Raw genomic sequence first — 72,089 nt, forward strand, 5'->3', positions numbered from 1 at the left:
GCACTCACGGTTGTATCCACGTTTGCTTCCAATTTTGCAACCATGTTCACATCCTCTTTTGCATCAAATATTGCATCTATTTTTGCATCCACTTTTATGTCAGGTTTATGCATTGGGTTTTGCATCTCGTTTTGTATCTACTTTTGCATCTACTTACATTATATCCATTTTTTGCATCCAATTTTGTTTTGCCTGTTGCATCAATGTTTGCTTCCACTTTTACATCCATTTTTGCATCTTATTTTGCATATTTTTTGTCTATTGTTACATCCACTTTTGTTGCACCATATCTTGCGCCTACCATTGCAACCACATTTGCTTCCACGTTTGCATCCCCTATTGCATCCACTTTTGTTTCATCCATTTTTGCATATACTTTTGTTTCCGTTGTTGCATCCACATTTGTTTCACCACAATTTGTGCCAAGTTTTACACCTACCATTGGATCCATGTTTGCTTCCACTTTTGCCTTCATGTTTGCATCCAAGTTTGCATTGACAACTGCATCTACTTTTGCATCCACTTTTGTGTCAGGTTTTTCATGTTGTTGTGCATCTACTTATGTTGTATCCACTTTTCATCCAATTTTACTTCTATTGTTGCCCCCATTTCTATGTTCGCTTTTGCATCCCTTTTCCAACACTCATCATATTCTGCATTGATGATATTCCTTATGGCATTGACAATTATGAACAATTGATGACAATGTCAATAATATTGACAATGATGAAAATGAAGATGATGGCGATGACATAAATTGTGATTATGATGATAAAGACGATAGTGGTTACAATGACAATGATGATGATGGCAATGATTATGATGATGACGATGCTAATGACGTTGGCGAATCTTCCCAATTTTAGATGTTGTCATTGTCATAATCATAAGCATTATCTTTGGTGTCATGATCATCATTTTCATCTAGGTCATCATCAAAAACAATAATGGCATGAATGATGATGATGCATGATTACAACAATGTCGATAGAAATTACATTAATGATGATGATGGGGATGATAAAAATGACAATGACGATGATAATGGTGGTGATGATGATCATCATCGATCATCTGTCAAATATAGAGTTGTTATTTCTCTTACGTATATCAATGTGTCCTAAACAACCCTTTTCTAGCACTGATCACATTTTTTGGGTTGATGATATTTCTTACAACATCTACAATTATGAACAATTGCAAGCAATGTCCATAATGATGATGATGATGGCATGAATGGTGATTATGATGATAATGTAATGATGGCAATAACAATGACAAGGATGATGGTGATGATGATGACAATGATTATGATAATGAGAATGACCTTACAATCTTATGGATTCGTGAACAATTACTAGTTTCAATACCATCTTCTAGATACGTATTACTATCATACTTCTAAAATTTTCTGTCTCTCTTGAGGTATCTTACTATAATGGTGTTGTCAACACTAGAAAGATATCTTGTTGTAATGGTGGTTCTAATGTTAGCACTAGCAAAGTTTTTGTTAAATTTTGGTTAAAAAAACCCGATTTATGCAATTATTTTGACAATCTATGTAAAAAAGTAAATAACATCCAATTATTTTGACTGTAGCCCCATTGATTATCATGAATTCACCAGTCTGAAGACCATCTTCTACATACATATTATTATTAAACTTTTTGCATTATATCCCTCTTATATCTTGTGGTAATGGCAATATTAGCACTAGAAAAATATCTTGTTGTAATGGTGATGTTAGTATTAGCACTAAAAAAATCACTAAATTTTGGTAAAAAAAGTTTATCATTTATTTATTTTTAATTTGGGAAATTTTTGTTTTTATATTTTTTGTTTTTAATTCTATTTTTATGAAGTAATATTTTTTTTGGTTGAATTTTGGTAGTAACTAGTTTTTGGTCTAATCATATGTATTAACCATGTTCTTTATGCTACAAGTATAATTGTTGGGACAAAATTGCTCTTTCAAATAAGTTGCAAAAAGCATATAAATGGAAGAATAGCGATGACAACTATTTTCATTGTCCAATTGTTCAGTATATCATGTATGAAAATATTCAACATTTTTATAAACAATGGATTAGAGGTGAGTCTGTAATTGTACATAATGTTTGGATGATACATAAAAACAAAGTTTGTTTCATTGATGTGGTTAGGATCTACTTTGGATACGAAACCCTAGGTTTGGAAGTATGCAAATAATGAATTTGGTTTACCTTTGATAACAAATGAAATTTTATTTCTTTTTCCTTGTAAAACCAAGGAAGATATGGCAATAATTCTCGTTAGAAAACTACTTCTTGTTGAAGGTTTATAATTGGTTGCAAAAGTTCAACAACTGGGTATAGAAGTTTTTAGTTGCTATTAAGGAAACAATGTGATTATAGGTTTTAGCAGACATAGATCATTCTTGGTATTTGATTCACTTTGACGATGGCTTCTTTTGACTAATATATGAGATTGTGAATTTGTTGATATTTTTTAGATTACCAAGTAGATATAGTTGTTTATAGGAATTTTGTAAACCCTGAAGTATTGACAAATGGTTTTTCACTGTTAAGCAAATTTAAGTCAAATTGGGTTGCAAAACTTAAGGAGAAAGCAAAAACAATTGTTAGTAGTTGTGAATTGATATAGTCATTAAATAATTCCCAACCATTTTCTTTGTGCTACAAGTCTAATTTTCAAGACAAAATTAATAATTTTGTTCAGTTACAAAGAGCATATAAGTAGAATAATATCAACCGTACTGGAAACTATTTGTAGTGTCCATTAACTATTCAGTATATCATGCGTGAAAATATTTAACATTTTAAAAAACAATGAAAATGACAAGTGAACTTGTAAATATACAGAATGCTTGGATGATACATCCAAGACAAAGTTGCATTCATCAATGTGTTCAAGATCTACCTTGGAATAGAAACCATATGTTTTGGAAGTGTGCAAAAAAATAATTTGATCTACCTTTAAAGATAGTCTAGACGTATGGTAACCTTTTATGACCAATGATTTTTTTTTTTCTCATCATCATCATATACATATATATATTAGAAACCAAGGAAGATATGATGATAATCGTTATCAAAAATGACCTATGATAGTGGTGGCGATGGTGAATATGATGACGATGACAATGGCAATGAGGATGATGATTAAATGATGATAACGATGACAACAATACAATGATAGGGACCCTATGCCATTAGGGATTCCCTATATGGGGAAAATATTACCTGCGTGTGGGAAAGTTATTATTGATCACAAAAATGAATAAACTCAGTAGAAAATTTGAATCACCTTCATTACCCATCCAAATATCCTTAATAATTCGAATTTTTATTTAGTGTAGTTTAATATATTTGTGTTAATTAATTCCATAAATTCAACTTAACAAGTTATATTTGTGTGTTAAGCTATATTTGTCTATATTCACAATATGTGACAATTTATACACACATAAATTATTTTCATTTTGTCTCAGTCATAACTTCATATTATTTCTAACCATTTTCAACTAATAGATGAAACTAACCATAGTAACTCTTATCTAACTAACTGAGCTTGTTATTTCCAACCAACAAACCATATTAACTAACATACATTTTAATGACATTAATTGCATCAAGTAATGAGTATACCTATAAGAATATTCAAAACACCAATTTAGATTATGAGTTCTAAACATGGTAATTAAATGACTATTACAACCAAATAACAATGAATCATTTGAAAATGGGACATAATAATTGTCCTTATTTAAACATGAATGACATACCCTATAAATTATCTAGAAGTCTTCATTTATGTTATCATCTGCATCTATGTCTTCCAATGCTTCCTTGTCAATGTTCATATGTTCTTGCAAGAAATTAATATTACTCTTCCTAAACCATTCTGCTAAAGTAATATTGTGATCATCCTCATCTTCACCTTTGTCATATTCTGTATCAATAAAAGTTGTTTCGTCATCAAAAATATCAGTGTTACCAGATCTATTAATTTGATCTTCATATTGTATATCATCAATATTGCCTTCTTCTATAAGATCATTTGCCTTTGGAAATTGTTGGTTGTCATGGTGAATTGCCTCATCTAATTTATCATTTTGTGAAAATACACCTCTAGCCCTGCTTGTCCATATTGCTAAAGGAATGTTGTCACCATCATCTAGTTCACAGTCCTCTGGTTGAACATCATCATCTTGAACATCATCATTGATGCCAATTTGTTCTATGTTCCCCGATTCTTGAACTATATTTGGTTGGTCATCATTACTTTTCTCTGTATTGATTGAGGCATCTTCGAATATATGCCTTAATCTTGGATCATAATGAATGACAAATATCCATTTTGGATCCAAAATATCTTCATAGAAAAAAACCTGCATGTGAAGAAGATAAATATATTAGATCTCCAGTGGTATCAAATTTTATTATCAATGAGAATGTATATATCCACAATAAAAAATGAATTACAAAATTACATACAACCGTTATTTCTTATATTGTTTTAGTGAAAAAATACCTGCTCACAATGAATTGGTAGAACATAGGGCTCCTTATCCAGTGGTAGGTATTTTGATGAATCTATAGAAAACAATCCACTATGGATATCATGTCTCCGTGTCCTGTTAAATGCTTCATACCATTTACATTTAAAAATACTACATTTGAAAGAGCGGTAATCTAACTCAATAATTTCTTGTATTTTTCCAACGTATTGAAGATTCCCTTCAATAACATTTTTATCTTTTGAACTTGCTCGACTTGATTGCTTGAAATCAACCATGACACCACAATCGAAGGATCGTCTTTTTGCATCTACTCTTTCTACACGATAATGATGACTGTATGCCCACATTGCAGGATACTTCCTCACCTGTGACAAGCCATTTACTTGAGTGAAATTAAATATGATTGTGCATAGTTAAATAGTTAACAATGTGATTAATGTATTCAAGCAACATTTTGTAATAATTCAAAATTTACCTTTTTTTCACATCCTCTGCACATGTTGATCTCATCTTCTATTATGTTTGCATCTATTCCTTCCTCATCTATTTGGTTTTGAATTTGTTTAGAAACCCATTCTATTGTGCATTCTTTTCCCCATTGACGGACATATTAGTGGGAAGTGGGGTATTCCTTGGGTTTGATATCTTAAATTGTTTCCTTGCTTCTAACACTTCTTTCCTTTTTATATCATACATATGAATCCATTTATTCATGAATTCCATTTGGTAGAGGACAAATTTGTTGAGCACAACACTTTCATCAACACCTATTAAAAATCAACATGTATAATTCAAACTTAAAATATTATTCTTTCAATTCGGGAAGCCCAAAATGATATAGTAAATGATTCTAAAATAACTATAATAATGAATAATTTACATACCAATTACTTCTTGAACACCATTAGTTTGAGGCTTTTCTCCATCTATAATATCAGATGCACGTTCTTGATCCCAAAATTGTGCACCATCTTTAAAATCTTTACCAAGGAATTCACATAGGAAGAAAAATGCTTCATTTAGTACATACCCTTCAGCCATGCAACCCTCTGGATGTGCCTTCTATCGGACATATCTTTTTAGGTTTTTCATGTATCTCTCAAAGAAAAACATCCATCTTGTTGAAATGATACCTGCCATTTCAATGTCATCAACTAGATGTATAAGTAAATGGACCTGTAGGTCCATGAAACTTGTAGAGAGCTCCTTTTCAAATACACATACAATTTCTGCGATTTCTTTCTTCCATCTTGGCACTTCAGACTCATGGATCTCTTTAGAGGTCACCCACCTAATTAGATATTGTCATTAAGTTAGTATGAATTTTTAGTGACATTTAGAATGAGATATAATATATCATTGTATCATATAGAGGAACATTTCATACCATGTAAAACCTTGTAAATATCAAGCGACCACATACCTCGTAAAGGCTGACAATTGACATATGGCATTCCTTAAGTCAGTTGTAAGGCATGAATCCCCTCTTATTGCTAGTGGCATGATATGCTATCAAACCAAACTATTATAGTTCATTAGTATTGATTTATCATAATATATCAAAATAAGTTTTAGTAAGTAAATGATAAGAATAACAATTAATTGATGTTAATACCGTCATAAAATTGTGATAATCATGTGTTTTGAATCCTGTGATATGTCCCTCTACTGTAAAAGCTTTATTCAATGATGATCCATATCCAGTGGGTGTTCTTATTGAACGAATCACATTTTTTAGTTGATCTAACTCTTTCCTTTTTAGTATCCATGGAGCTTCTGCATATGATTCATTTTCCTTACTTGGCCACAAATGTCTTCTATCAAATTTGGTACGTGAAAGAGCAATATCCCTCCTTGATGACAAAGTGTCTTTATCTTTGCTAGATATATGTCGAAAAATAGAATCAGGGACATTTTTGAAAACATGCATAGGATCTAATAAATGAGATATTAATAGATCCTTCCAGTAAGGGAGATCATAAAATATGGATTTCCTTTTCATTCCTTTTGGCATTTCAACCATAACTTGTTCTGGTTCCTCAATTGAATGATCATGACGAAAAAAATGGTTCCAAGCTTTTGATTCAGCATCTCCATACATTTTAAGCCAATCAGCTGGACCCATAACCTTGGGAGGAGATTTATTTTCAATTTTTCCATCAAATTGATTCTTTAGGCGGTTTCTGAACTTATGGTCAGGTGGTAGAAAAACCCTGTTGTTTGCATAAATAACTTTGTGTAGATATTTAGAATATCGCCCCTCAAATTGTTCTGCACATCTTGGACATGCAAAAATCCCTTTTGTTTGTAGCCCTATAATCAATAACTAGCTTACATAAGAAAACAATAATAAAGTAATACTTATATACAACTTGAATTGAAAATAAATTATGATGTACTACGAATATGCAAATTATTTGATCTCTTACCAGAACAAACACCAAGTCCTGGGAAATCATGAATTGTCCAACATAGTATGCCATAAAACATGAAGGACCTATTTGATGGAGGACGTGATATGTCATACATTCTTATGCCTTTCCATAACAATTGCATCTCATCAATAAAAGGTGCAATGTAAACATCCATTTTTTTGACTTGATGTTTTCCTGGAACGATGAGAGTTAGCATAAGGTGTTCCTTTCTAACACTCATCCATGGGGGAATATTGTATACTATCAGTCCAACTGGCCAAACACTATAATTTGAGCTTAGGAAAGAGAAAAGGCACACTCCATCCATTGCAAGTCCTAACCTAATACTGCGAGGTTCATCCTTGAATTTTCTTGCCCATTTTTCCTCTATATGTTTCATTGCTTTGGAGTCCATAGGAATTCGCATGAATCCATCTTTACTCCTATTCTTTGCATGCCAATCCATCAATTGTGCAAGAGATTTACAAAGAAACATCCGTTGTAGTCTAGGAATAATTGGCATGTGTCGTAAAACCTTATTTGGAACCTAATTTTGACTTTCACCTCTTCATAAAGTCTATGGACAACGACTCTATAATGCAAAGGAATTTCAAGTTCTCCCATTCTATGGGAATGTACGAACAACATGCAATTCAACATGTAGTTCACGGGCACTCATGGATAATGTTACTTATAAAGAACAACATATAATCAAAGGTTAGATTCCATAATGTATAAAGCAAGTGTAACATATTACTTATTTTTATTTTTATTTTTAAAGAGTGAGAAAATCTATCATAACTCAATTATAAAACCAACAGTGAGGATAACCATCACTAACTGTTATCTGCTAGGCTAATATAGGTTGACTCATTATTATTATTAAAGAAAAACTATACCACTTATAATTACTTGCTAGTAATTTCACTCTTGCAAGATATTTTGAATCTTCATTAATTAATCTATTTCTTTACCTTCCAAAAAGGCAAATTCTTAACCAAATAAAAACAATTTTTCATTAAAAAAAGTTGATTAAATCTAACTTTACAACATTGATAAAGCATTACACCGTATAAAGAACTTAAAACTCAAAATGAAAAATAAGGTTCAAATAATAATATCAAATCAATTAAACAACATGAAGGGATCTTAATGAAACTAGAAGAGATACCCAATTCCTTGCCTTAATTTTAATGTTATTTTAGAAAAAGTATTTTATTTTCCAATATTTTTCCATTACAAATCTAGGTAACGGGGAGACTTGAACCTCAATAAACTCATGAGATAATTTCATTATGCCAAATTATTTTACGCACCACCACTAAACTTACTCACCGCCGAAAACACAAGGGGAGAAAATCGATGGGATAAATCTTTGAAGGATTTATTTAAATTTCAACGAGCCGGCTGCCGACCAACAAATTCACATTGTAACCTGCATGGTCCCGTATAAGTATTTTGACAGCTTACCGCAGAGAGGGTTTCATTTTTTCGATCAGGGTTTGGTGCTGCTCTCCGATGTTCAACTGCAGAGCTTCGAAGAGAATTTGAAATTCTTCAAACGGCGCGCCGATTCTTCATTCCACGGGTAAAAATATAAATAAAACCCTCAAATTATTCTCTCTGCAGAAGCGCCAGGTTTCATTTTGAAGCTCTTTTTGGACTAGGTTTCAATTGTATTATCTGTTCTTCTGTGTTCAGTGCTTAGTCCGTTTTCGAAGATGGCAGGATCACTACTTGGGATCCTTCCAGCTCCCAAGGTAAACAACGGGCCACAGTATGATTTTGCTTCGGATCCATGGTTCAGGGATCGGGTAGATCAACACCAGCCCAATTCGGTCGTAAAGGTTAAGCAAATACCCCCTTACGGGAAGCGGGCAGGATTTGTCCCTCGCAAGATCGAAGACTTCGGCGATGGGGGCGCCTTCCCAGAGATTCACATTGCCCAATATCCACTGGACATGGGGCGCAAGGAAGAAAGGAAAGACACCAAGATTCTGCCCGTGAGCGTTGATGCGTAGGGCAATATAGCCTTCGACGCCATTGTTAAGCAGAACGAGAATGCATCCAAGGTTGTGTATTCTCAACATAGGGATCTCGTGCCTAAGCTGGGTGACGAGGTTGGTGGGATCCAGAAGATGGACGAAGAGGAGGAGGATAAGGAGATAAACGAAACAACCCTAAGAACAAAGGCAGCCCTGGAAAAGATTGTAAATGCTTCTTTTGTAAGAGGTTGGTCGTTGTTAAAAACTGGTAAGCGCTTCTTTTGTGAGAGGTTGGTCGTTGTTAATGCCTCGAGAGAAATTTTATTGGGTGATTTTATACTTGATATGAATGTGAACAACCAAATTAAAATTCTTCTCTTTAGTTACAGAAACGACTTGTTGCCACAACTCTTTCAAGTTTCATGGGTATGTACTTAGCCATGAAATCCAGGGCAAAGCATGTCACAATGCATTTAGTTGTGTCATGCATACAATAGTATTCTCTTAAAATTTGTAATTTTAAAACAGTCCTATTGTTGTAATTTCTGTTTTATGTAATGACTAAAACTACAAAAGGGTTGAGTGTATTACTGCCCACTTTAATTTCCAAAGTGTTTTAAAAAAAACACGATTTCAGTTTGGTGCATTTTAGTTCAAAGATTTCCAAATCGTTATCCTTATTATTGGTTGGATGCAAATTTGTTTTGGTAGATATGCTTTTAATGGTTAAATTACTGTATTTATTATATATTTGCTTAAAATTGTATAAATTTTAACTCAGGAGAAGTATTTATATCATAGGTAGGCTAGTGAGCTGGCACTATGTCATCAGAACAATAAAATTAAGATTGTCTAGTGCATCTTAACATATTATGGGGGCTTTAGCAGAAAATTATCTCTCTCTTGAAACTTTGTCGAAATGTTACGAAGTATGCAAAGTTGCTCTCTATACATATATGGAATCCCAGTTTTATCATTTAGGCCAGTATTATGCTTGTGGGTTCATTCTTGCTAGATGCAAATAAATTGAGTATGCGTGCTGTTGATTAAGAATTGGTTAAACACTGTAGTAGGAGAAGCAGTTTGCATTTGACATACTTATAATGCCCAATTGTAATGATATTAGTTTTTTGATCCCATATCAGTAGAAGACAAAATCAATTATCTTCTTGGTCACAATTATTTGTGTAGGTGTGTAAAAGGAGAGAATTTTAATCTTACTATTATTGCCTCATAACTGCTGAACTTCTTTGCTTGTATTTCAGTGATACTAAGATGTTGAATAAGAAACTGGTTCATTTTGGAATTTAATCTCAACAGAATCAAAATATTGTACATTTCCCCCAGCTATACATTTGAGTTACATAATCAGCTAATTCCCCAACTGAGATCTGGTTTGCGGGCTTTTAAAGATATCTCAGAATATATAGAAATGGCTGAGTAACTAGCTATTGTTTACATGTTCTATTTTTCCCGTGGGCTGAAAGAGAGACTGATGCCTACTTGTAAAATTTCATCGGACAATGAAGAAGGTCCTATGGGACACTCACCCTAAGTCATCTCATTGGGGAACTAACATTTTCCACCCTATGTTGAGCAATAGGCATGATACAATATCTCATCCATCCTATTGCTTCTTGATCTTCCAAACAATAACCCTCAAGAGTCATGTGGTAGAACACATTGCATCATATGTTTGGGTGAGATTCCTGACTTACCAAAGACAAGGATCAAACACCATAGCATCCTTCCAACTTGTTCTTTCACAGCTTCTTCAAGGGTGTGAGGGTCAACTTGAATAAACCTGTGAATACTTCTTCAGGAGTCTTGTTGTCCAATGATTGATGGGGTACCTGTTTTGAACATATACAACTGCATTAGTTGCTTCCCCCAAAGGAAATTCAACAACTTTTGATCATGGAGCATGGCATGGGCAACTTCTACAATAGACCTGTTCTTCCTTTTGGCTATTCTATTTTGTTTGAGATTATAGGGCACAATCATCTCTTTCGTGATGCCTTCTTGCAAATATTTATGAATTCATTGGAAATGTACTCTCCACCAATGTCAGACCTGAAGATCTTAATTTTCTTTCCAGTTTGATTTTTGACCAAGGCTTTGAAATTCTTGAACAAATCGAAGGCCTCATCCTTATGCTTCATGTAATATATCCATGTCTTCTTTAAAATATCATCAATGAAGATAATGTAGTAGAGATGACCACCAATGTACGGGCATCAGACCACATATCTCGTAATGACTGAGATGGAGGATGTCTTTTGTATTTTTGTCTTGTTCTCACTAGAGGGAAATGGACCCCTTCTCTTCTTTCCACTAGCACATCCAGGACATACTCCATCGTGTTGGGCTTGAACATCAGGAATTCCAGAAACCAATTTCTTCAATTTCGTGAGGACTGATCATCCAATTTAACTGATGGAATCATATATTATTTTGGCCTGCTAGATTTGTTTGGGTTTGAAAATAGGCTTCTAGGCTAAATTTCACACGTCTAACTTCTCTCTGCTAATCATCTGCTGGAACATCATCACATCATGGATAAGTTTTGCATGTGTTAATTTTAGGTATGATCTATGCTTAGAGCAATTTACTTCAATTTTTCATATTAGCCCAATGACAATATTCAGATTAGCAATCGCATCAACATGATAGTAAAGTGCAGATAGAACATAAACATAAACAGTAGAAGACAAGCCAAGAGAAGAGGACACAAGATGTGGCACCAGCCAGGGACAAACCCCAATGTGGGGAACCCTTGATCAATTCTTCTTATAATCTTCAATAGTTCAGCAGAGAGAGAGATAGTACAAATACATAAATCTGAGAGAGAGAGATCGTACAAATACATAAATCTGAGATTTTATGACAGCAGAAGAAGGTACATCATTATGACAGTCTTCAATCATCAAGAGTGCTGAAGCATATCCTAATGCAGCATTCTTCAAATCGCTAGCTGCTCTAGCTTCAAATCGCTAGCTGCTCCAGCAATTCTGGTTGCAGGCCAAAACTCCCTTGACTGTGATGAATGGCTAATCTGATCAGTCTCCGAACAGTCCTAAGACAGCAGCCCCAGGGTAACCCTTGCTATGGTGCTATGGCCCGTGGCCTAGCACATAGCAACACTGAAGAAAATGTCTTCAAAACATCGCCAACCGAATGCTCAAAGCATCTCTTAAAAGTGCTGTAGACTTCTTGCTGCACTGCTGCAATTCTGGGACTGTTTAGGGCACCAATCACAGTCCCTAACAGTTCATCAAACTAGCCCAGAATTGCTTTCCCTTTCTGCGGCTCTCCTCCAATAAGATGCTGCCCTCCATGCTGCTTTTTTAGAGCAGATTCAAGCCTAACATAAGGACTGTCCACCCTCCAGCAAGTCCTAATCTTGGCCTTCAAGATCAGGGCCTTGGCCTTCCAATCAGCAACTCGGACCCTTATGAAATTTTGAGATCAGGCCTTGTCATTCACTGTAACTTCAAGATCACAACATGACTTAAGTCGCTGAATATGATTGACAACTTCTGGTAAAGTAGATTTATTTGATTCTTTATTTTTGTGTTTAATATGGAACCTATTAGTTCCTTTACCAAAACACCACATCCCCGCAATAGCTCTCAACATAGATATTTTATTACTTCCATTTTGGCTCATTATCAATGAGTAATCTCCTTTAGTGTTCCCTAATGACAATCCTTCAATAAGAGTCATAATGCACTATGGTGTATGCATTATGGTAGGTTTGCAACCAAATTTCCTTAGTGGAGCAACAACTGCATTACTCCCATCTACAGTACTGTAAGAGACAGCCCTGTCAGGAACAGAGTATCGAAGAACTTCTTCTCTACAGAAATAGGCTTTCATATCAGCAGAACTTGGGGTGATAGTGATTGAACTTTTTTGAGCTCTAAAGTCCTGAAATATTTCCTTTTCATATATACTTGTTGGCATTTATGGTGGTGGTGGGGTAGGAAGAAGAACAATCTGCTGAAGAGTTTCATTCCAATTTTTCATCCAATGATGGGAATCAATGGAAGGAGCGTGGTGTAGGAACAGTAAAGTTTCTTAAGCACAAGGATACTACAAAGGTTCGGCTGGTCATGAGGCAATCCAAGACATTGAAAATATGTGCAAACCATTTAAGTATGTAAATTTGTTTGTTTTTTTTTTGTGTAATTTCCCCCCTGAGATTGTAATAGCTTATCTTACGTCCAAGTTTTAAGAGGCTTTCTGTGCCGAGAATTTGTGTTGATCCTTATTATCTGGATTATATTGTTTTTTTTTTTTGCCTTGCAGTTCATTCCCCAATGTCACTTCAGGAGCACGCAGGTAGTGATAAAACTTGGGTCTGGCATGCAACTGATTTCTCAGATGGGGAACTGAAGGAATAACTCTTCTGCATTCGTCTTGGCTCTGTAGACAGTGAGCACTGTTCTTAGACTCTTCTAATCCTTGTTATGATCTTTTCTTTCTGTCTTGTATTTTTCTTTGATAAAATCAATGTTTGAGTACCTATATTCTTGGATCATTTCATTGAAGGGTTGATTTTGCATATGTTCTTAGGATGCTTTTGTGCAGATTATAGTGGGTTGGTAAGGGATCCCCCTCCCCAAACACCCTATCAGCATAGTTAAGACTTGAGTTTAGGGTGGCTTTAATTATCTCTGGTAATAGCAAATGATACGGAGGATTGTGCATAACCCACCCCCTTTTTGATTCCAATAAGCAGAGGTGGTCACTATGGTAATCCGATTTCAATTTGTAGTTAGAAAATGGGGTCACAACTTTCCATATTTTTTGTTTTGTTTTGTCTTTTTACATCAAACAATAGTATATTTATTAGAACCATAGTCAACTAAACAAACAGGAAACAATTTATTTGACAGGTGGAAGAAGTGATAGGCTTAGAGCAATTGAATTGTAGGCCATGCTTCTTGACAAATTGATGAACAGATGTCTCCTTACTTGAGATTTAGGTTGGCACCATGGCACCATCTTGTCCATCATTATACACTAATCTTGTCATTATCTTCTTCACTGTGAATGACTGGCCTGTTCCCTGCAAATAAATCTGGGCATAGAGGAGCCAATCCAAGAACAGTAATCTCTAGCACAAGACAATATTAATGATCTAAATACCTAATCCTGAAGCTTGAGTTTGATTTTTCTCTACTGGTTCTGAATCTCTGATTGAGAATCTCCCACTCGTCATTATCAAACCTTCTCCTTCATCATTGGCATCAGCTGCACTGCTGAGGTACTTTGGTTGGTTGTCATTGGACTTGGGAGCTTGAAGTTTCAAATGATTATAGTAACAGACAGCGAGAAAAGCCAGTCCACACCCACTCAAGTTTATGACTGTAACCTTTTCATTTATTACAGACAAAGATTATGTTATGAGCAGCCAGTCCTTGACAAGACCAGCAACATTCATAGTCAAGGCTGAAGTCTTTCCTATCAAAAGAAACACTGCAAGATTAAGAGCCAAGGCACAAGCAGAAATGTCATGTAATCCAAATCAAAGGAAGAGACCCTGATTATCAGAAATGGGTATTCTACTAAGGCCCAGGGGGTGCTGAGAAAAACAAGGCAACAAGGAGCAACAAAGATGTGATGGGATTCAACTTAATCCCTTTTGATGTTCGTGGAATTTGTATGAGAACCAATTGGGTAGTCTCACATGCAACTGCACTTAACTGGAGAATCACCTCCCATGCATTCATCTTGGCCTCCCCATAAGCTGAAATAGTAACTCCAATGGATATGGCCAACATATTGGCCTCGGGCTCACCTTTATAAGCTTCTTTCTTTAGGGAAACCACAATCAAATACACAGCAATGGGAATTAGAGCTTTCAGCATTTGAAATAATGATACTGAGAGGAAAACATAGGCAGAATTTGAAAACCAGAGACCCAAAGAATACACTTATCAATACTATGGGTTCAACGAGCTTGAAGACTCTTACAATAGCAACAACCAGTGTTGAGTAGAAGCCCATGTGAATCATGGTGGGACTGATCACACTAAAGTTGTCAAGCAATGGCAACTCCAATGGATATGGCTAACATATTGGCCATGGCCTCACCTTTATAAGATTCTTTCTTCAGGGGAACTGCAATCGAATGCATATCAAATGGGCACAAGAGCTTTCAACATTTGAAATATCGATACTTTGAGAGACATGCACCAAGGGCTGCATCATTTAGGATTTGTACTCAGTTTAGGTGTCATATTCAAGGGGAAGTTGTTATGCTTTCCACCACTTCATAGATTGTTAGAGTGATGAAACAAAAGAGGCTCCCTCTTGAGGCTAGATTATGTCATTCATATCAGCTGTGTTGTTGATGTCCTAGCTCAGCCAGGTCTTGCCAAAACTCTGTTGAGGTGCAAAATTTATTATAAACTGAAATGTCTTCACAAGAATTGACCTCATAAAATGCCATAATTACAAGATATGCCATACATGGCTGTGATTATGGCTCGCAAGACCCTTAGACTTTGAGCAATGAGGCTCGCAACATCACTTACGATTATGCACTCTACAATTCTGTGACCAGCTGAATGTCAAGCAATTGAACCGCGATTTAAATCCTATTTTGTCAGCAATAAGTACTATACTTTGTCTTTATTTAGTGTAGAGAACCAAGCACTTATTCTGCTCATCTATAGAAGGGACAATGGTTGTTTGCCTATGAGGTATAAGGAAATCCTATCAGATGTTTTGTATTTTCGTATGGAATTGAATCATACTCCTGCACACTGTAACATTCATATATATCAACCTGTAGAGGCTTTAATAACACCTGGTATTCTGGTTAGTGATTTTATTGGACCTCATGTGCATATCCTACATGCACAGGATGGACTATTCATATGTTACAGGGTATTATTCTTATTATTTAGGGTGCACATCTTCAGGTGCTCAAGAACGATTACTAGAACAGTCAGTTAATTCTGCAATTTAAAGAATGAAAAAGGAGGTTATAGGAGTCTAGTTTTGGTTCTCATCCACAATGTCACACTAGTCTGCCTGGGCATGGTTCTCATGGTTTAATAGTGACTTGAGGAGTCATAATACCATAGATCACTAAACACGAACAACTAAGGTAGCCCAAGGACAATAGCCATCTTTACACATTAATTAACAGGTCTTACATTAATTATCCTAGGGGGTTTTAATACTTCCAAATGCTTAAAAAATAGTTAGCAGAGCATTCACATTACACATTCCAGCAATCTTTTCTATAAACCAACCAAATGCAGTCAGGAGAGCCCTCCTTTTAAACTATACAACCTTATTGTTAGTATGATCAACCTTATTTTAATATATAGTGTGACAAACCGTATGTGACAGGCAAGTGGAAAACTTTTCTCGCAATTGACTAAGCGACGTCCTGCGAGCCAGACTTGAGACGGAAACCCTCGTCAGAAGTATATGCTTGGCTCTTTTCCAAACAAATGAAGAGTCAATGAGGTTTTGTGTAATCACTTCTGGTATCGTATTGGGTTATTGTTAGAAGCGATAATTGGATTCGGATTCTTATCGAGTGAGTTGTTCTGCTTTCTCAATTTGAGAGGGTTTGTTTGGAGGGAAAAACGAAAGAGGACATACAAGAATAGTGAGGGGAAAGATGCAGAGGAAGAGGATTGAGAACATTGCCAACAGGCAGGCTACATTTTCCAAACGTAGGTGGATTGCTGAAGAAAGCTTACGAGCTCTCGGTGCTCTGCACTGCAGAAGTTGAACTTGTGATTTTCTCCCCAGCAGGAAAGCTCTATGAACTGTTTTTTAGTGCAAATCCTACTATTTTGATTCTAATAATCATGGCTATGCAAACCTCATGAGATTCTTACTAATAACCCCGGTGGTGCAAGCCCTAGTAAGCTCGATGTTGAAAAACTTAGTGTAAAACCTCCAAATCGCTGGTTTTGTTGTAGTGCTTATTGGAGAGTATATAAAAAATTTCACACCTTTTTATGAGATATGGGAGGAAAACATGTTAAAGATTTTTAATAAATATAAAATTTCCAAAATGATGCTAGTTACGTGTGATTCTTTTTTCATTGTTTGTGATTATGAAAAATGAAACTCAATGTTTTTTCATTAGTGCACGCATATTTCATTATATAATTGCATATAGAAAAATCATTCCAGAGCCGATAACAATAAAAGTGAAGAATTTATGGTCCAATATTATATTTAAGGGAGATGTTTAAGGATGATGTTTGAATTTTGTTTTTCATTTTAAGACATTTGGAGCAAATATTAGGAAGGACTTTGAGAAAGGATTGTCCTTGATTTTCGAAAATGGAGTTGTTCCTTTCCAGCCATATGCCCCAAGTGACCATCAAAGGGAGAGCTCATATGTTTTTTGGATGTTTTCTTTATAGCCATTTTTTTACACATATCCATAGAGTCCCCATGCCATTGATGTGAATTACTTGTTCGGTTTTTTTTAACCAAAATTTTTAACCAAACAAGAAAAATTAAAAAAATGCCTCAAGATCAAAGACTGAAACAAAGACCTATTGACATACCTTTTAAAGTATGGAAAGAACTTGTAAAATCATATGAGAAGTTGGATGCACAAAGAAAAGCCGGCAATGAGAGCATTCAGGTATTGAATTTTTCATTAAACATTATTTAGAATGTATTAATACTTATAAGTATCTTAGACATGTATTTGTGTGAAAATAAATTGAATTGGTTTATGTTTAAGGACAAGGCATCCAAGGCGAGGTTAACCAAGACAAAAGTCACTCATCGTAGTGGCCAGAAAGGTTTAAAAGCACTGATAACAACCTTTGTAAGTATATTAAACATGTGATATTTTTTTAATAAATTTTGTACTAGAAGAAAGTCATTGTTATCTAATTTCTCCCTATTTACTGATTGATAGGAACTAAAATATGGAAGACCTCCAAATCATTTGGAAAAGGAGGTGCTGCAGAAAAAGAGATGGGTTGAATTTGTTGTTTGGATGGACTCTATGGTATGTAATCTTAGTTGGATTTCCAATATACTTTTAAACCATATTTTCATTTTATTTTTTAGTACTATTAGATATTATATCTTACCTCATTTTATGGTTAACATTGTATAAAAAAAACATGCGTTGTGTTATGTAATTAATACTAACATGTAATATTGATTTTTTTTGTCAGAATGCTATAGGTAATGATTGCCAAGACAATGATCCAAATTATGTTCAACATATATCAGGAGATGATGAGGATGATGGTGGTGAAGGAGGAGATGATGATGATAGTTGCGGTGTTGGTGATGATGTGGATCAGAGTAATGAGGATGGTCAAGATGATCATGAGGATGATCTTGGTGGTGGTAGCTAGGCATGCACATGCATTGTTTTTTATGAAGAAATTATTGTGTAGAATGACATTGTTATGTTTAGATGGGTGTTGTGAATTTACCCTATATCAATGAGACATTTTGATTTTGTAATCATACGATGAGTTTGATTTATGTATGTTGTTAATTTATCGTAGAATAACGATATTCATGAAATATTTTGATTTGTTAATCATATTTGAATTTTAGTTGTTTTGATTAAAAATAATACTGATTTTATTAGTATTATGTTGCTATTTTATACATGTTTTGAAAATTGTTAATGACACATTGTTATTTTTTTGGATGGATGTTGTCAATTTCTCTTAAATTTCTTTACAAATGATTTTGAATTGTGATATCTGCTTTAATGATATTTAGAAACTATCATATATTTCACTATGAATCTATAAAGGGGGTCATATATGTAAAGAAAAATATACTCTATATAAGAAGTCAAATGCGAATGTAACCATGGATGCAAAATTGAAAGTAAAATTGGATGTTAAACTAGAAATTAATACAAAATGCAAACAATTGACATACAAAGTGTTTTAAATTAGAAGTGAAAAATTGTGCAATAATTGACACAAAGAAGGGAACAAAACATGGCATACAAAAGGATATCAAATTGGGCAAAAATAAGGACACATAAATGGGCACCAAATTAGATGCAAAAAAAGACAACAACTAGATGTAAAATAAGATGCAAAGTTGAGTGTTAAAAAGAAGCAAAAAATGTTACAAATTAATATGCCAAATGATGATGCAAATAATGGTGTAAATTTGGGATGCAAACTTGGGTGCAAAAAAGGAAAAAAAAAAAGATGTAAGAAAAGACATAAAACATGATGCAAAATGGGGTTGAAAAAAAGGTGAAACCAAGGATGCCATATTGGATGTAAAAAATGATTCCTAATCTCATGCAAATTTAGGCTCGAACTCAGACACAAAATTATATGCAAATGTGGACACAAAATGAGGCAAAAAAAGATGCAAATTTGGATGGTGAAAACGATGTAAAACTAGACACCAAAAAAATGCAAAATTGGATGAAAAAGTCGGTGTAAATAATGGTGCAACATTGGACACAAGTAGACACAAAAAATGGTGCAAAAAGGGGCATAACATATCTTAAAATTGGATGCAAAACTTGGTGCAAAAACAAATACAAAATTAGACGTAAAAAATGGCTCTACATTGAATGTACCATTAGACACAAAATAAGATGCAAAGGTGGACACAACACATGACTCAACATAAGATGCAAATATAAATGCAAATTTGGATGCTCAAAATGATGTAACATTAGATGCAAGAGATGGTGTTAAAAATGATGCAAAATTGGATGAAACAAATGACGCAAAATATGGTGCAAAATGAGATGGGAAAAATGGAGACAAATCAAACGTAAATGTGGATGTAAAAAATGGTCCAAAAAAAGATGCAAAAATGGGCACAAAAATGGATGCAAAATTTGGTGCTAAATCAAATTCAACACATGGTGCAAAGATAGGCACCAAAGCTGGTGCAAAAATAGAAGCAAAAACTAGTGTAAGACTAGATACAAAACCTGGCGTAAGACTAGATGCAAAAACTGATACAAAATGGATGCATAAAAAGACGTTAAATTGGATTCAAAATACAGTGTAAACTTGATGCAAATGATGGTGCAAAAATGGGAGCAAAGAATGACACAAAATAGGAAGCAAAAGAGAATGAAAAATAGATGCAAAAAATGACACAAAACTAGAAGCAAAACCTGTCATAAAATAAGATGCAAATCTTGGTTCAAAATTTGACGCAAAAAATGATGCATAGTTTGGTGTAAAAAATGATGCAAAATCTAGCGTGAAAAAGGATGCAAAATCAGGTGCAAAAAAGGACGCTTTAAAAATTGTACAATAGAGCCAGATTTAGCGCCAGGTTGCTCATCACAATTACAAAAAAAATGCACTAAAATCTGGTGCTAAATCTGGCGCAAATCGCTGGTTTTGTTGTAGTGTTTGGATGTTTGCACTCCGAGCTGATGGAGGAATATTTGAATGGATGGGTAGTAAATGAGGAGGATTTACCTCCTATAATTCCTCTCCCTTGTCCCATTCGAGTTTTGACCAAGGTCTTTGCCAAAATTCCTTGCTTTTATCCTTCAATCCTGCATTAAATGCACATTAGACCACAAAGCAAAATAGCCAACTCTAACTCATCTCATAAACAAAATATAATCAAAAGTATGCAATAAGTTGTGAGAATAATTTGTTTGACTAAGATAGGAGATGAATTAAGGCCCATATAATTACCCAATGATGAGGCTCATCATCACCCCCTACTGAAATGTGTGCCATCATTCTACCTCCTGGAACTGTGTCATGGTTCTGCACTGCTCCAAGTCTCGGAAACAGGGTTCCGCTACCCTACAATTAAAATATTATTATTCGTTGAATAATAGGTCATCTCTTTCCCCCTTGGCGTTGCATTGAAGACACTTTTATATGATGTCAGGGTGGCAGACTTTACAAAGACGCCACCCATGGCATGATGGTTAGGCGGAGGAATGAAGGTGGAGAGGTCAAGGGATCAAATCTCGCCACTCCCAAATTTGATGTGCAATTTTTTGTTTTACATGCGGTTTGATGTAACCGTTATATGGTTGGGCATGATTTGTAATGTGCATTGTTGTTAATACGTGTTGGGTGTGGGCGCTTGAGTAGCGGGCCGACCGTTCCGGTTGGGTGGGTTCAAACCTCGCTGCCCACGGTGTATTTTATAGGTGGCATATGGGGTGGGGCGTGGGCCGAGTGTACCAGAGGTGGCCCACCCACCGCCCATACATATATATATAATTTGTTATATGGTTTGATCGTTGCAGTGTATTGTGATTGGGTCCAGCGAGGGTCATGGCTCATCAGCTTATATTTAATTACAATTTTTTTTGAAACATGGTTTTGTGGGGGGGGGGGGGGGGGGGGGGTGTGGCGGGTGTCATGGCCCGCCACCTTATTACATACATTTTTATTTTTTATTTTTTATTTATTTATTTATTTTTTATGAAAACAAACTGATCAATTTTAATTCTAGCGAAAATAAGCGTCATTGGGCATTTTAACCATCCAACAAATTCCCCCACTTTCAGGTGCTAGGTTTCATGCCCTGGTGTCAGTCAAATTTTAGGACACTTAAACTTGGCCCACTGCCCAACTTTGACCAAAAATTTCTCTTGCTCTATCTCATCCATATGAGCTCAGATTCTAGCAATATTCGCACCATTGGAATCAGGGTGATGAGCACTTCGATCTGGTGCTAGTTTGAGAACAATATGACCTCTTTTAATTTTGACCATTTTTGAGTCCTCTTGGACTTCTGCGTGTGTCTGGAGCCACCTGGATCACACCAACTTCTTAATGCAACCAGATAGAACAAGGAATCCAGAGGTAAACAACATCCACCCACCAACTCTTCTTTCCATAGGCTAAAAAAAGTTATCTAAAGACCTCCCAATCTCCACCCACTAGCCAAACAAGGGAATCCAAAGGACCAAACACCTCCACCCTTAGTATCCCAAGGGAATCTAGAGGTCAACACCTCAAACCTTAAAAAAAACAACGGCGTCCAAAGGCTTAACACATCCACCCTTAACAACACAAGGGAGTCTAGTGTTCAACACCTCCATCCTTAAATAAACAAGGTAGTCTAGAGGCTGAACACCTCCACCCTCAATCACAATCAGATATAATGGTTCCACCCAAGCCTGGGAATCTAGAGTGCACTACAAGAAACAATGAAATAAGAAAGGAAGCTTCATAATTCTATTACCATGAATTCGAGAGACAACCATCCACCTCAGGGAATCCTATCATTCACCTCCAACCTCCAGCCGTCCAAGGAATCCATAGACTACTGCCCTCACCTAAGAGTTTTTCTTCTAGCCTTCCATTTCTCAACTAAATGACTTCCTTGCTCTTAAATACCTATAACAATGCCAAAGAATTCTTTTTTCCCTTATTTGGCACTCATATCTCTTCCCATTATTCTTTTTTTGGCTATTGTCTCTTCTTCCTTTACAATGTTCTTCTCATGGTTCTTTTTATTGATCTCTCATGGTCCTCCCATGATTGTTGTTACCCATGACTGTTCGTGCCCTCCTCTTGTCTAATAAGTTACTTCTCGTCTCTCTCATGCTCAACTTCCATTGTTCTCCTTTCAGTTAGTCATGGGCATTTGTTGCCAACTTTCCCTTCCACTTACAATTGGTTGAGTTCCTTGTCAGGCCTACTAACACTATCCATTTCTTTCTTAAAATTTTGTCTTGTTTTTCCTTTCAAATTCATCCAAGAAAGTATGGACTCTTTGTCCTCTTTCCTTCGCCATTAATTTTTATAATTGGTCTCATTTAATAGCACCTCTCCCAACCTTCTTTGTTTGTAAGAAAAAAATCAAAATTTTCCTTAAATCCCGAGTATTCTCCTTCCTCAAACTCTCGAATATGTGTCCCAATTCTCAGGCCTATTTTTCATTAAAATTACATGATTACAAGGTTTATAATGAGGGGGTATTACCCGAGGGATGTCATAAACCCATTCCCTACAGAGGAAAAGCATCCTCAGTGTTCTATAACCAAAAGAAAAATAAAACATGTGTTACAAGAAAATTTGACCGAGAAAGCATGGTACTTTTAACCCAGTAAATCAAAGAATGATATACCCAGACTTGTGCGATTGTGAACAATATCAAAGAGTCAATCTTCCATCATTTTCCATACAATTAAATAAATTTAATTCTTGTATATGATAAGATGGAGATTAGAAGCTAAAACCTGGTATCCTTGTAATTCGGTGTAGTCTCTTGCGTCTAATGCAGAGGAATACTGATTACACTTGGATATCTTGTTCCACCTATAATAAATCAAGACCCTACACACCACACCACCAAACAAGAAAACTATGGCTTTCTGTAGAGGGTCTATCAGTGTAAAACCAACATAAGTAAGCATTGAAAATGTTAAAAACATGGATATAGGAAAGGAACATGTATGTATTAATCCAAAATAAAGGTACATCAAATGTATACCTTCTAGCAAGTGAGACCTCCTCCCAAACCAGAATCATGAGCTCCTCTTCTAGATATAAGAATCTCAATCACATGAGCATAATATCTCAAGCACAAAAGAATATGGATCTCTCAAGATTTAAAATTTCACCATCATTTATTGAAGACTCATTAGCCATCCTAACCCATTAGAATCATTGGTATAAATAGGCATAGAGGTTTGTCTCAAAGGATGAACCTGAACACTTTTGATGAACAGAAGTGAAGAAAATTTACCAGAGAACATAAAATAATTACTGCAAGAAATAATTAAACAAGAAACACACTTAAAACATAAAGGCAATTTAAACAATTTTTACCTTGGGAAAACTCCTACTCCAAGAAAAACCCAACCTAATGAAATTTCATTAGCCTTGGCCAAAACCCTATCTAATCTGGCCAAGTGAGCCTTCACCACTCACCTCCTTGGCCTTCTTTATAATGAAGTCTTCCCAGCCTTTTATAGGCTCCATTACATGCAAAACCTTGGGTAGAAACCATGGATACACAAATCCTTGTGATCAAAAAACCACTACCGTTAGACTTGGTCCATTTTGATTGTATCTTTGAGTCAAATTTACCTACAATTCACCCCTTAAACTTGACTTGGGCTTCCTTGACTAAATCCAACCAACCTTGCCAAGTGAGTCAACCCAACTCTGCTCACTCTAGCCCTTACTCCTCTCAAAGTTTATACAGGGTATGAGTTAACCTGACATCCCCGCTATCACCTAGGTCCAGCCCAGCTTTACCAGTGATTACCTAGGGGTATGCATGACTTTCCAAGTCTTACAACAATATTCCCATTTACATGCAGAAAATTGACTTCATTATAATAATTAATATATTTTTTTTGTTTGCATGCTTGCTATTCTAGCACATCCTCTCATCCATTCTCTCCTTCCAACTGAATCCTTCTGCGACTAGTTCTATTAGTTATCTATGAGGTGGATTCTGTTAAAAATTTTGTGAGCATCCTTGGCATCACCGTGGATCTCTATAACCTTGCTTAGAGACCAATTCTCCAATGCATTATTTCCATAGTCACATCTAAACAATTTGCAAGCAATCTCTAAATAAACCGGATTCACCATCATGATATCCAATACTCCTCTCAATATTATAAATCTCTGACTCGAGATCAATTTCTTTAGTGTCAGTATAAACATCCATCTGGTAGCTCAGACTATGGATTTAGTTCTGTTGGGGTACCCAACAATGCACATTTCTCCCTTTTTTCATAGAGAACTCCTTTTCTGCTAAATCGAACATACATTATTTTCTTGCCATCATCCCTAGCTCTCGCTTTATTGCAAGCGATGTAGCCTGGTCCATAGTGACCACCCACATCATCATAGTGATGGTCAATGGATCTCCCATGCCACTTTTCTTCATGTCTATTTAGCCACCTGGGACCAGACGTAGTTCACTGTCGTGCATCCAACTATAAGCTCCTATCCCAAATTTTCTATGTGCTTCAAGCCCTCCATGGCCCTTTGCCTAGCTTTAGAACCATCAAATCTTCTTGGTGTTCTTTTGTGCACTCAACTATGCCGATAAAGCTATTGTGCTCGAGTTTCGTACCCATGGTGCAAAAAGAGGAAAAAAACATTGACAAAGACCACCATGTTGAAGCAATTTTAAGTGTCCTCCCTTTAGGAGGTGATGTATTCCTGAGATCCTTCAATGATTGTAATTTTAAAATTCATTGGCATAGTTTCTTGGCCATCAAGTCAGATATCCATTCCCACGACTGAGCCACTACTGCCTTGATAAAACTGCCACAACCTGGCTCAGTCTCTGTGGCCATTGATATGATGTGCATGGAATCTCTACACATATGTTGCCTCTCCATTGTTTGTCTATTTCACCTTGGGCTAGCTCCTAGAAGATGCACAAAAAGACTCAAACAACAATTGAATCACACCACACTAGTCCAAAACAGTGTTTTGTTTCCAAGCCTCACAGGATTCCCACTGCTCTAGCCTGATAACAGCTACAATTACACCACAATCCTCCACACTGTTCTTTTTACAATTCTTAGATCTCTCCATCCATCGAGCCAATACAAATACTTGGCAATAGAAGCATCCCTTTAAATCCGACATTTGGTTCTACCAATTGAAGAAAATTTGCTGAAGAACATAAAATAATTACTACAAGAAACAATTAAACAAGAAAAACACTTATAACATAAAAACAATTTAAATAGTTTTTACCTTGGGAAAAACCCAACTTCGAGAAAAACTCAACCTAAAGAAATTTCATTAGCCTTGGCCAAAACTTTAGCCAACCCGACCAAGTGAGCCTTCACCACTCACCTCCTTGGCCTTCTTTACAATGAACTCTTCCCAACCTTTTATAGGCTTCATTACATGCAATACCATGGGTAGAAAACCATGGATATACAATTCCTTGTGCTCAAAAAACTACTACCATTAGAATTTGTCCATTTTGACTCTATCTTTGAGTCAAGTTTACCTAACAAGAAGTTAGGAAGATTCTCTAATAATTCACCCAAGAAAACTAAACTCCATGATCCTCTAATCTAATCACATAGGGAGAGAAAAAGTCTAGAATATTAGCCATCATCACTAGGTCATAATCGAGAAATGGAGGAGATTTTCACTAGGATAACAAGGGTTCCTAGTGAAGACAAGTTTCTTCACCCTGATTACCCACTATTCTAACGATAATGTATAAAAAATCTAAACAAAAGAGCCAAGAAATAACAAAAATGTCATCATTACAAAGCCTCATAAACATTGACTCTAAGGAGGAAATTAGGCTAATAACAGATGCCTTATAATGCACGAGGCCAGAAAGAAAAATGTGGTTGAAATGCATTACAACAAAACTCAAAATGGGATGAAGGAGCCAATACTGCAAAGTTGGATCATAGGAACTCAAGTGTTGAAGTCTCAACTCCACTGATAACATCCCTGAGGTGAGCATATCCATGCTCGGTCATAAATATATATTGAACATGACCAACAAACATACATTACGGATACATGGCATGGAATTCTAAGACATGGCCACAAATAATACATAGTGGATCCATGTGACAGATTAGTTAGATCATAGCCACTAACAAATACAGTGTGGATCTATGTCATAGTATACATCAATATGACTATGGACACATAAGAGATAGGAGGTGTCCCAGAATGGTTCTCAAAGTATATAATGAATACATAAATCCAACACAACTTGGGAAGGATGCCATATAAGAGTGAGATGTCCCTAACATAGGGTTTTCCTCATAACCCCGATGGTATGAATCTTTGACATGTAAATAGATGAGCTGACGTTGAGCACAATAGAAATTTTCTGATTACTAGTAAATGAGGGGTACTATTAATATATGCAAGGGGACCCACCAATGATGAAAATGGACCCCAAGGTAGCTAGTACAGTCCACTAAGTGTGAATAGATGAGGTGACGTCAATCACACACGAACTTGACTGATCATAAGTCAATGATGTAAACTCATTGTTGATCGCAAGGAAGCCCTCCACTGAGGTCTACAAGCTCCAAGGTATTATTCCTTCCTAGATCAATCACTTGGATAATGAGTTGAAGTCAACAAGAGGAGAATTTTCGAAGGAGGGCCTTGATGTATCTCCTATCAATCGACATGGAACAAACCAAGAGATGATGTGAATGCATGAAGTCATGAGATGATGAAATACAACTGACATAGGGATAGTTGACACAGGCTGAGACTTCCCTTGAACACATAATGACACGACACAAGAGTGACTTGGAAGCATGAATAATTAGTGCCACATGATATCATTCAACACCAAAAGAGGCATTGAAGCACAATTGATAATGACTGGAAGAGTAACCAGCTGTAGGAGTAAACAAACTCATATGTATGGTACAACTCCTAGGAAAGCTAAAACCCAACTGTAAGATAATGATGCAGACAGGTGCCATGATAAGGGATGGTGTGACTAATTCTGCCATTTTGATGACTAACAAAAATGAAGTTCCCTTACTATTTTCTCTTTTTAGTCTCCTTCATGGTTTAATGAGCACAAAAGAGAAGACAAGTATGCTCAATAGGTTCCTTTTTCATAAAGTTTAACAAGGCCAAAAAAGAGATAAAATACAATCGTGCCCTTCTAACGATTTAATGAGCTTTAAGAATGGAAAAGGAATCACTTGTTGACTTTCAATTTAATCAAAGAGCATGAAAAGATGGAAATAACTCTACTTTTTCATATAGGTTTTATGAACATGAAAATATGGCAAAAGAAGCTCAAGATTTTCATAAGTTTAACGAGTCATGAAAAGAGGACCAAAATTAACGAGGATAAAAATAAGGAAAAATGGAGCTTGATGTCATTTAGGGTTTAACAAGCATAAGTGTTGTACCCTCCTCATCCTCCCTTTTCTTTTTATTTATATTAGAGGAGAATGGATCTAGTAGGTTGGGAGGAATTCAAAAATATAAAAAATCCAAGTATTGCAAAACTAAAGTTTTAGATGATCCTTTGGTGTGCAGCCAAAATTGGTTTAAGTACCAAAATCAGCAGCAATGCTGGTAGAGCCTCTATGCGAACCTCTAGGCAGATGTGGTTGAGATGTTAGCAACATAAAGAAATTCTATTGACCACAGATGGAACCCCCCCAAATTCTCTCTAGCACCATGCATCAATCTGTCAGTGTCTCTAACACACTTCCTTCCATCTCTATAAGTCTCTACATGAGTGGGTTCTTCCACTCTCGTCTCCTCTACATGTGGCTACTCCACATCATCCTAAGGTTCTTCCTTTGGAGCTAAAAGCTCCTTATCTGCATGTAACTGAAGCTCCCTCTCAAGGGAACATCTCATGTCCTTCTCTTCATCAAAATTCACATCTCTACAAACTATTGTCGTCCTGTGAGATGGAAGGTACATTCGATAGTTTTGAGGTGTATCATTGTACCCCAAAAATATGCCCAACTTAGTTGTCGATTCTATATTTTTCCTTGCATCCTTGGTACATGACAATAAACTGATGAACCAAAGATACTGAAGTGTGCCACATCTACTTTCTTACCTAAAAAAGCTTCTTCTGGTGTACTCATCTCAAGAATCTGATGAGGACTCATGTTCTACATATATACAACTGTGTTGCATGCTTCAGCCCATAAGTGCAATGGTAGGCCTTGATCATGTAACATCGCCCGTGAAACTTCCACAATAATTATGTTCTTGCTTTCATCCACCCCATTGTGTTATGGGTTATGGGGTGCTATTAACTCCCATCAAATGCCTTCTGATGCACATAAATTCTTGAATTAATTCGACACATATTCTCCATCGTTATCACTCTTGAGGGCCTTCACTTTCCTGTCAGTGTCTTTCTCCACAAGTTCTTTAAATTTACAAAATTTAGAGAACTTCTGATCTTTCTTATGCATGAAGAAAAAACTACACTTACATGATAAATCATCTAAAAATATTACATAATACATGTTCTTGGCCATGAAGGATGCCGAGAATGGTCCACACACATCTGATTGAACTCTTTCAAGGATGGCTTGCGCTAGACTATCCTTATCATGAAAGGTGGCTTTGGTGTACTTACCCATTTTACACCCTTTGTATGTATCTTTCTGCTCTAGTGCACCCTTGGGAAGTATCGTAGAAATATGTTGCATGATATTCAAAGCTATGTGGTGCAAGTGACCCAATCTTCTATGCCACAATTCACCAATGTCTCGGCCCTACACCTTCTCTGCTTTTGTGCTCAAAGTAGCACAATATTCTACATCCAATTTGTAGAGGTTCTTCCCCGAAACCCGATCTACTTCACTTGCCCTGAGGTTATGTGACGAAGGAAATACTTTAATTTTCTCAATATCACATTGTAGCCACAGTCCTCCAACATAGAAAATGAAATCAAATTATTCTTTAGACCTAGAACATACATGACATATTTTAATGTGAGAGGAGAACCAGAATCCCTCTGAAAAGTAACAATTTTGATGCCGGTTTTGATGTGCATCTAGAGGTCCTTCTCCTCTAGGTCACTAAATAATTCTTTATTTCTTGTCATATGGAATGAGGTTCCATTATCCGGATACCACACACTACCCATAATCGATGTCACCATGCAATAAATGAGGGTGAAATCCAACTTAAAGTGTGAAGCAATAGATTCACCTTCCACTCCTCTTGAGGGATTCTTGACGGCCTTCTTGTGTGGACACTTCTTGACATAGTGTTCCATATTATGATAGTGAAAACATTTAATCTTCGACAAGTCCTTCTTATTTATTTCCTAACTAGAATCTGATTTAGAATGGGATGAATTCCCTTTCCATTTCTTTGCCTTTCCATGCAAGGTACAAATCTCCTCATCATCATGTTTGGATGAGGATCCATCTCTAGTGTTCTACCGAATCTCTTATTGCACCAAGTCAGACCATAAATGCTCCCACTCAAGTATATTCTCCCTCTCATTTACTAAATCCTATTAGTTGTGCCAGCTCTTGGAAAAGCCTAGAAGTGATAGGTTGACCATATCATATTCAAAAACTATAATGCCAACACTTCCAAGATAATCTTGACATTGGGTGAACTTGGTCGAGTACTTTGGTATTGTGTCACCCTTCTCCATCTTGATTTTCCTGAGCTTGTCCTTCAGTGCCAACTTCCTATGGTCACTGTTGTTCTGAAATAGGTCTATCAAGGCCTTCCACATTTGATACAGAGTCTCCTTCCCATGGAGGTTCTAGACAATATGATCTCGAGCTCCTTCTAGTATGATCCTTCTCGCTTTTGCAACAAATTTCCTCCACTCTGCCAGATCTTAAGCATCAGTTGATGGAGGCTTATGAATATATTTTTCTATGAATTCCTTCACCTCATTGTCTTCCAACATTGCCTCCATCCTGTCCTTCCAAGCAATATAGTTCGATCTACCCTCGAGGGCATATTCGAGTCTCAATCTGTAGAACAACATCATGCCGAATTTGAAGAATGATACAGAAAATTCGATTTCACTTTGAAAATACAAACTCGTATTCTCCTCTTCAAGAGTTATTTCCACTTTGATACCATGTAGAAATTCCTTGTAGATTCAAACTACTAATTGTAATTTACTAAAATAATAGACTTGAATCTCCTCTACTCATAAGTGAAAACAATTAAACAATCGCGAAATCATGAAGCATATAAGAGAGAATTCAATTAGCACATTACACAATGATTTCCTAGGGAAAGCCACATCTAAAAAACCCTGCTATCTTTATATTGCATTAGTCATAAAATATGAGAAGATACAATGATTTTCTCCATCCCGAGCAACCTTTACAGTATTTTTATCTATCTCACTACTTCCTAGACAAGCCTAAGCCAATAATTAACCAAATTTTGACTTTCCCAAGCCCCTACTTCCTTGCAATGTTTCCTTGGGAATTAACCCACTTTTAATTAGGGAAATTCCTGAATATGAATTGCACAGTCCTCATAGGCCTTCCTTTGAGTGCATGCACCACTTGTACAATTCAGAGGATTATACAATTGATAGTACACTGCCCCTGAACTCCAATATCAATTGGGTAACTCTCATATATGACATGCATGAATTATTTAAAATTGAATTGTTAGTTAACTGGTTGAACACGTTAAGAAACAAACCAATGTCTAACCTCCTACTAGTTCCTCCATCAGTTGGAACTAGTTTAAATAACTTTAACTCAGTTAAATTGAATTAATTAATTACAACTCAAAATAAACTCAACTAGGGCGCCTATAGTGTAGGAGACACTCTACATGACTTTAGTTAGACCCTCAACTCGAATTAACTGAGCCAACTAAGTCAATTTAACTTGGTTAACTCATACAAGTTGTCTTGTGATGTGGAATTACAATTTTATCCCTAATTTATTTCAAGGACGAAATTAAATTAGAATTTTCTTGTTGCATTTTCAAGAATTATGTACGCCTACCATGGATTTTATTCTTTATGGGTGAAAGGTAACACCATACAAGAAGGGTCAGCTCCAAAAAAGGGGAAAAAACGACAGATGAATTGGTAGGTGTTGGCGCACTAAGATGACTACTAAAATCAATATTAATACCTACATTAATCATCAACCCAGGGTAAGTCTGTTTATTTAAAGAGTGTTCAACATTGTCTATGAAAGTGAATTCAGAGGCTAATTCATAATGAAATGATTTAGAATCATTGTAATGATTAATATCTAATTCTCAAAGTTCAATCCAAAACAATTCTGAAAGAAATCTTGAAAGAAATTTCAAATCTACTTTAGTCTATTATGCAAAGAACTGAATCATAATGCAAGTAAAATGAATCACTCTTAGCAAATCTAACCGATATAGACAACAATCGAATACTTAAATTAACACGATCAATTTGATAAAGATTAACATGCAGATGTAAAACACGACAAGCTCTAGAATCTAGTTTGAATGGGAAAATCAAATCATAATAATCAAAACTCACAGCAATTGAAATAATTCTAATTTCACAAACTAACAGTAATAAAAAATTATAAGAATAAGCATAAATGAATATGACACAATTAAATTAGTAAATCTCCTATTGGCCGGGCCCAAAGTCTCCAAAAATCACTGCTGGAAGAAACTTAGAATGCGATTATAGGTAAGACACGATCTTCTTCATTAAACTTGATAATAGAGTTATAATGTCACAGTAATGAAAGTAATATGTGTCCAAAAACAAATAGTTACAATCTTGAAATTTTATAACTAGATGTTCATTTCACTAGATGACATTATATAACATTGGAAAGTTGAATGGATAAAATTGAATCCCAGGGATTAGGAGATCATGAGGATTTCACAACCGACAATATGATTTCATCATAGAATAGAATTAATCCTCCTGGTCTTCCGCTCTCCTTCATAATCGAGACATTGTCCTTTCCTTTCTTAGTCATTGTTATTCTGTCATTTGAACAACAATTGTTCAATTCATGTTCCTGCATATAAAGATAGAGAAAGTTAGTTTTTCATGCCCAGATTTACCCAATTCGTTAGTGATCGATTTTATCCAGCTTCTGCAATTGTTTATTCTATATTTATTCCTAAAACAAAGATAAACAAATAAAGACAAATGATTGATTTAAGCTATTATGAGGATAAAAAATACATTTTCCACGAACCAACAGTAGGTAACCGAGGGAGGGATATAATGCTAGAGGCATGGCTAGATCATCAACCCACCATGAAACCAGATAATGGAGCCTCAGTCCACCTTAGGAAATCAGAGGAATCAACAGTGGAGATTTTTTGTTGTGTCAGTTATGACACCTCATGTTATTCATGTTTTGTGAATATTTCATTTCAAGAAGGAATCAAAATATGTTAGGTAATCATTAGGAAAACTAGGCCATTCGCATGCTCAGACAATTGGGAAGTTTAGACAGTTGTAGAATTCGAGATATTTTGTAATTATTGATTTGGACTCTCTCCCTATAAAATTGTAGAGGAACTCAGTAGTAACGATTCAATCTTCCTTTTCCATAAGTTGTAATTGAATTTCAAATTTTACAAGTTTCTTCCTGTGACATGTATTTAATTCTTGTATATTAATGAAGAAGTTCCTGGTAATTCCAAGCATTGGGATATGTAGTATGATTTCTAACTTTGCATGTCATTTCATGTGTATTTTTATTCTTAAGAAATTGTGCAATTATAGCTACTGGATTCACTCTTAAGTCACATATTTACTTATGTTATGTCGTAGTAGATGATACCTTTAAGATTGCAGATTTACCTATGTTATGTCATAACAGATGATACCTATGAGATTGCAAAATTAACCTATGTTATGATATAATAGATAGTACCTATGAGATATTGAGTTGAAAGCCTTAAAACATGCTCCATAATTTCTGCACTTCATTTCCTTTATCTTTTCATAACTCTGTTGGGATTTATTACATATGATTTTGTGTCTGTCCACCCCTCTGCACTGGATTTCTTCCTTATATTTTTTGTTTCCACCTTTATTGCGACAACTAATCAAGTTTTATTCTCTGTGTGTAGGCTACCATATCTGAACATTTACTATTGGGAATGATATATTGTTTTTGTGTATATTGAATCTAACTCTGAGAAGGGTAATTAAGCCAAATTTAAATCATTTTACATTTATCTGTTGTGCAAAACTGATTCATCTTCAGGAGATACTAAGATTTCCTAGGAACTGACCCTTAACCTCAACCTGGGAGTTGTCTCTAGGAGCAACAACATCTTCTGGTGTCATTGCTCAGGAACAAATTAGAATATATTTCACTGGGTAGAAGTTTGTGCATTCCTTTGTCTGGTGAGCAAAGGAAGTGTGGGTTCAGATATATCACCTAAAGGAGTTTTCAAAATGGACCTTCCTGCATTCTTGGCCAACAAATTTTTCCCATTATATTTTTCTTCCATTGCTGGTTACCCCCATGATGTTCCTCCATTTCAAGAATGGTATGCCTATTTTCCCAGATTCAGTGGAAGTGTAGATGAAATCTCAACCCAACACCTTAAGGATTTTCATGAATACATGGAGCAAGGGGATATTGTTCATGAAGATGTGAAAATGAAGTTGTTCATGTATTCTTTGGATAAATATGCTAGGGCTTGGTACAAAACCTCGCCTCATAGCAACATATCTTCTTTGAGGAGCTTTCACGTACATTTAAATATTTTTGCAAACATTTATATCCACCGAATTCTTTGTTTGAGGATCGTTGTGAACATTTTAATCTTGAAAATATTTCTAAGATTGATGATATTGTTGAAGATATATGTGGAGCCCATATCTAAGAAAACATAAACTTGCATCAAGAAGTGTTTCCTAGTAATCGAGAAAAGGAAGAAGAAATAATTAAAATGCAGAAAAACCCTCGTTCATATTTTGTATATTGTTCTCGTGTTCCTATTTATGATACTTGTCTTTCAGAAGAGGGTTTTGTCTCCTCAACAGATTCTTCAGTCTATCTTACTTATAGTTCAGAGGAGGACAATTCTATTGCATATTTCCAATGAGATTTGACTATAGGCCAATGGCAAGAGGATGACGAACAAAAAACTTTCTAAGAACAGCCCAAGGTTGAAGAGTGAAGCAGCCACTGTGACTGCCCTGTGAAAGAAGATACATGTCAACAGATTTTTCAAGAAAAGGAGGCAACTACAAATTTATCTCATCAATTTTGTGACCTAATAGCTGACTACATGGCATATTTCTTTGGATAAAAACATACATTAGTTCTGAGGTATGTGCCAAAAATTTTGTTTGAGGTTTCCATGTGGTACATTCTTGTTTTATCATTGACTTTCAAGAGCATAGTGACATACAATCCAATATTGAGATGTTTGGCTGGTATCATTGGAAGGCTGATTTCATTTGGGTGAATTGAGCCCTATACATAAGTAGGAATTGTACGTAAACAAGCTCACTATGTGAGCATTTAATTTCCAATTTTTAGAAGTTATAGGCCTAAGTTTTGGTTTTTATGATGAGATGACTCCCAACAAATAATTTTCCAGGGAGATTTTTTGGTTTTACAGATTCAATATATTTTTGACTCCATGCCCAATGGTGAAGGCTACTGATCTGTAGGTTCTCAAAACCTTGCATGCAAAGCACTGTCCCTAGTTGGAGTCGATGTTGTACCCTCCTCATCCTTCCTTTTATTTTTATATATAGCATAGGATATTGGATTTGGTAGGTTGGGAGAGATTCAAAATCCAAAAAATCGAAGTATTATAAAACTAAAGGTTTAGATGATCCTTTGGCGCTAACCAAATTTGGGTTAAGTACCAAACTCAGTGGAAAGGCTAGTGGAGCCTCTGAGCGAATCTCAAGGAAGATGTGGTTGAAAAATTAGCAGTGGAAAGAAATTATATTGGTTGTAGGTGGAACCTACCCAGAGGTAATACTATGGCAGAAGCATTTTAAAGACAATGTCTACATGATTGAGAGAGAAGGGAAGGGATAACGTCATCCTGGTGGTCATACCCTTGAGAATCCACCCCAGATATTTCAATAATGGCATAAGAGTTGTAGCAAAAGGATGAGACAGAGCGAGTGGAGCCCACCCTACTGTGATAGCCTAGAAGTATACCCTGACAGATTAATGTTAACACCCAAAGAAAAGTGTCAAGCTGTCGGTGTTGGGATAGGGTGGCATTGGACAGAGTGAAAGCCAATAAACAAAGGGCCAAGAGAAACCTAAGTGCCAAATCATCCCGGTGGGCAGAGCCTGGAATAATAGCAATAAAACACAAAGAGGGATGCGTCAATTTAAAGGGGGCTTTGGCCTCAGCACTAGGCACAAGTTCTAATGGAGCAGTTGTGATTGATGGTGGAGAGCTGTTAACAAAAGAAAAGGGCTTGTGTAGGGCTAAAAAGGGATAAGTGCCTAATAGCTTAGATCATGGTCACAAAGACCGGTCCTACGACGAAAAATAGGTAAAGGCTAAGCAGAAGGGGTCCGCCTCGACATTAAGTGAAAACAAAATGAGAAATTAGTGAGCGGATCACTATCATTCCCATGTCTACTTGGTCCAAGAAATCATTACAAGGGGTAACTAGCATGGTGTATAAACCAATGCTATCCCCCAAAAGGGTCAACATCAACTGTCAAGTATGGCTGATCAATGTCCAGGATCAATTCCAAGGGGGTCAAGCCTGTTGGAAATAATACTGAGGGGGGGGGGGGGGGGGGGGGGTGAATCAGTATTATCATATCAATAAAACCTTTTGATTTCCATATTCAGATTCATATATGCTACTTCCATAACTTCTTATGATTCAGTTAGTTGATCCTTAATGAGTGCATTAGAACATTATCAACCATATTAACAATAAACAGGTGTAGAAAAATAGAAAAGATCATCACACATAAGCCACACACATGAACACCATGATATAAGGTGGAAACCCAATGGGGGAGAAAACCACCTGCTGCAAGTCATCTCAATCTTCTTCTTAATAAGAAAATCCTTTTACAATATTTATGTATTGGTGCAGTCTTATACCAGTACGCAGGCTTCTACCTGCAGAGAGCTTCAACCCTCTCTCGTTCTCCAGTCTCTCTTGGAAGGGAGCTACAACCCCCTTAGCTCTTGTACTAGCTAAGGTACTAGTACGTAGGCACCGGCCTACAATCTTCTCTCCTCTAGGTACCATGTTTCATACATTTTCAGACTAGATAAACCTGAAGCACAACACATAATCTGAAAGGCCACGTTTCATCTAATTTTCATACTGGGCCCATAAATATCATTGAAGCACATAATCAATCAATCTTCTGGATCACCCCAAACACCAGATCAATACATATACAAGGATAATATGTGAGTTATCAACCAGATCTAGTCCATTAGATCACATAAAGTTAAGTCATCAATCATGCTGCTATTAGAACTCAATACCAGTAACCAAACATCAAATATGCACCCAGAACCCTGCAGAATAGTCAAAGGTAGTTAAAACAAATTTCAAGCAGGGTCCGCAACTTCACCAATAAGCATCTGCGGATATCCGCACTTCAACTGTCACTGTGCCTGCGGATCTTCGCACCTACACCTGCAGGTTGCTTGCGCACCTCCGCACCTTCTCTGTGTCTGACTTGCGCACCTCACACTGTGCTTTCTACTGCGCTACGTATCTACGCACCTGCACCTTCAGCTGCACTGCATACCTACACACATGTGCCTTTAGATGCGCAGCGTACCTTCGCACTTTTACTGTGTTGCACCTGCGGTCCTGAGGTTAAAGGTGATTTTCAGACTTCAAGCATACCCTAGACTATCAGATCTACAGATCTGATCATGCGCCAAGTTGATCTCGACCCATCAGTAGATTCGCCTTATAAAGCTCATGTTTCTCCTTGATTTAGATCTAGACATTACTCCCAAGAGATCATTAGTATTTCAGATCTAGCTCACCTTAAGATATTCAACCCATAAGCATACCTTAGCCAAATGATCTCCTTCCTATTTTATAGCCTTAGGCCTTTCACAATACCACGGACCCGACGAGCTAAATACCAAGGGTTAAACATAAGAAACCCCACGTGTGCTTTTCTCTGCATGAAAGTGTGTGCACTTTAGGACTACACCTTTTGTTCTGTGATCCCGCAAACATGTCCGCACCTTCTGAATGCAGAACCTGTGGACCCAACCTATGACCACACCTACTGAACGACGTAGCTGCGTACTTCTTATTTTCTTCATCCTTTGTGAGCTGATCATAAATCTCTGCTACTGACCTATTGTAATGTGATCTATCACCTGTATGAGTTTCCATCAAGGACAACACTTTAGCCATAATGTCAACAATCTCCCCCTTTGGACTTGATGGAAAAGCTTACTTGTCATACTGAGGACTTGTCTTTTGATTCCTTTGAGTTGTCTTGCATCCCATGTATTATGTCACATCTGATATCTCTTCTATAGATTCATATAAGTGAGATGTTCTTCTATGAGTGGGTTGCCATCAAGTACAACACATGCATCATAATGCCAACAATCTCCCCCTTTGGACTTGATGGTAAGAACACCAAGTCACTCTCCCCCTTTGACATCAAGGGCAAAGGGCAAACCAAGATATTCTCTTCCTTTGCTGTCCATACTCCCTCTGAGTACCTGCTGAAATCTCTGAATGAGCTCCCCCTTTGAATATGCCATGGTGCACCAATCTGTCCATGCTCTATCTAAGAACATGCTGAAATCTCTGCTCTGCTGAAATATGTTGTTCATGCTCCCCCTGACTGTAAGCAAGGTATGCAAAAAGATGTTCTACAAGAAGAACATGACTCTATACATCATAAATGACCTTCCTATCACCAAAGACTCATACATACATCTATCTCCCATCATAATGGTGATATACCAAAAGTTTACATATGATAACATAAGAGAATAACATCATTCATCCCAGGCATAGTGGGGAAACCAACATACGCTGTTGCATGACCTGAAGAGATCTCATCAAAGACTACAATAGATAGAGACACACTATTACATCATGATTCTTGATATGACCTTTACATTGAATGATATACATGACATTTATAACAGAGACCAAACACCTAAATAAGATCATGATAAACATCATCAACGATACTGTATGATCTGCTCCATAGCATTGAATCATTCACATTCTATCATATGTGAGAAACACGATAGCCATCCAGATCTGCATGGACCAAGTATCATCAATCGGGAATATCTGCATCAATGAACACATGTACGAAACAACTTATCATCATATAGGTAAGAACTCATCATCATCATGTCTCCAACAATGCAACTTTGAATAATCATCCATGTATCCAACCAACAATCCTCATCCATATATGTGCCAAGAACAATAGGAATCCTGCATCATAACTGTAATATATGATCTTTATGCATATGACGACAACAGCATATGAGTGACTCATCATCAAGTAAAGAAGATGTGAATTCAAGCTATGTACTTCTCCTTATCCTTATGAGGATCACCATGTAAGAATCAATCCACAAATATGATCTGAACATCAACTATGTAACCCCAAGAATCATATGAGATTTTATCATGGACAACTCATAACCACATCATAGCAAGATATAACATAAGCATCATCACCAAGGACTATTAACCATAATGCGAACAATGAATTATTAAAGGCATATGCTCCCCCTCATCCTGTGCCATTTGTTAGATCTGATCATGCATACATCAATAATGAGCATCATCATCATCAAGTTAGGATAAAAAACAAAACATCCTCAGCAGACTGTAACAATCATATCAGATCCTTTTTCTGAGCCTGTCCCCACTGCGTTTCCTCAAACTAACATATACGCGACTTTGCAGTGTCTAACTTGCGTATATATGTGACTTCCCTTTAAGAAACTTGCGTATGAGATTCAGGACACTGAAGTTTTACACTTTCAGCTCCCCCTGAGTCTGTTATGTTTGTGTTGTGCTGTGTCTCAGTACATTGTTCTGTGCCACATCTTTCTGACTGTACTTCCTTCTTCTTCCATATCTTCAAGTGTGATGATGTTTTCTCCTTTTGGTATGGTGCCCACACTTTGTTCTTGCATTCCTTAGCTATATGTCCAAGCTTGTTACATGTGTAACATCTTACATGTCTCATATTTCTTCTATAGCAATCAACAGCTCTGTGACCAAACATATTGCAAGCAAAGCAATATCCATTAAAGTACCTTGAATGTGATGATCTTTCTGCATGATGGTCTTGAACCCTTCTTCTTCTGCATCTAGCTGCCACATGTCCAAGATTATGACATACAAAACATTCAACATTATTCATAGGAGGAGTAAAAGATTTTCTTTGAAGGACTTCTTTCCTTGCTTGATGATGAGATTGACCTTCCATCTCCTTTTTGACCTTTTCAGATTTTGCATTAGAGTCCCTTGTCTTACTAGATTCACCTTCAACAGATTCATGAAAACCAAGACCAGTTTTGATAGCAGGAGACCTTTGACTATTAAGAATATCATCCAACACTTTAGTACTATCTTGAAAACGTAAGAGCTTATCCCTTTCTTCTAATTTACCTTTCAAGATATTTACCTCAACCTGAAGTTGATTTTCCTTTTCCAAACATTGCTTCTTCAACATTTCTTCAGACTTTATTTCCTCTTTCATTTGTTGCCTTAGTTTAAGAATATCCTTTTCTTGTTCTTCATTCACATCCTGCTGCATTTGACAAATTCTGAAGGCACATTCCAGCTGATATTTTAAGCTGATAACTTCATTTTCCTGTTTTTCAATAGCTTGGAGTAGATCTTTATTCTGCTTCTTTGTTTCTTCAAGTTCTTCCTTTAGTGAGAGGGTCGTAGCTTCAAGACTTCCATAATAACTGGATCGATCTCTGAGCTTCTTGATTGTTGTGTTCTTTTCAATAACTTCATTTCTTAGAGATGTTAATTCATCCTGAAACTTTTGATATTTGACCTTGAATAACTCTCGTTGAGCCTTTAGTCTTGTAGCAGCTTCTTTGAAGGCACCATCCTTTATGTTCAAAAGTTTTTCTTGAGCTTTAATTTTGTTTGTCAGACTTTTAAATTCTGCCTCTATTTGATATCTTTCTTGTTCACCCATAAGAGAAAATTCAGTTGTTTCGCTATTACTTTCATCTTTTCCAAATGGATAGATACCTGTATCACCAGAGGATAACAAATTCATACTTGATAGATCTTGTTCATCTTCATTCTGAAGTGATTCTGAATCTGATTCTGAATCTGAAGAGCTTCTTACACCTAATCCCCAATCAATTCTCCCATTGTCATAGTTCTTCTGAGATGTCTTCTTCTTCTTAGGTGCTTTCTTCTTGAGCTTCTTTCCCATTGTTCCACGGATCTCCTTCAAGCGATCAAGCTTCTACCAAAGGACCTACTCTGATACCAATTGTTGGAAATAATACTGAGAGGGGGGGGGGGGTGAATTAGTATTATCATATCAATAAAACCTTTTGATTTCCATATTCAAATTCATATATGCTACTTCCATAAGTTCTTATGATTCAGTTAGTTGATCCTTAATGAGTGCATTAGAACATTATCAACCATATTAACAATAAACAGGTGCAGTAAAATAGAACAGATCATCACACATAAGCCACACACATGAACACCATGATATAAGGTGGAAACCCAATGTGGGAGAAAACCACCTGCTACAAGTCATCTCAATCTTCTTCTTAATAAGAAAATCCTTTTACAATATTTATGTACTGGTGCAGTCTTATACCAGTATGTAAGCTTCTACTTGCAGAGAGCTTCAACCCTCTCTCGTTCTCCAGTCTCTCCTGGAAGGGAGCTACAACCCCCTTAGCTCTTGTACTAGCTAAGATACTAGTACGTAGGCACCGGCCTACAATCTTCTCTCCTCTGGGTACCATGTTGCATACATTTTTAGACTGGATACACCTGAAGCACAACACATAATCTGAAAGGCCATGTTTCATCTAATTTTCATACTGGGCCCATAAATATCATTGAAGCACATAATCAATCAATCTTCTGGATCACCGTAAACACCAGATCAATACATATACAAGGATAATATGTGAGTTATCAACTAGATCTAGTCCATTAGATCACATAAAGTTAAGTCATCAATCATGCTGCTATCAGAACTCAATACCAGTAACCAAACATCAAATATGCACCCAAAACCCTGCAGAATAGTCAAAGGTAGTTAAAACAAATTTCAAGCAGGGTCGCAACTTCACCAATAAGCATCTGCGGATATCCGCACTTCAACTGTCACTGTGCCTACGAATCTCCACACTTGCACCTGCGAGTTGCCTGTGCACCTCCGCACCTTCTCCGTGTCTAACTTGCACACCTCCACACTGTGCTTTCTACTGCGTTGCGTATCTACGCACCTGCGCCTTCAGCTGCGCTGCGTACCTACACACCTGCGCCTTCAGCTGCGCTGCGTACCTCCGCACTTTTACTGTGTTGCACCTACGGTCCTGAGGTTAAAGGTGATTTTCAGACTTCAAGCATACCCCAGACTATCAGATCTACAGATTTGATCACGCGCCAAGTTGATCTCGACCCATTAGTAGATTCACCTTATAAAGCTCATGTTTCTCCTTGATTTAGATCTAGACATTACTCCCAAGAGATCATTAGTATTTCAGATCTAGCTCACCTTAAGATATTCAACCCATAAGCATACCCTAGCCAAATGATCTCCTTCCTATTTTATAGCCTTAGGCCTTTCACAATACCACGGTCCAAAACCATAATAACACAATACCACGGACCCGACGGGCTAAATACCAAGGGTTAAACATAAGAAACCCCACGTGTGCTTTTCTCTGCATGAAAGTGTGTGCACTTTAGGACCGCACCTTTTGTTCTGTGATCCCATGAACATGTCCGCACCTTCTGAATGCAGAACCTGCGGACCCAGCCTATGACCGCACCTACTGAACGGCGCACCTGCGTACTTCTTATTTTCTTCATTCTTTGTGAGCTGATCATCATTCTCTGCTATTGACCTGTTGTACTATGATCTATCACCTGTATGAGTTGCCATCAAGGACAACACTTTAGCCATAATGCCAACAAAGCCTCACTCAAAATCTTCTTCATTCACCCCACCAAAGTAGGGAGAGCACACCCTCCATCAACATGCCAACACAATGAAGACTTCAGAAAGTAAGCAAGATTTTTGTAGGGTCGAGGTCCTTCCCTCCTCCACTTCCCATCCAAACCCATGGCTCCACGTGTCTCCCATATACATGTCATGCCACCATACTCCCTACCTATATAGTCACCACCTACTTGCCGTTAGTGTTCAAATTTTAATTTGTTTCAGTTGTGTCCTTTGTCACCCTTCCTGTGCTCGACCTTGTTCATCCATCCACCAGTGTAGAGCACCTCCAACTCGACCGCACCAAATCACATCCATGTACCATGGATTTTAATCCTGATGGCTGAAAGGTAACGCCATACAAGAAGGGCCAACTCCAAAAAATGGGAAACTTAAGAACTTAGAGGGAGAAAACGATATGTGAATTGGAAGGTAACTGTGGAAGGAATACAATGGAAGAATTGTGGCCAAATCATCAACCCACCATGAACTTAGATAATGGAGCTGGAGTCAACCTCAGGAAATCTAAGGAATCAACAATGGAGATATTTTGTTGTGTCAATTATGACACGTGATGCTTTTCATGTTTTGTGAATATTTTATTTCAAGAAGGAATCAAAATTTGTTAGGTAATAATTATGACAACTAGGGACAACTAGGCCATTCACATGCTCAGACAGTTGGTTAGTTCAGACTCCTGTAGCAGTTAGGATATTTTGTAATTTTTTGTTTGGACTCTCTCCCTATAAAAGGGAAGAGGAACTCAGTAGTAAGGGTTTGATTTTCTTGTTCCAGAGGTTGTAATTGTTTTGCAAATTTTGTAAGTTTGGGCCTGTGACATGTATTTCATTCTTGTAGATTAATGAAGAAGTTCCTGGTGATTCCAAGCATTGGGATATGTAGTATGTGTTCTACCTTCATGTGTCATTTCATGTGTATTTTTCTTCTTAAAAAATTATGTAATTGTAGCTGCTGGATTCACTCTTAAGTCACAAATTTACTTATGTTATGTTGTAGTAGACGATACCTATGAGATACCTATGAGATTGCAAATTTACTTATGTTATGTGATAACAGATGGTACTTGTGAGATTGCAAGTTTACCTATGTTATGATATAGCGAATAATACCGTGAGATATTGAGTTGAAAACCTTAAAACGTGCTCCATGATTTCTACACTTATTTCATGATTCTACTGGGATTTATTGCATTTGATTTTGTGTCTGTCCATCCCTATGCATTGGGTTTCTTCCCTATATTTCTTCTTTCCACCTTTACTACAACTTTACTACAATGACAAATCAAGTTGCATTCTCCGTGTGTAGGCCACAAGATATGAACATTTACTCTTGGGAATGATATATTGTTTATGTGTATATCGATTCTTCCTCTGAGAAAGGTAATTGAGCCAAATTTAAATAATTTTACATTAATCTCTTGAACAACAATGACTCATCTTTAGGAGAGACTAAGATGTCTTACGCACTAACCCTTGTGCTCAACCTGGGGGTTGTCTCTAGGAATGAAAAAATTAAGAAGGACACTAAGGAAGCCCTTCTTAGATGAACGAGTGTTGTGAAAGGAAACCACTGGTTCTCACATGATGGAACCACTCAAAGAAAAGAGAGGCAAATCCTACTAGGAAATAAGACTACTCATTGAAGTAGTTCCTCCAGGAAAGGGGTAAAAACAACAAGTGAAAGTGGATGATAGGCCAAGGAAATGATGACAGTGGTGCAAAAACAAAACCAAGGATCATTGTGCAAAAATAGGTGAATAAAATGTGGCAATCACAAGGGATAAAGTGTTGAATTCTCTTGGGGTAAAGCCAAAAATATACAGAGAAGGGGACATGAGGCTCATATTCTAGGTCATGGTGGATCAGAAGGAGGGATTTTGAAAGACAATAAAAATGATTGCATGAATTACAAGATAGAAAAAAGGAGCTAGACTAGGGAATCTGTGATTTGGTAGGCTCTAAAATCAAGCTACATACATAGATATGAGTGGTTAATGTCGCAAATTGACAGGATTGGACCTAAGGCAGAATAAAGGAATTGATGGTCAATAATGCATCGTTGGCTGTAATATATGACCTACCCCTATATCCCAGTTTAGAATATCATACCTCAGGTCCAACTGATGTCACAATAAAAATGCCACCTTGTCTTGTAAAAACCATCCAAAAATAATAGACCCATGCTTAAATCACATAATGAAAGAAATAAACATGGAGTAGGTAAAAACAAGACATTTTTTTTGGATTTTTTGTCATATATGATGTACTAGAGAAAGGATCGCATAACAAACCAACCAAAAAAAAGAGAAAAATGTAAGAAACACTCCTATGTACAAAATGTACAAGCGCAACTTAGTCTAATAGGTCATGTCAAGGTGTGCTCACTTCTGGGCACAGGCTAAGGATTCCCATAGATGAACTCGTGGAGGAGTGGAGGTAGCATATGGCACACCATGATGGGGCCATGCTATAAAAAGTTGAACTGCCTAATTCCTAAAGGTTGATGATACCAATTGAAAACGAGAACCATAACATTATTAGGAATGACTCGAGGACATACACAGTGATTGTTCTCGTGAGCTAGTAGATCTCCTTGATAAGGACTATCAAGACATAAAGGGGGTACAAGAAACTCATCACCATGTGGTTATGAGTTGGAAAATTTAGTGGCAAATTTAACATTAGAAACCCAAGACTTGACTCGAACCAAGGATGGAACTTCCAAGGAGGGTTGAGGAGATGCCCCCTGGGTCGATTCAAGATTTTCTTTCCAATATCTACCTTTTACAACTTGGGGAGACTAGAGGCATAATATTTGGAGGATTATCAATAGATGAATTCATGACCTCCAAGATGGTTGGTTGAGAAGGAGATTCACCCTCAAGGGTTTCATGTGGAAAAGGTGGAGTGACAGCTCGTGTGGGCAAAATATCTTGGTCATATTTCATATTGGGATGGAGTTTCTTACCAGTGTTAGGAGGTACTGATGGGACTATCAAAAAGGAAATATCTTCCTCTAAAGGTGACATATGCTCATCATGAAGATCTACATCTATAGAAGAATTCACCTCCCAAGGGTCAGGAGACCTATGGAGTCTATAAGTGATAGAAGAGATCATGTGCATGGGAGCAATGGTAGAAGAAGAAATGTTAGGGAGGGATAAAGGAAAGACCCACATAAGAGAGGAATTTTTAAAAAATCCTGCCCCAATGCTCTGATAATTAGGAGGGTTATCGCCAATTAATGGTACAATAACACCCGTAGTTGTAATTTTATTCAATGATATACAATAATTGAGCTAATTGATCATGACAATATTTCCTTCATGGGGAAAGTGAAGCACATGAAACACCAAAGGCACAACAACACACATGACATAAAATTGGCTATGAATAAGGAGAAAATTATAGTATAAGGAATCATATATAACTTCAACATCAAAATAAGCATTCTTGCCCCATAGCTCGATGACACACTTTGGAAGAACACCCTGGGGTACAAAATGGTGTTTTTTAAAGTCTTGTAAAGTGGTACTAGACTTCACGAGTGTTGGAGACCTAAGATATTTCTAGCATGATGCTGACATAATACAAGTGGAAGACCCTTCATCCATTAAAGTGTGAGACATCATGAGTGACAATTTGCACTACGATTTGAAAGGAAACCTTATGGGAAAGTCAAACACAAAGTGCATCAAAATAAAAGGTAATCAAACTAGACTATGAGGGGTCCAACCCTCTCATGGTCATCAACAAGGCTTTGTGTTGTTAAGGGTAGCTCTACAAAACATTTTTATAGACATTTTTGGGCACTACAACCCCAATCATAAATGTCAATAAACCAAGGGCTCTTAAGTCCCTAAAAGTGTTGTTCCGACCCCTAAAAGAACAAGGTCAACTGATTACATCTTCTCCCAGAAGTTCTCCATGAAAAACTACTCAGAACTGGTCAAAATTGGACCATTTAACCTGCTCCATAGGCAAAATGCGTTGCATCCCACCTGAATACACACATTAGCTGCGATGCATGTCAAAAAGCCCTTCTATGGGGTGTGATGGGCGAGAAGGGACAAATGGCAGGATCAATCTGCAAGGTGGAGGAGCATGGAATCTTCCAAAAACTTCTCCTGTGACACTTGCCTCTCTGAATTCGACTAGGGATGAGTAAGAGATCATCAATCTCCAAGTGGAATCAAGAACTATCAGAGAGAAGACACTAATCAAATCTCAAAAGCTGACTCACCCCCCTTGCAAACATCTACATATGGATCCCTCATCCCAGAGATCCAGAGGCTGGAATTTTGCATCTTGTAAGGAAGTGCTGCTGGTTTCTTGGTGCAATATCATAGTGTTGGGTGATCTAAGATTTTCATGAGGTGAAGAAGGGCTTCTTGCTGAGAGGGTGATGCTGGTTCAGAACAATTGGTTTTAATTCTCTTGGCTCTTTCTTGATTATCAATAAAGCTATTCAAGTTTTCCTCCACATGTTTGTATGATTAATGTTTTATGCATTTGTGTGGTCAATGTACATCTGATCCTATATTGTTTATGATAATATATCTATGTTCTTGGATAGTAGTATGCTGCTTTGATTCTACAGGTACCCTATGAAGCTGGGTGGACAAGGAAGCGAGTAGCAAAAGATCTATCAAAAGGGAGAGGAATCAAACAAGGAACCAAGCGCAAGATAGAGGTTGGTCTCCTATTCTTCTCTCATCTATCTCTCATAAAGGAAAACGAAAGTAGTTTTAGTTTGTTTGTTTCTAAGGTAGCTACCAGCCTTAGTGGGATTAGCGGCTCTGCATAGACACTATTCCCGGTAACAAAATGGTGACTCCACTGGGGAGCGAGTAGATTGTTTGTTCATCTACATTTGTTTACTTTATAAACTTACAGACGGAGCCTGAAGTCAAGCCAGCTAGCCTTCGAGCTGCATTTGCTATGCAAGTGCAAAGTAGATCAACGTTGCTTCAGTCAATCTCCGGGTTTTGTTTATGAATTAAACAATTGATTTACAAGCTCTCTAATTGCCCTCGTGGTGGCTCTAGTAACCTCTTTAGATCTACCCTTGTGATTGATTTACTGATTACCACTTGCTTGGCCAAAATCCCTGAACTGAACTGCAAACAGTGACTCAGAACCCAATCCAAGTCTCGTCCCTGGTCCAGCGCACTGTCTGTTCTGTGAACTTCAAATGAAGCACACTTCCCGAGTGTAGTAGGTGTGTTGCATTTCAGTTTCAATGTGATACAGGTGCGCTGATCAGACAAGGCCTTGTTCCTAAGTTTTGGTTTCTGTGTTCATTCTTTTCAGCTCTATTCAGGAGTTTTGCTACCTGTAGTCAGTACACCTCTGTTGAAACCCCTTTCTTTGCTGTTATTCCGCCTCCATTGTGCAAAGAAATGTAAATGTTTTTATGTATTTTTTAAGTCATTTTCAGTTCTCCTTTACAAAGAAGTAGCATAATTGTACTGTCGTTTCTTGATTTGAAAGTGTCGCAAGTGTCATTTTCAGTCATAGAAGAGAATATGATTGTTCTTGATAGTCAATTACGCTATTACTCTTGTATTTGATCTGAATTAGTAGTTTTTTCTAGTGTCGAAAGCAAGTTTTCAATTCCAAATCGCAAAGTGTTGTCATTGTCCTCATTTTGTTCTGAAAAGAAACTTGTTAGTAATTGTCGCTTTGAAAAAATAATTCAGATTTGCGCTTAGATTTCTTTTTATCATTTACACATTAAGAAGGCTGAAAAAAATACATGCATGTGCATTTGCATTTAGATTGTTTGTTGGTTTGATGTAGGACAGTGCATATAGTGTGTGCTCTTTGCTCTTTGTTGAAAAAACACCATTTCTCTTTCCTTAGTAGCTAGGATTTTCATTTGCAAAAAGAAGACTAAACGATTGTTTATCATCTTAGATTGCATTTTAGGAATTGTACATCTACATCACGTGGTGAACCTGAAAGGCAAATTTCTTAAGCAAGATCAACTATAAAATAAATTTAATGAATCTAAAAACACTTTGGAACCTAATGCACAACATCTAGAAGTCTAGGCTAGAGACGCATTCCGGCGTCGTAAAGCCTGGTAACTGTTGTTTTCACTGGTGGTTGGGTGATTCCTCCACTTTGAGACGATAAGTGCCAGTACAGACTTGTGCTCCCATGTACCGTCGAGTATATTTTGGGAGACCACAATAGGCTTAATCCTTTATCCATAGGAAGCCGTGTCTGTCGCCCTATCGATCAAAATGCATTGAACATAGCATTCAGGAAGATTGACTGCCGTACCATAAAAAGTATTCTGCAGTTTGCGATTGGTTTGGTAATCCCTCTATCTAGATTTCCAGAGCAATCCTTTTCGTTCCTTTTCAGATTCCTTTTTGGAAAAGGTCCATCTGAGCACTTGTCACTTGAGGCTCATTAAAAATCGAAGGCGACTAGAGTAATTTTTTGTTTTTTCTCGACTCTTAAAAATTGAAAAAACAAGTTGTGTCAAAGCGTCTAAAATTTATTTTAAACGGAATAATTATCACCTTTCCTACGTTGGTCTTAGGTTGAGGAAAATGGAGTCCACCAACCAAGGAGTTCCCCTTGGAGGAAATCCTAGTCCCTTCTCCTCTTGGGGAGATGTTGGTGCACCCCATATGGCCACATTGTCGCTTCCAGGATTGACAATTGGCTTGCCCGTATGGCTCTTCTCAACCTCCGTCGTTCAGAACACCGCGATTCCTGAACAATCGAGTCAGCAACTAAACGATACCAGAGTTACCCCCAAACCCTCTACTTCATCCAATTCTTCCTCTCCTCCTTCCTCTTCGCTTGATGAAGCTGGTAAAGACAAAAATCAAGTACCTGAGAAGAAGAAGGAAAAGAAGAAGAAAGAGAAGAAGAAGAAGGAGCCAAAGGCGAAAAGGGGCAACCAAGCATCGTCTAGCGAAAATCCACACACTGCACCGACCAGGCCTAAATCGCCATGTGTCATTTGCAAAGGAGACCATTATCATCGAGATTGTCCTTGCATCACTCGGATCTTAAGGGACTAGTCTCCTCGTTTGCACTATCCCGTGTTGTCAACCTCTGGTGATCATGTTGAGAGTACACCGTCAACTAGTGAAAGTGAAGCCCCTAGGCAAAAAGGAAAATGTAAATTTCCTTGTAAACTGTGTGAAGGTGATCACGCCGTCCACCATTGTCCCTTCTTAGATGAGGCTAAAAGAGTTTTGGATGACTGTCCAATTTCACCGTTACGACTTCCTCCTGGATATAAGAAACTCTTGTTGAGTCCATCACTAGTTGAAAATCCGGCTGACACGCCCTCGTGGTCGGCCGAAGAATCTATCATTGAAGAAAAACCATCTGAATCCATACCAGATGGAAGTCAAAATGTTGAGGTGGCAGTTGACCTGGTCTTGCCTTCAGAGGATCCATCTTCAGATGATACTATCACCGAAGAGAACAAGAATGGTACCGTTCAAATTCTCTTCATAAACACAAACTCCGATGAACATGGGGGCAGTCTACCCGTTCCTTTACCACAGGAAGGAAGTTCTTCAGAGTCATATCTGGTTGTCTATTTTGTCCCACCTCCAAGCAACCTAGTTGTTTCCTTTGACTGGAATCTACTAGGCATACCCTGTTTACCGACTAGTGTACCATTCCAAATCATTGCTCAAGTATATAGAATGATCATGGCCGGTACCATCATAGATGAAGGGGCTTCTGTGAGTATCCTTTCCTCAACTGCTTGAAAAGCGCTTGGTTCACCATCGCTTTTTCCTGAAATGAGAAATCTAACAGGATTTGACAAAGGAACCAGTCGACCATTAGGGATCCTTCCCTATGTGTCCATAACATTGAGAGGGAAAACCGTTCACATGAACGTAATGGTAGTCCAAGGACCCCTGGATTATAATCTACTCCTTGGACGAGACTATATTTATTGCATGGGAGCCATTGTCTCTTCACTCTTTAGAGTAATGTGTTTTCCGCACGAAGGAAGAGTGGTCAGGCTCGTAGACCAGCTTTCATTCCCCGGTTCATGCATAGAAAATAGTCATATACCATCCCTGAATGGTCTTTTCACGCAAGGAATGTCTCATCAATCCCCAGTCCATCCACCTGATGAGCGCGAGTGATTCAGGGGACGTGACTGAAACCCAGGGGGCATGCACCCTCGTCTGCTTCGGCACGAAAATTTCAGGTATGGGGTAGGTTTCCGCGAGGGATAAATGACTAGTCTGACATACCCGTCCGTTTAGGAAAATGGGGATTAGGCTAGAATAAGATTCCCTCGTCAAATTTATGTGAGTGGAGGCATCTGCGCCACTCACCTTTGTCTATTTCGGTAGACATCGTTGAAGAAGTGTTTTTTTTGTAACACAGATAGAACAATCTTTGGTAACCTGAAAGAGGTAGGCATTTCCTGATAAAACAAATGTTTTGTCTGCAAATTGAGGGGTAACCTCGAAACTCTATTTCACTATACCTGGGGGCAAGCAAGTGAAGAGCGACCATTTATTTTTTAAATTTGTAGGTCCTCTAACCCTTTAAACTCGTAGGATTGGTCGTTTCCTAACTTGCATAAAGAAAGGATGTGGGGCAAAGCTTTGAAAAAATGCCATTTTTAGATGAGACATTCTTATTTTATGACTGGATTGAGCAGTTTTAACGTGGACTTCAAGCTCGTTAAAAAATAAACATAAGCAATGAGCAAGTGTTTCCCCCAGCGTTTAAGCTCATTTTAAAATAAAAAATGAACCAATTTTCGGTAAATAACCGTCATGAATGTAGTACTTCAGCCTTTAAAGCCTTGGTCATGTTCTCGTCATCACCTCCACTCTGTATTGGCCGATCATTCACCTCCACTTGATTGTTTACCCCTTTTGAGGAACAGCTGCGAAGAGTGATCCTGTTAGCCATCCTTGTAACACTGCCATGATTGGAAAATTCCAAACCTTACCTGGAATCAGCTGCTACCCAAATTTATCACTCGTTCCTCAATGAAAAGTCTCCTTTAAGCTCTTTTCAACTGACTCGTGAAATATGAAAAGATTGCTGAGCTATTGGCCTCTCCAGCTCGTTAAAGTGATCGGAAGTGCTATCCCTCCTTTAGATTTTAATCTTTTTGGACCTGAAGGATTATTACACAAAAATATTGAGCGCTTGTTTTGTTCGGCTCGTTAAAAGTACCGAAAATTCATCCCTTCTGTATTATTTTATACTTTTTTGGACTTAAGGGATTAGATGACGAAGAAGGATTTTTGGAGTTTCCTTTACGTCCCTTTTCAAACTCTCTAAAATTGAAAAGGACCGAGTTATCTTTGTCGTTAAACTCGTTAAAACCTAATAGCGACAAACTTGTCCATAATAGACAAGAACGAGTTTCACTATCGCTAGGCTCGTTAAAACATAGCGATGGGTTTGCCCGAAGGGCAAATTATAGAACAAGCATATGTTATCCTCCTCAAGATTGACAAAAATAAAGAGGTACTGGTCAGTAATGACTGGGGAAAAATTGGGAAGAAAACTTGAAGAAACTTTGTTGGTAGCAAGTCGCTCTTGAACATGACACTTTCACTCCGCATCCAAGTCGGGTTGGGTTGTTCCATTCACTAGTCACATCACCATTTTTCCATCACACCATCCACATTTGGGGTTAATGCTATCGATCCATCATGTCAGTGTCGCCGATATGTTCAAGAGAAGTCGCTCAGAGAATTCACCTGTGTCTCACCCACTGCAATACATTTACGCTCCATTCTTTCATGACCGCCACCCTGAACCTTATATCACCAGATTGTTTTCACCTCCATTAAAATCATTTTCTCCGTTTCGTGTCATTGATGTGGGATTCACTAAGGCCCTCCTATGACGGATCACTTCTTGTCGACATCAGCTCATTATCCAAGAAGTCGATCTAGGAACAACCCTTTCAGTACTTTGAAGCTTGCATGCCTCAATGGCAAGTTTCTCACTTCCGGTGACAGGTTTACATCAATGGCCTTCGATCGAAAGATTTTGCGTGGTGTTCGATGCCAAGTCCTTTATTCACACCACATAAATTGTACTGTAGTACCTTGAGGGTCATCATCATTATCGGTGATTCCTCTCGCGCCTGTTAACGACTTACATCAATGGCTGGTAATCAGGCGATGTCTTTCCATGTTCGACTCCAGAACATCTCTCACATGGATTGACTTGTACTTTGAGTGAAGATTGAACGAGATTGAAGACCCCCGATCTAGTTTCATCCATCTGGGCTGCGATATATATTCATGAAAATAAAGACATCAAATGTACATCATTGCTGCACAGATAATCATCCAATCTAAGGGATGATGGCTCTACCAGAATCATCAGTCTACACTCAGACGATTGTCTGTCTCATGTACATGAAAAATGAATTTATAAAGTTGAGCATGGGAATGCGTGCCTCAGCTAGATCATGAAAATATTATGAAGATAATGTATTGTATTGTATCTTATTACAGGTCTCCTTCCAGCTTGAAAGAACTTCAGATCCTCATGATAAAGCATTTCACCCGACAATGACAAATTAACGACCTCATGCTTTAGGGGGCAACTGTTATAGACATTTTTGGGCACTACAACCCCAATCATAAATGTCAATAAACCAAGGGATCTTAAGTTCCTAAAAGTGTTGTTCCGACCCCTAAAAGCACAAGGTCAACTGATTACATCTTCTCCCAGAAGTTCTCCATGAAAAACTACTCAGAACTGGTCAAAACTGGATCATTTCACCTGCTCCATAGGCAAAGTGCGTTGCAACCCACCTGAATACACATAGTAGGTGCGATGCATGTCAAAAATCCCTTCTATGGGGTGCGATGGGTGAGAAGGGACAAATGGCAGGATCAATCCGCAAGGTGGAGGAGCATGGAATCTTCCAGAAACTTCTTCTGTGACACTTGCCTCTCTGAATTCGACCAGGGATGAGTAAGAGATCATCAATCTCCAAGTGGAATCAAGAACTATCAGAGAGAAGACACTAATCAAATCTCAAAAGCTGACTCACCCCCCTTGCAAACATCTATATATGGATCCCTCATCCCAGAGATCTAGAGGCTGGAATTTTGCATCTTGTAAGGAAGTGCTGCTGGTTTCTTGGTGCAATATCATAGTGTTGGGTGATCTAAGCTTTTCATGAGGTGAAGAAGGGCTTCTCGTTGAGAGGGTGATGCTGGGTCAGAACAATTGGTTGTAATTCTCTTGGCTCCTTCTTGATTATCAATAAAGCTATTCAAGTTTTCCTTCACATGTTTGTATGATTAATGTTTTATGCATTTGTGTGGTCAATGTACATCTGATCCTATATTGTTTATGATAATAGATATATGTTCTTGGATAGTATTATGCTGCTTTGATTCTACAGATACCCTGCTGGGTGGACAAGGAATCGAGTAGCAAAAGATCTATTAGAAGGGAGAGGAATCGAACAAGGAACCAAGCGCAAGACAGAGGTTGGTCTCCTTTATTCTTCTCTCATCTATCTCTCATAAAGGAAAACGAAAGTAGTTTTAGTTTGTTTGTTTCTAAGGTAGCTACCAGCCTTAGTGGGATTAGCAGCTCTTCATAGACACTATTCCCGGTAACAAAAATCCAAACAGACATGGCATAGGGTGCTTGGGCAAGGTCCTCAACAATATTGTAGTGTTGGGCAACCTACGCATTGGGGTGGTGTGTTGAATTTCGAACTACACCCTTGGGTGGGTGATATATTGGTTCTACATGCTTATATAATGTGGGAGGTCTAGGAGAAGTAGTAGGGGTGGAAAAGTCCTTAAAAGCAGAACTCAACTCAAGAAGGTCATAGGATTTTGCTCACGTTTTTGTGTTAGCCTCTTCTTGAAACATTAGGATTGGTGAATTTGTAGCAGCAGGATGAAATTGTGCCTCCCAATATCCCATGGCATAGGTTGAAGAGCCTGTGCAACCATTTGTTGTTGTGGCTAGGCTAGGAATGGATGAGTCAATACAACTAGTTTTTGGGAAGTGACGGGTGATGCAAGGAAAGTTTAGAGTTCATCCATATGCAGGCACTCATGAGATAAATTCTCACCTTGGAAAATATTTCAAGGGAACTTAATCTTACGACGTTTTTCAAAAGTTCCCCCACCTTGAGTAGGTTGGTTTTTTGCATTCTCTTAAGAAGGTTTGTTCTTTTGCTTATTCCTTTTGTTATTATTTTATACCATGTTTTTGATCATTCTTAGGTGATGTGGACTTAATGGTAAGAATGTTGACAAACTACTTAGAAGAAGTGGGTTCTTGTTGAGAACCAGCGGCACTTGCTAGGGCTTTAGAATTGACCATCATTTTCCATAGTTGTGCAACTAACAGGCTCATGGTATAAGAAGAAAGAGAACCAATCATTCCATCAGAGCATGGTTCAATTTTAGGTCGTTGTTTGTTCATTGAAGGGTGAGGATCATTGAGAATAATTTTAGGTAATGTGCCAACTTGAGAGTAAATCAAATCAAGGTGTTGAGCATGTAAAATACCCTGCTCCTTTGTAGTTGATTCAATCATAACGACATCCTAGGAAATTTGAGGTTGAAGAGATCTAGTGAACCAGTCTCTAAGAACATCATCGAAGATTCTAGTTTTTACCAACCTCTTAGGTCTACACCATTCAAGAATATGATCAGAGATGTGTGTGGCATCATATTGTTTAAAGTTGGAAAACAATTCAGTCTTAAGATCCTACTGCGTAGGTAGTTGAAAATGATTTATGAAAGTCCTAGCCAAGGAAGAAAAATCACTATAGGATGCGTGATTGATTTTGATGTAAAATTTTGTGGCATCCCCTATCAAGGTATGTTGGAAAAGTTTCATCTTCACAAAATCATCGATCAATGAATTATATGAAAACCATAGATGAAGGTTGGTGATATCTATGAAAGGATTCTCCTAAGGTTTCCCTTCAAACTTAGGAATATCAGACGATAACTTGGTATGCATAGATGGCCACCAAGGATCATGATGGATGGGGTCATTGGTCAATTTATCCAGATCAAGTAAATCAAGAGGAGTGAGAAAATAAATTTTTAACTAAACATTCAGATGATCGGGGTTGTAACCCCTAGACGAACACTAAGTTCCTCTCATCCTGTAATGAAAGGCAATAGGATTAGGACCAAAGTTATAGTTCATCCAAGGATTTTGATATCTTGTGCTAGTAAATGAGGAGTAAGGATTATGACCCTAGGGAAAGTTCCCCCAGAGAACAAAGGACCCCATAGGCTTGACTACCCATAGGGTTATACCTGACACTACGGAATGGACCTCCTTGTGCAGAAGGACTAGTATAAGCATTTGAATCAAAGGGATATAAGTGTTAGTGGGGATTGTACCCCCAAGTATACTGGTCCCTCCCTTGAACAATGAAATTCGAGAGAAAGGTGTCCCTCCGAACATAGAACTCGACCCAAGTTGAGATGTACTTCCATAAGCAAAGTTGCCCCTAGGTTGACGAGACACCACGAATGGTCCTCCCATCTCATTTCCTTAGATAATGTTGTAGCAGCTACAATGACACTACAAAATTTGGCTACGCTTCGTTTTGGAGCCTCCCTACTAAATCCCTAGCAACTTATCTCACACTAAACCAGGTACTTATGCATTCATTTGAATTTTATATTTTTCTTTACAAATTGTGTTTTCTTACTTTCTTTTTTGTCTAACCAAAAGGTAACCTTGTGACTTGGTTGCAAACTAGTTCTAGCACAACCTTGATGATTTGTAAAATCTTAGAGGGAGACCAACCTTACTCTCAGGAAATGCACCGTGCAACCCCGTTGTGAGCTTACACTCCAGAATTGCACAGACCCAGCTGGGAAACTGCGTAGAGTAGTCCAAGACAACAAGTGAGCCTTTGGCTCCAGAATTGCGTAGAGCTAGCTAATAGTCTACCTTCAACTTGGAAACTGTATAGAGCCTGAGAGGAAGCCTACAACCACTCAGGGCAGAAATTGCACAGAACTATTGGGTTGTGTTATATTCTTTCCATGACTAGACCTCCCTTTGTTGCGTAGCGGGGGGGTCATAGGGGGTTTGAGGGGGGCGATAGGCCCCCTCTATGGGGTCTGGGACAGTGCCCCGGGATTTTTGTTTTTGGACCCTAATTAGGTGGGTGAACCTACCTATGGTTTTGTGCATGGATTTTGCACATAAATTTGGGTGTGATGGTTTTCAGTCCATGGTATTTTGTAGATCCAGTCAAGGGAACTATGATGATGTTCTAATCCATGGTTAATGGATCGGGGTTTATGGATGCTTCGACATGTATATATATGTATTGTAACATTGAAAGGAACATAATGAAAAATCAATCTGGTAGTCCCAATTTTGGGATCCAGGGGAAAATCTTTTTGTATATTTATTTTATGTGTTATGCTCTTGCCATTATTTATTTTATGTTTTTTAGAATTCGTATCCAAGTAATTTCTATACGGGGTTAAAACCTATAAGAACCTACTATTCTCAGAAGACTTCTCAGTGCATGAATGAGAGAGTTGCTTGATCCTTCCCAAAACTACACAATCTTTCCTGGAAATGCATGGCAGTTTTCTCAAAAAGTAAGAAGACAAAGGGAAATTGGAATCCCTAGGAAGTAAGGATCTATTATCAGTTTCCCAAAGGTGACACATTACACTCTTTAGAAGTTTCTGTCAAGTTTCATTGTTGTCCTTGTTCTCAAGCATATGCATCATGAATTCCATATTGCCTAAATCTATGTAATGGATGCCTCTAGAGCTCACTTATACATTCGATTATAAAGATCTAGCTTCCTTAAGAGATCAAGGAGCCTTCAGAGCATTGTCATCACTTTTTGGGGTGAGATTTTCTTTTATTGCCTTTTGCTACTTATTTTGTTGCTTTTGTTTGTTTAGCTTGTGAGGGTGTTGTTTCAGGTTATAGATTGCCTTTCTCAAGTGTCCCATGAGTTTCCCTATTTTGCACCAACAGTCATCGTTGTGGTCACTCCCTTCACATGCTTCATGTTCCTTCAGTTTGATCCATTACCTCACTTGTTTTACATGCATACATCTTCACTTATTCATATCTACACTCATCCTTACATCATCCTTAATATTTTCTTGTTTGCACACTCCCCATGCACAGATCTAGCCTCCCCCTACTCGGATCTCACACTTCACTGCATGCACTGCATAATCCAGGAGCTAAAGGTATCTTCCTTGGCTTCTAGAATTGTGCAACGCCTACCCTGGAATAGCTCCAACTGCATACAACATAGTTCCAGGAGCCAGTTTCCCAGATTGGTCACTGAGACTACACAATGGTGCAGTCTCTCCCAGGCCCTGACCCAAACTAAACTGCACGTTGGGCAATTCTAGTCATCAAGCTTACATACTGACTATTGGGACTGTGCATTATGCATTTCCCACAGTCAGTTAGTCACCCCTGTCAGTCAAAATTGCACAATTCCCCTCATTAGATGCCCTAGTTGATACTTACTCATGTTGTGAAGTTGGATTTGTAAGAGTTAATGTTTGCTTGCCATGAGGGTCTGTTTTGTCCCACATATACCACACTTGTGAAGCACTTCTCTTTAGTAGTCACTCTACCATGGCACAAAAGAGATTTACTTCAAGAGAGACCACTGAAAGCAGTACTTGGAAATAAGTTGAGAAAGCACTAGTTTACTTGCCAATATATGCAGACACCCAAATGTTCATAAAAAAGGAGTCAACACTAACATGGTAGCAAGGCCGGTAGTAGTGGTAGAAGGCAGAAATCTAGTACAAGATTAGGGAAAGAGGAAATTGCTGACATAATAAAGGGATAAAAAAGCTATAGAGAGAAAGCACATTCAATCTACATGCAAGTAGATTTGATAGTAGAAGAAAAAGGAAGCAGAGGACATAGACATCATATCAGAGGAATTGAGAAAAGAAGAGCTTGCAGGTAGATTAACTAAGACCGCAACAAGAAGAACAAAAACCGAAGGAAGGATTATAGGAGTTGAGGAGGAAAGAACAAGAAGAGAAGCAGAAGTGGGAAATGAAGAAAGGCATGGCATGATGACAGAGAAAACAACACCAATACATGTTGATGAGTTAGAACAACTAGTAGCCGAGGAAGAGAGTGAACAGATGTAGGTTCCCTCACCAAAGCTAAGCATAAGAACCAAGTCCACTTAGAGGTCGATAGGTACATGGAGCAGCTAAGGTGAGAGGCCACCAACGATGACTTAGATCTCAGTGCACAAAACATGCAAAGCACACTGGTGGTCCTGTCATGGTCTACACCATGTTGCACATGATTCAAGATGAGTTGGAAAGAGGTTCCAGAACCATATACCTTGAAGACATGGAGGCAAGACTATGTTTCTAGAAAGACATCACCAAACAGTATGGGGATGCCATAGTGTAGTACCAAGCATGGTATTAGTTCGTCATCGAAGACCATTAAGAGGATTTTGCCTAGTTGGTCTTTCCCCAATCTTTAGAGTGATGGTGTTTGTCTTGTTAGGCTGACTCAAGCCTATATTTTCCCACATGGGTACATGTGGAAAATGTATATTATTTGCAAATATGTTGTAAGTGAAATTCCAAGTATCATTAGTGGAATTTGAATAGTCACTATGTAATGTAAAGAGTTATTTGTAAATAAGTTGAAGAGTCATGACGGTAGTTGAAGAGTCACAAAGGGGAATGTCAAGGGTCACCCCACCCTTTGTTATAAATAGAACCTCATAACTCATAGAACGGGCTTTTGGGAGCCAATATTTTGGCTAGGCATTTCTTAGAGAAGGCTTGGAGAGTATTGTGATGATCCTTGGCTTCTCCACAGTGTAGAGTGAGTACATCTCTTTGGAGGAGTAGGCGGTGTTGGCTGTAATGTTCCACTATTTGGGCTAGTGGTTTTCAATGGTGTATGTACGGATGGGACTTTCACTTAATAATATAACTAAGCCAACACATTTTCAAGCATATGTTATTATTGTAATTTGACTACTCTGGTTACGTTAGCAACGTATGCTATTTAACTTACGCATTTGTGTATGAACTATTTTGTATGGAATTGTATGAATCTTGTTGAAGAAGTGTTGTTGTATTAACTCATCACTTTGGATTGTGGACTATTCCGCTTCTAGCTTGTGATGTCATTCTGTTTGTTTGTTCCTTTCAGGTTGCGTACTATTACAGGGTTCTAAGGGACACACTTCCTTTTCCCCTCTGCATGTTAGAACCCCCCATGAATCTCACTTGAATTGCTACAAGGTCACACATTTGCTTCCGAAAAAGTTATCATACTTACCTCTGTGCGCTACCACGGTCAATGAACTACTTTACTACCCACTGTTGGGACTCCTACTCCAAATAATCTGAGGTGTAGTTGAGACTTCCTACCGGGGAGATCCCTTAACATGTTGGCATGTCTAGCACCATCAAAATTTATGGATCCCTTAACATGTTGGCATGTCTAGCACCGTCAAAATTTATGGCGCTATAAGGAGGTCCAGATGACAAGTTGAGCCCTCAAAGTCTATTTTGAATCTCTACACATCATTCATGACTTACATTACAATCTCAACTTTCACATGTTTTTCTCATGCACATGATTTTGAAGCATGGGAGGATCTCATTGATGACTTGTCACTACTCACATACAATGATGAAGGCAGAATAACCCTGTTAAGACATAGAGTTGCCTTCTCAGGATTTTGTGAGAGGAATGAAGTCCCCTCGGATGATATTTCCCGTGGGTTGTTTCCTCACACGTTCGGATGGCATGTTGAGCAATGGTATCGTACATTTCCCGCAGCCTCTATTCACTCTTTTAATCACATGATCAGAGATTTAGGTAATTCTTTCTATTTTTATGACCGTAAAGCACTCAATAAAAAAAATTATGGAATTAAGGAAAGAACCTAATGAATATATTGCACAATTTTTGGATTGCTTTCGTAATATTGCTTTTAAAATCCGTGAAGATGAAATGGATTGGAAATTTCTCATAGAAGGGTTTCAGTATCTTCTTCACGTATCTGAAAATCCAAAAGAGTTAGCATCATTTGAACCCCTCTCAACATACCTCAGTGTTAGAGCTTCCAAATCCAAGATGGACAAGGTTGCTGTCACAAGTGACCTTCCATCCTCTTCTCATCAAGACAAGGTGGGAAAAGTTGTGAACCAATATGTCGAATTGTCACCTCCTCCCACCCCACCTGCTTTAGATATTTGTGCAGATTTGGACTGCAAACCTGATGGTTGTCACGTGATCTCATTCTCTCAACCTCCATCCTCTGGTACCTATGATCCTATGGATTATACTGTGTTGTGTTCACTCATTCCAAACTCCACATTTGTTGTTCACAAGGATCAATTTGTCGACGGAGTTGGTGTTGAGCATCCAACTTGCGTTGTCATCTTTGATGAGCATGTGTATGAATATGAATAAGAACCTGTAGTGAAGGATGACCTCCTTCCATCCGCACCTCATCCGCTCTATCCTAACATCTTCTGTGACTCTGACACTTTTGTTTTTCTTGTGAAAATTCATACTGGATGTTTCTACTTCTGATCATTCACAGGACACATAGGCTGTAAGTATGCCATTTGATTGTGGAGAGGACAAATATTTCTTTCCGAATCCACCCAATCTATCAACTTTTCTTTCTGGAAATTCAGAGGGTTAAAAATTATGTTTCTCATCAACCCCTTCATGTGATTCATTAGATCATGAGGATGCCAATATACATATTGAATTTTCTAATCATGGTTGTCGTGGTCTTTTCATTAATTCATTTGATGACGATGTTGATTCACTTACTGTTGATATTTCCAAGCTACTGGTCTTTGAAGATATATATTCTTATGAAGTGGAAACCCCTTAAGCTGTCGAGGCACCTCAGCCCAAGATAATGGTTATGTTAGCTCCTCAGGGCCCTAAGGACAGTTCCATTTCCGATCAAAAATCTATTGAATCACCCCAGGTTCGTCATCTATCTCTTATTCACATTGAAAATCAACTTGATCCACATATTTTACATCCTCCACCAGAATATCACGATCCTATCACTCATGCATTGGAGGAATCATACATAGCAGGCCATGTTGTAAAAGGAAAGGTTTCTTCTTTCTATATGCTTTCTCATTTTTCAAGATTAAAAGAGTGCACATGCTTGTCGTTTGCGCACAATGTGATGCTACACCATGGTACGTCTACAGAGTGCATATTATGCACGTTTACTATTTTATTTTTTGGTTGCATTCAAAATTTGAGCGTGTTGGTTTTCATTGTTTTATCTTTCTTGCTTGCTGGTTTGCCTGAATATATTTCTTGTTAACAATTCCTTCACCTACATGGGAAAACCAATGTGCCAGTGGCGGCATTGGAAATATCACTTCATGTGAGTAGGCCCATGCACTTTTAGCTTAGGAGTAGGAGTAGTGTTTTCTTTCTTGTTTTCTTTTTCTTTCTCATTTGGATTTTTCTCATTTTATTTTTCTTTCATTTCTCTGCTTTCCTTTGCTTGTTTTCTTGTTTATGCACCCGTAGGATTAGTTTCCCATGAAACTGTGTTTGTCTTCTTGAGACAAGAAGGATGAAATACAAGAGGACTTGTACAACTATCAAAACTTGGTTGTTTGTTTATTCCCTCTCCTTATGAAGATCTTGTGTTCTTTTAGTCGATGATACCCTGATGGGAAATACATTCATTCTAGAGTGATTCTTGGTGAAGTCACAATGCTTTCACTTTTAACTAGTACCACCTACTCAAATTGATTTTCTATATTTGGTTAACCCTTATCAAACTTGTCAAGTAGAGTAAGGTGAGGGGTAAAACCCTAACAAGTATGACAGAGCAAGCTAACAGCTTGCCTTCAGCTAGGAAATTGAGCAGAGCTTGAGAGGCAGCCTAGAGCTACTTAGCCCAAAACTTGCACAGAACCTACTGTGCTTAAAAGACTACTCAGTGCATGAACCAAAGAGTTGCCTAGTCCTTCCAAAAAATTTGCAATATTTTCAGGCAATGCATGGCATATTTCCTAAAAAGAAAGATTCTAAAGGGAAAATGGCATCATTCGGAAGTAGGGATCAATTATGAATTTCCTGAAGGTGACACATTACATTCTTTAGAAGTTTCTACCAAGTGTTGCTGTTGTCCTTGATCTCAAGCACACATGTCATGAATTCCATGTTGCCTAAATCTATGTAATGGACACCTCTAGAGCTCACTTATACATTCGATCATCAAGCTATAGCTTCCTTAGGAGATCAAGGAGCCTTCGGAGAATTGTCATCGCATTTTAGTGTGAGTTTTTCTTTTATTGCCTTTTGTTTCTTTTTTTGTCGCTTTTGTTTTCTTATCTTGTGAGAGTGTGGTTTCACTCATTTTGTTGAACGACTACTGGTTTTTTAACTTGTTTTAATTGGTAGAAGTGTTGTTTCAAGTTATATATTAGCTTTCTCAAGTGTCGCATTAGTTTTCCTATTTTGCACTAATAGTCATCGTTGTGGTGACTCCCTTCACATGCTTAGTGTTCCTTCAGTTTAATCCATTGCTACACTTGTTTTACATGCATACATCTACACTTAGTTATATTTGAACTCATCCTTACATAATCCTTTATATCGTCTTGTTCGCACACTCCCCATGCACAGATCTGGGCTCCCCCTGCCCAGATCTCACACTTCACTGCATGCACTATGCAATCTAGGAGCTCAAGGCCTCTACCTTGGCTTCTAGAATTGTGTAGACCCTATCCTGGGTTGGCTCCAATTGCGCACTGCGCAGCTCTAGGAGGCAGTCTCCCAGCTTGATCACTAAGACTGTGCAATACGTAGTTTCTCCGAGGCCCTGACCCAGACTGAACTGTGTGTTGTGAAGTTCCTATCATCAAGATTCCATACTGATTGTTGGGACTGCACACTGCATTGTTCCCATAGTCAGTCAGTCACCCCTGTCAGTAAAAATTGCACAATTCCCCTCATCAAATGTCTTGGTTGCTGCTTACTCATGCTATGAATTTGGATTTGTAATAGCTAATGTTTCATTTCCATGAGTGTTTTTTCTATCCCAAAAGTACCACACTGATGAATCACTTCTCTCTAGTAGTCATTGTACCAAAGTGGGCCGCTTCAAGAGAAACTGTTGAAAGAAGTATTGGGAAAGCAATTGAGAAAGCACCAGTTTACTTGACAATATATGCAAATGTTAAGTTATGGTATGTTCTAGGCTTATAACAATTTACTTCTTTTTCTTATTATATTCCACAGATTAGCAATCACATGTAAATAAAGTAAAGTGTAGATAGAACATTAAATGATTGACATAAAAGAAGCCAAGACAAGAGACACAAGATGTGGCGGCTAGCCAGGGACAAACCTCATAATGTGTGGGGAAACCCTTTGATAAAATCTTCCTTTATCTTCAATAATTCAACAGAGAGAAATAGTACAATAAATCTGATTTTATATCAATAGTAGCAAATCCTAGATCAGCAACATCAGCATTAGCGGCTTCATCAGCGAACTAGGGCAGACGATATCTCACAAACCGACCATCAAATCGGCTTGATTCCACCACCAAAAGTTGTAGCTTTCAGAGGAGGTTCAGATGAACCTACAACATAGTTCAGAGGAGGAGATATTCCAGTCCACACAAGTCAAACTTTACTTCTGCAGTTGCAGCTTCAGTTTCGGCAGTTTTCGGCTTCAAACTAGGGCAGTTGATATCTTGCAAACCATTTGTCGGATTGACTTCATTCCACCACCAAAAGTTGCAGCTTTCAGAGGAGGTTCAGATAAACCTACAACATAGTTCATATGAGGAGATATTCTAGGCCACGCAGGTCAATATTTACTTCTGCAATTGCAGATTCAGTTTCAGCAGCTTCCGGCTTCAAACTAGGGCAGTTGATATCTTGCAAACTGTTCATCGGATTGACTTCATTCCAAAACCAAAAGTTGCAGCTTCTAGAGGAGGTTAAGATGAATGTACAACATAGTTCAAATGAGGAGATATTCTAGGCCACGCAGGTCAATCTTTACTTTTGCAGTTGCAGCTTCAGTTTCAACAGTTTCCGGCTTCAAACTAGGGCAATCGATATCTTGCAAACCGTTCATCGGATTGACTTCATTCCACCACCAAAAGTTGTGGATTTCAGAGGAGGTTCAGATGAACCTAAAATGTAGTTCAGATGAGGAGATCTTCTAGGCCATGCAGGTCAATCTTTACTTCTGCAGTTGTAGCTTCAGTTTCAGCAGCTTTCGACTTCAAACTAGGGCAGTCGATATTTTGCAAACCGTTCATCGAATTGACTTCATTCCACCACCAAAAGTTACGACTTCCAGAGGAGGTTCATATGAACCTACAACATATTTTAGATGAGGAGATATTCTAGGCCACGCAGGTCAAACTTTACTTCTGCAATTGCAGCTTCAGTTTCGGCAGTTTCCGGCTTCACGTGTGTGAGAGAGAGACCCATTTCTGCGCAGTAGAGAAGAGACTCATTTTACACAGTAGAGAGAGAGAGAGATGTGATGAGAAGAGTGAGTGAAAATGAGGAAAAGTCCTCTTATATTTATACACAACGTTGGTTTTTGAATAGATGCGACTATTGGGCTTCTGAGCCTACATGAGTTGTAGGTCGGCTTGATAATAATTCCATAGTCAAAATAAATTCATATCTCCATGAATACTTATCGGAATCAAATGATATTTATATCAATCCTACACCTCTCGATGAGAGCAATCAAATAAAAATATTATCAGCCATGAATAAGATGATCCAAATGAATTTTTTCCCTGGTTTCCAATTTTAACACTCCCTCTCAACTATGGAGAACTTCATTTGCAATCTGTCTATCGGTCGTTACTATTCATCCATCGAAGGCACTGCCCTTGTATAGCCTGACCCTTGCCCTACTCTACTCTATTCTGCCTATTCCGCTTTGTCTTGTTCTGCCCTGTACTAATCTGTATTGTTTTGTTCTGCTCTACTTTTTTCTGAATTATGAAGAAGAAGAACTGATTGAGGATGTATCATACTGACTCAAAAGTCAATCTTAGAGTATGTACCACTGGTCCCAGACCAATATCAACCAACCCGAAGTCAGCGTCATAGTGAGTACAACTCCACTGGTCCCAGACCAGTATCATCCTCCACTGACTCAAAGTCAATCTCAGAGTGCGTACCACTGGTCCCAAACCAGTCTCAACCGACCCGAAGTCAGCTTCATAGTAAGTACCACTCCTACCACTAGTCCCAAACCAGTATCATAGTCTCAGAGAGTAGACCACTGGTCTCAGACTAGTCTCAACTGACCCGCAGTTAGCGTCATTGTATGTACCACTCTCACTAGTCCAAGACCAGTACTGCACTGCCACGAAGTCAGTCTCAGAGTATGTACCACTGGTCCCAGACTAGTCTCAACCAACCCGAAGTCAGTGTCATAGTAAGGTACAACTCCTACCACTGGTCCCAGACCAGTATCATTGATCCCAGATCAATGGAGGTCATCCTAGTGTAGGGAGTACGGTAAATACAATGATGCGTCCATTGGTACTACTATGGTCCCTAACTTCATTTCCCTGCTCATTGATTAGATGAGAGGTACTTCCCATGAGTCCCAGACTACATGGCTAGGAGGCCTCGATAGGAGAACTAATCAATCCTGTCCTCACAGGAGAACACATCAATCCTGCTACAATCGCCATGTAGAACACATCAATCCAGGCAGCCATGGAGAACACATCAATCCAGGCCTCACAGGAGAACACATCAATCCTGCTACAATCGCCATGGAGAACACATCAATCCAGGCCTCACAGGAGAACACATCAATCCTACTACAATTGCCATGGAGAACACATCAATCCAGGCCTCACAGGAGAACTAATCATCCTTCTACATAGGAGAGTGAATCATCTTGTTCCACAAGAGAGTGAATCATCTTGTCCCACAAGAGAGCGAATCATCTTGTTCTAGTGCGCACCACCAGGGGAAGGTGAGTCACCCTGTGGTCGTATGTTGCTCCAGTAAGAACCGCAAGCCCTCAGAGCTCCCAGAGCTCAATGTATGCAACATGCAGGACCCTTGTACAAGGGTTTATTGACGACTCCAAGGCATTTGGGAAAATCACAGATTAGATCTTTCCTCGGGGCTTTGACAAGGTGTATCAACCTGTACATCATCTTAATGTGATGGAGCCTCCTTGCTCATTGTCTTACCATATCCCAGATGATGTCTACCTGCTGGAGCAATCGAAAAATGCGGGTGTTGGCTAGTTGAATTGTTTATTAATTAAACATTCAAGTACCACATTAATTTGTCAACCTGGGAAAGTCTTTTATTTCAGAGGCTACCGCGTACTGTATGTACTTAATTTTTAAAAGCATTAAAAAGCTGTAGTATACACGATTCTGTTTCTCACTCTATGTTATAACAGTGCATTACAAAGATAAAAGGAAAGCAGTTAACTAAGAATACAAATCTAAAAAGAGAAGTGATGGATGCTCTGTTAGCAGAGGATCAGGACCCTATCCTCCAGGTAAGGACGTTCAGCACCTGCCCCTATAGCCAGATTGCTAATACACACTGCAACTCTAATTCACAGGTGAAATATCCTTTTACAGCTTCAAGCAATTAACAGAACAGAGTACCAGCAAAAAGGAAATCATCAGAGGTAATGCTACAGAATCCAAAACAAAGTACCAGCAAAAAGAAATTACCAAACACACTTACACACTTGACAAAAAGTAAATGGGTGAATCTTGTGAGGAAGGTGGGCTCGGTCCCTCTCACAAGATTCCCCAGAACACAAATGCTAGATTAGGTGCTCAGAACAATCTTCTATTCATCTGCCAAAAGATCCAGTTACAATAAAAGTTCAGACTTTGCTGTTGTCTTTCAAAATTTCCCTTACAGACTGTTTTTCCCCCCCCTTCTCTAATGTAGATGTCTCCTCTTTATAGAGGAGACATCTATTACAATAGACTGTCATAGTTCATTCAGTTAAACCTTTCTGTCAAAAATAAGAAATCCATCCTTGTTACAGGATGCTGTTACAACAATGTGATAGTATATTCTTTCTTGGGTCTCTTACTGTTACACAGCTGGTAACCAAACTTCGACCGTCTTCTTGGAATCCTCGCACTATCCTTTGTCGCTTCCCCATGGTTGCTGATTTAGTAAACCCATGTTGTTCCTGATATTTTAGCAACTGTAACTATGTTTTACCCTTTTTGGACAGTTGCTGATCATGCTGCGTCAGCGTGGAATTCTGGCGATCTTCTGATAGTTGCCGTTTGTTATTTCTGGCATTCTAGTTGTTGCAAAATAACATTTCCCTGTTTTAGATAGTTGCTGTTGCTGGCTGTAGCAACTGCGTAGTTGCTGTTTCTGGTGTTGCAGCAACTGCGTAGTTGCTGTTTCTGGTGTTACAACAACTATGAATTATAATTCCTGCAGACTTTAGACAGTTCAACTTAGCAACTTGGTTAACTTTTCCAAAGATAAATATAAAGATAACATGAATATGTAATGAATAATTAAACACATAGTCATGCAGAGAGTTACTTCATACCTTGGGGTAATTAGGTCATTATGTAATCAAAGCTTTCAATTTATGAACTGAAAAAGGGTAATATTATAGCAAAAATATAAGGTCAAAATGGTCAATTCTGAGTCCTAACATCCCCCCCAACTGAAGAGATTGCATGTCCTCATGCAATGCTTACTCTGAATCTGAGTCGGAGTACTGGGACGAACATTGTAAATTACTGAGACAATAGTTATAGGAAGTGGTATCAAACTTATCTCTGAACCCACAGACAGTCTGTATTTGCCTCCATGCTGCCGCCTCTTCCTTTTTGGATAATCCAAACTGGCCCTTGTATTGTTGACCAGATAACTATAGAAGTGGAAATTTAAATCTGTAGCCAATCCAATTTTCAGCACATTGTTGCATGCATCTAACATAGTAAGGTAACCTTAAGATGGCTGCCTGTAAATTAGGTGGATTATAAGGGTGATATTCCTGCCTCTCCTTGGGGCAGTTTTCCCAGAATAAGTTATTGGCCTTAATAGCCAAAGGTGCCTTGGTTCTCACATATTGTTGGCAATCTCGCAGGACCATTGTTTGTAATTGCCTAATGTGATCCTTCATTTCAGGGTCACTTAACATTCTTTGGTGATGTGCAATGAAAGTGGCCGCATTTTGAGGTTCAGCCCTGATCCACAGAAGGCAATTCTGTTCATTATGTTGTGCTGAGATAAAAGCATTTTGCCATGTAAGTTGGTTGGCTAAAAAGGAAATGAAAGCTCTGAGCTGTATGTCGCCAACAACAGGTAGTATATTCATGTTTCTCTCTTCGGACATGGCTTCATTGTGGAGATAAAGCTCGCACAACAAATTCTGATCATTTTTAGGTGCCTCTGCAAAGGTTTGCATAAATTGTTCTGATGTAACCACCTGATGAGGTCTACCTTCTCTAACTGCCTTTATCTGTAAGAATGTCAGTCGTTCCCTAAAAAATGTTGCATAATTGAAAGAGGGTTTCCTTGTGGCAAGTATTCTTTGGAATAACTCAAACATCTGGGACAATCTGGCTTGTAGTTTCTTAATTTCTTTGTACTGAGCTCTAGACTGCTCAAGTGCTTCCCAGTTATTATATGCATAATTGAACCAGATCCTCTTTTTCTGTTGGAATGCTTTGCCTTGTGATAGCTCATATTCTCTCCACCATTTTCCTTTTAATTCTTGAAAACTATCGGTTTCTGTGCATGCATCACTAACAGAGGGAGGTTCTGTTTGTGTAAAGGCATCAATAAGGATAATATGCTCTGTGATAATTGGAGTAGGCCGGGATGATCCGATGTCTTCCTTTCCATTTCCAGCTATTGTTTCTTCTTCTTGTTCTATATTCTGTACTGATTCTTGTGTAACTGCTTCCTCCTCTTGTTCCATAGCAATTTGGGTAGGCCAGGGTGAGTCTATGTCTTCTTCTTCATTTCCTCCTGATTCCTGTGTAACTGCTTCCTCCTCTTGTTCCATAGCAATTTGGGTAAGCCGGGGTGACTTTATATCTTCCTCTTCATTCCCTGCTGATTGCTGTATTACAACAAATCCTTCCAGTTCTTTCTCCACACTTTTTAAAGATCCTGCTGGTTCTTGTGTTACAGCATGTTGTTCTGTTTTCACTTGTATAACTTTTGGAGAACTTGCTGGTTCTTGTGTTTCAGCAAGTTCTTCTGTTTGCTTTTGTGCAGTTTCTGGAGAACCTGCTCCTTCTTGTGTGACAGCCGGTTCTTTTATCTGCTCCTGCACCTTTTCTGGAGAGCCTGCTGGTTCTTGTGTGTCAGCAGGTTCTTCTGTTTGCTCCTGCACCTTTTCTAGAGAGCCTGCTGGTTCTTGTGTGACAACAGGTTCTTCTGTTTGCTCCTGTACCTTTTCTGGAGAGCCTGCTGGTTCTTGTGTGACAACAGGTTCTTCTGTCTGCTCCTGCATCTTTTCTGGAGAGCCTGCTGGTTCTTGTGTGATAGCAGGTTCTTCTGTTTCAGCAGAGGGTTGTGGTGTTTCTATTTTTACTTTTGTAGTTTGTGTAACAACAGGTTCTTTTGTTTCAACCACAACAGCAGGGACTTCAGTCATTGGTTCTGCCACTACTTTGTATCCTGCTTGAGTATATATCTCGCCACAATTGGCACACATATATTCATTCTCCTTACTCTTCTCTGCTGCAGATGCTACTCGTGCTAAAATGTGCAGGCTAAATTCATTTTGGTAGGCTTCCTTGATCCTTATTATTTCCTCCTGGTAATCCTGGATTTGGGACTTCAGAAATTCAATTTCTTCCTGCAGGGCAAATATGGTAGGTTGAGCTTGTGGAGCGGCAGGTTCCAGTGGAGGCAGAGGTTGTGCTTCAACATTGATTTGATCATTTATACCCTCGACAGGTGGTTCTTGTGTGTCACCTGGAGTAGTGGTTGTTTCTTGTGTTGCAGCTTCTTGGCCAATATTACCTTGGGTGTCGGTAGCTAGTTCTTGTGTGACAGCTGCCTTAAAAGATGATGTCGCGACACTGTGAACACTCTGCATCTCAGCCTCCGAGGGTGAGGGAGAGGAGTTTCCAGGGCTGGTGGGAATGCGGGTTTTTAACGTGATGGGTGGTGAGCTGGAGGGGTGTGGCTAGGAGATTCAGCTATTACAGATGACCGAGTCCTTTGCTTTGGTAGAGAAGCAGGGAATTCAGACATTTTTCTTTTCAGGCTGGCTTTCTTTAAGATAGGGACAGTGGTAGAAATAGCAGCTGCTTTAGCCGAAGCCCTAGTTCTTCTTCTTTTTGGTGGGGTTTCATTTTTCTGCTGCATTTTTCGTTTGAGCAGGGTAATAGGGATGTTATCATCAGAGTCATTGGTAGAAATACCAAGTATGGGAATGGATGGATTGGTTCTATTGGGGGATGGAGTTGTTTCCGTGGGTATTTCTACTGCTGATTGTTCATTTTCAGCAACTTGTGGGGGTGTTTGCTGGAGGACTTCTTTGGGCATTTGTTCTGGAATGTCGTCTGCTTGCTGAGAGATTTCTTCGGGTATTTGCTTAGGAATGTTCTCTGTTTGCTGAGGGATTTCTTCGGGTATTTGCTTAGGAATGTCCTCTGTTTGCTGAGGGATTTCTACATCTTGCTGAGGTATGTCTTCAGCTTGGTGAAGAATTTCCTCTTCTTGATGAGGAATTTCCTGTTCTGGCTAGGGGATTTCTGCCTCTTGATGGGGATTAATGGGGGGTGGAGGGTTATTTAAGGCGAGGCCTCTATTTATCAACAATTGAGCTAGACGGTGGTGTTTCAAGGAAAGAAGCGGACGCTTTGCGTTGACAGTGTAACATGACATATTTTTAAGACATCCCAATAAATAATATGGCATATTTATCAACTGACCATTCCTCAAATGATTCAACAAGACAAAATCGTGCTGGTAAATTACCTGATACCGGCCTTCGCACGTCAGGTATTGCTTCACAAATTCAGCAACTTTCGGCCACGGTTGAGGCAATGACTGAAGTGCTACACCTTTGCCCTTGGGTTCCACCTGCTTGCCCGGTTGAAGAAAATCCTGCTGCGCATTAAGGATCAAGTGCTTCCTACTGAACCACCGTATGCCATTAGCTGGTAGCCCAGTAACTTGGGCTATGACTTCCTTCGAGACTGGGATTTGAACTCCCTGAACGACAGAAAATCCCTCTGTTAAATTGCATGCAAACTCGAGGACTTGCTGCGTGTCGAAGTCTGGAAGTCTCCTAAAATAATCTAGCCATCCCGCTTGCAGAAAGATTTGATAAACCTCGGGATAGAGCTCAAGAAGTGCTGTTGTGCCAGGTTCGTATGTGATGAGATTTCCTCCCATAGCTGCTGTTTCAGTGAAATTCTCAGTTCAGAGCCGAGCTTCCGAGTTCAGTTCAGAGTAAACGTTGCAAATGGTAACATGTCGTGATGAGGTGACTTTTACATATTACCGGGAGAGTTAAAGGCGGCGGCAGTTGGCGTAGTATGCAATTGTGAGAGCGCTTTGGTAATCCCTCCCC

General features: G+C 38.2%; 1 protein-coding gene and 1 long non-coding RNA gene across 2 annotated transcripts; both read left to right on the forward strand.

The window, feature by feature from the left end:
* Window positions 1–12,216: 12,216 nt before the first annotated feature.
* LOC149222903 (uncharacterized) lies at window positions 12,217–14,602 on the forward strand. The gene is made up of 2 exons (XR_016248935.1): window positions 12,217–13,079; window positions 13,233–14,602. It is a non-coding gene; the product is annotated as an uncharacterized LOC149222903 (long non-coding RNA).
* A 2,006-nt stretch (window positions 14,603–16,608) lies between these two features.
* LOC149222904 (uncharacterized) lies at window positions 16,609–18,404 on the forward strand. The gene is made up of 3 exons (XM_089383187.1): window positions 16,609–17,745; window positions 17,839–17,931; window positions 18,104–18,404. The coding sequence occupies exons 1-3, from the start codon at window positions 17,617–17,619 to the stop codon at window positions 18,287–18,289; spliced, it is 408 nt and encodes a 135-aa protein (XP_089239313.1). The 5' UTR covers window positions 16,609–17,616; the 3' UTR covers window positions 18,290–18,404.
* The last annotated feature ends 53,685 nt before the right edge of the window (window positions 18,405–72,089 follow it).

This window comes from Pinus tabuliformis, chromosome Q (assembly GCF_031772625.1).
Source record: "Pinus tabuliformis cultivar Carrire ecotype Pingquan chromosome Q, CPIR1, whole genome shotgun sequence".
Classification (NCBI taxonomy): Eukaryota; Viridiplantae; Streptophyta; class Pinopsida; order Pinales; family Pinaceae; genus Pinus; species Pinus tabuliformis.

What these genes read in the sequence shown, in the direction of transcription:
- LOC149222904 (XM_089383187.1), top strand. Translation starts at nt 17,617, where the DNA reads ATGTATTTGTGTGAAAATAAATTGAATTGGTTTATGTTTAAGGACAAG. An exon ending in AAGCACTGATAACAACCTTT is followed by an intron (nt 17,746 to 17,838) that starts GTAAGTATATTA and finishes ACTGATTGATAG; the next exon opens with GAACTAAAATATGGAAGACC. An exon ending in TTGTTTGGATGGACTCTATG is followed by an intron (nt 17,932 to 18,103) that starts GTATGTAATCTT and finishes TTTTTTTGTCAG; the next exon opens with AATGCTATAGGTAATGATTG.